Raw genomic sequence first — 72089 nt, 5'->3', positions numbered from 1 at the left:
AAGTGGTACCCATGTATGTTCAATTCAAATATTATTTATTGGGTTGTGCCTAGTTTATCCAATCACAATATAAATTACGCTATTGTGAGAATGGCCCATTTCCTATTCTCTAGATAAGTTTATTTTCTTTTTTGTCTTAACGCTAATTTATTATTATTTTTTTGAAAAAATTATTAATTTAATTGGTTTAATTTATTATTTTTTTGTATTATTTTTAGGTAAAATAATATTGGAAACTTCAAAAGAAAACACCAAATCTATCAGACTGTCAATTCAACTCTGTATTCAAACAAGGTAAAAAAAGGAAGAATGACGGTTCAATACAGGGTCAGAATTTGTATGCCCAAAGTACTGTTGGGGTAGGTGCCAAGTTGGAATTGATGCCTATTCACGGGCGGGCATTGGTGCATAGAGTGTGGGTTGTTGCCATTTTGAATATTCATAGCTCTGCAGTGAAAGTCAGAAATCTACATTAGGCCTGTCCATACTTTTCCGGAAAAAAAAAAAAAAAAACCATTGTGATGCCAGTGACTCCAAATGGTCCACTTGCACAAGCTTAATCATAATTACCATTTTCAAAACATAAGTAAACTTTGGATGTTCCTCAAAGGAATCTGAGTATCAAATTCATAGCTGCCCAATGTTTCTTGCCTAGGTTTGAGAAAAATTTGCTTACTACACCAACAAGGGTGACGCTTGGCCTAGTACATTAACATGTTTTAAATCAAACTTCCCATTGCTAATTGATGAGATTAAAAAGTACCCTATTTTTATGCCCTAATATTCACTCTTTTACACTTATTTAGCATTTAAATTGACTCATTACTCTTGTATTTCGATTCAGGGCAAGAAAAAAGGCAATTGAGAGAAAATAGGGCAATTCAGATGATTTTGCACAGTTTCGGCAACAGTCAGTAATCTGGGCATAATTCTCAATTCCAAACTCCGAATAGGACAATTCAAGAGGCATTAGAAATACGAAAGAAAGGCCCACAACTTTTATGTTTTTGGCTTTGACAGATCCGGTCCGCATCGAGTATGAAACTGGGCCCGATTTCGGATCAAGTTCGTAGTCAGGCCCATTTTACAGCTGAAGCCCAACTAGCAAAAGAACCTTGAAGCAGCCCAAGTTGTCAAGCAGCCCAACTCGAATTCAAAAGCCAAGAGTCCCAATTTCAAATGTAATCTCCACAGAGAGAGAGAAAGTCTTATCAGATCGAATGTTTTGAATGTAATCCTAGAGAGATAAGAAGATTGAGATTAGATCATTAGATAATAGATAGGATAGGATTAGTTCAAAACAGATTAGTACACGAATTGTTCAACTCTAACTCTTTTCTATGTAAGCAATGATTCCCTTTCTAGGATTTAAGCCTATTTTCTTCTGAAGAGTAGAAACCTAACCATTGAATGACAATGGATAGTTGTCCTTTTCCACAGTATTCAAAGTCTAAAACCATGCTAGAAGCTCCCAAAGTTCCTAGAGCAGCATCAACAGCAAATGGGTATATATGTGGCCAACCGTTAATTGATAATAGTCCTGAGGGCATCGACAACATGACAATTATAACTCAATTAGGAAAAAGAGAAAGCTAATTTGACATTTACATAGCCAAGTGTAAAATCCTCACAAGAATGCTAAAGTATAGGTGAGAATTTGGAAATAAATCTTCATAAAACAACTTCCTTTCTGAGTAAAAGTTATAGAACATATATGATTGTTCTTTGTGTTGAATCTTTCTAAGAAGTTTGTTCTTGAAGTTTCTCTCCTGCAAATCCATTTTGGTTGTAAAGATTCTACAGATGCACCTTCATCACCATCTTGCAGTTTGCAAATGATTACTTAATTTTTCCAAAAATGTACTATTCCATCTTGCCTTGAAATTATAGATATTCTGTAAAAAGTGAACGGGGCCTAAGAAGGAAACCGTGTTGTAAACTGCTCCACTAATAAAGGTATTGATCAACGGAACTTTTTACCTATACCTCGATGCATCCAATTCCAAATGACAATGCAAAGCTTCTTAGAGAAGACTACCAACAACTTCTCATTCTTTGAATGGCGTAGTGCTTTTGTTTCTCTTAACCTTATATTAATTAGTCGGGACCCGTGCACTACATGAGTTTTATGTATAAGAAAAATTGATGATGGAATTCTATGACATTTCTAATTAGGTGGTACCCATCTATGTTCAATTCCAGTATTATTTATTGGGTTAGGTCTAGTTTATTCAATCACAATATAAATTACGCTTTTGTGAGAATGGTCCATTTCCTATTCTCTAGATAAGCTTATTTTCTTTTTTGTCTTAATGCTAATTTATTATTATTATTTTGAAAAAATTATTAATTTTATTGGTTTAATTTATTATTATTTTTGTAGTATTTTTAGGTAAAATAATATTGGAAACTTCAAAAGAAAACACCAAACCTATCAGACTGTCAATTCAACTCTGTATTCAAACAAGGTAAAAAAAGGAAGAATGACGGTTCAATACAGGGTCAGAATTTGTATGCCCAAAGTACTGTTGGGGTAGGTGCCAACTTGGAATTGATGCCTATTCACGGGCGGGCATTGGTAAATAGAGTGTGGGCTGTTGCCATTTTGAATATTCATAGCTCTGGAGTGAAAATCAGAAATCTACATTAGGCCTGTTCATACTTTTCCTGAAAAAAAAAAAAAAAAAAACCATTATGATGCCAGTGACTCCAAATGGTCCACTTGCACTAGCTTAATGATAATTAATTTGTCCATTTCTCTCAAATATTGTTTGTTAGGTCTATTTTCAACGAAAAGACCAAGGATAGGTGATAGGTCTTGCCAAAAAGATAAGCTTTCTATTTCATCCGGAGATAAGAAGATAAGCTTATCCACGTGGTCATCATGAGAGAAGCACATTTTCAGGTGATGCTTTCAATTGATTTCCGTCACTGGCGTGTTGGTGTTTCATCGTGGGTAAGAGTGTCAATTGCACTGGATTTGGTCCAATGTGAGTCCATTATAAATAAATCAGGTCCAATCCAATCTAATGAATATTGTGGATCATTTTGGACTGGTCCAATTAATGTCTGGGCCATTTAATAACCTGTTCAAATTTGTTTTAATTATCCAAATTTGGTCCATTTACACTTATATTCTTACCTTTTATCAATGGATCAGATATTGGCTCAATCCAACCCAATCTAATATAAATTCAGTATTGATGGACCATGTCCAATCCAATCCAATAAATACTTTGGACCATTAAGTCTGGACTGATCTAATTCATATATGTTATTGGTCTGTCCAATCCATCCAAATTGATTTTGGTTTCGATGGGTCCAATCCAAAACTGGTCCATTGACACCCCTAATCATAGGGAATCAGGAGATAGCAGGAAATATGAACTTTGTGATCATAGACTTGCTTTACGAACGAGAGAATATATGTCCAGTGTTTTTGGAATTTGGGAAAGATTATACCAGATTGAAGCATTTTAGGAAAATAAAATATGCACACCATAAAGATCAAACTGCATTTCATTCTTATTCGGATGCATAAATCATGTGTGAAGGCAATATTGAATCAATCTCCCTTAATTATGGGGCCATGTTCAACTAATTGGGAAATCATTTATGAAGAGGCCACTTATTAGCTAGGTGTAATAACATCTCATGTGTAATGTGGTCGGTCAAGATCCAACCAGAATTTCTTCCCCCCTCTTTTTGTTTATTATTTATTTTCTTGAATTCATGTTGGGCTCAATGGGATGGAAGGTTTTAGTGGGACCCAATGTATGGGCCCTCTATCGTATTATCCCAAGGTGTTGGAGCCCAACACCTTATTTTTGTGCCAAATTTTACCTTATTTTCTTTAATTGTAGTTCCAATAAAGAAAAATAAGATGTGAAGCAGAATAAAGTAAAGCGCAAAACAAAATGAAATCAAAATATGCATTATTTTCATTTGCACTTCCATGCATTTTTTTACTAATGCAAACAATTTTTTGTTGCAACCAAAATCAGCCTAAAGCTCAACTTGAAAAGAGTACAGATACAAATATACATGTAGAGTACAAAATCTTGTATTTTGCATTATTTTGTATATATTTACACAACATAATTGTATTTGTACTCTTTCCAAACTGAGCCAAAGTAGTTAGTAGTACTAGTAAGTAATTTCTTTTTTTGGTGTTTCTCGTCTTTGCTCTGTTGTTTTCTTGCTTGTGGAGTGAAATTCTATTAACCAAAGAAAAAAATGAAGATATTTCCGTTGGTAACAAAGAAAAAAAGAAACAAAAGTTTAGGTAGAAGCCTACCCAATGGCTGGTAGTGGTTGCCATAAAACTACAATTCACATCACGCATTCACATTACATGTCATTAGCATCATCGATGAGCTTCTATATAGTTCATAAATTGTGAGCCATGAGAGAGATTATCCTTATTATAACTGTGCAGCTTTCTTTCTAGTTCTGGTCTACAGTGAGTATAGATTTTGATGCTGCTCAATCCGAGGTGGTGTACGAACTGAGGAGAGCATCCAGGTAGTCCTTGTTGATAGGGCAAGACCGATTTACAAGGATGAGGCTGCGCTTCAAGACCTATGGTCAAGAAAGAAATCAGAGGCCCAAGGAGTTATCCTTGGGTAAGTACTCTGACGCTCAAGTTAGTTAGAAGTGGTAGGTGGTCGGACCGAGCTAAGTAGCAGTACTGGTCTCAGAAATAGGATCCCTTACATCGAGCATGGAGTGCCTTTTTATAGCCAAAGATACATATCTTGGCCAGAGGTACTTGAGATAGAGTCCCATTTCCTTGTGGAATCTTCTTTCCTTACTCCTCCTTATCTGTAATTGTGCTCATCTGCATGACGTGTAGTTGACATGGCTGGAAGGATAAGACGGGGGCCACAATAATAGTATAGATAGGCCAACGTGGCAAATCCTGGATGACATGGCAGGGCACTAGCTAGGAAGCCACATGTCTCGCAGGACCAGCTCAACCATGACCCGAACACCACTCCCCCAGTTCTAAAGTCGAGGAATGAAGTAGTCCAATTCGTTCTTCAACTGAAGAACTTCAAGTTGATGTCTGGATGGGCATCTGGCCTTTTTGGTGTTCCCCGGTGACTATCACAATCTTGAGAACCAGGCAATATGAGGAATGGTCAAGGAAACTTCCCATCATTGGCTGTAGAACTCTAAAAGCTCTAACTTTGGAATTCAAACCACTCCCCGAAATGTTGTGCGGTTGTGTAGCTTGGCGAAGGGCCAATGTGTCGAACTAAGCTTCTGAGTTTATCCTGTTGCGACCGAGGAATGACTCTGGTTCCAAGTGGAAGTCAAGCTTTGGTGCAGTGGTGATGCTTGGCCATGGTGCATCGAGATTTGGAGTTGGATCCGTATTTCAGAATTTGGGTTTGTGTCATGCTCGTCTTTGATGTGCCGATCTTTCGAAATTGAGGCTTAGCTTGGCCATATGCCGAGGAAAGGCCTTTTGCTGATGGTTGGATGCCGAGCTCTGGAATTGAGGTTGTGATGTTCAGCCATGGGGTGCCGGGCTGTGAAGATGGGTTCCTTCGGGGTTTCCGAGCTGTGAAACTAAAGTCATCTTGATTTGTCCATGCCATGTCAGTCGTTGTCGAGGAGTCTTTCGCTCATCGGCTGTCGAGGAGGGGAGTCCTTGGCAAGGCTACTACGTGGCCTTGTAGCCTTAAGCAACCTATCCGAGGACTTGAGTGCCCTAGCCAAGGGTCTATGTTGAAGGTTGGACCGGTACTGTGGGTCTCTGCGTCAAAGGTTGGACCGGTAGTGTAGTTGAACCGGTGCAATTAATAGGTATAACTGCTGCTTGCGGAGGATGCGACATAGGTTTTGAAGGAGTCCCGTCATACGTTATTGGTCTTCCAAGGCATTGTTAGAGGTGCTTCATCTGCACCATTGATCTCTTCTCGATCCGTGCTCCCGATGGTTATAAAAGGGAAGACATTGGAGTGCTCGACAACTAACACGACAGATAGCTTGGTGGCCTTCGCTCCTCAGCTCTTGTGAATTTCCCAGTATGTCCTTTTCATTTCATCAATGCTCTTCCTTTTTCGGGTCCTTCAGTAGTTCCGGTTCTAGCTCTTCTTATGGCATGAACTACGAGCCTTAGCTGAGTGATTTTGTGGCTGCCGAAGTTGAGGAGGCTGAGGCTGGTCCCTCCGAGATGGAAGCAGAGATTTCTCTACGGGTAGGTCATCAGTTTGGCACAACATCCTGCATCTTGGCGCCCGAGGATATGGCACGGATCTGAACTATTTATGCCATTCCCGCAGAATACGAAATGAGGTGTCCACTTCCTAGGGAGATGACCACTGATTCTCAGCTCAATGAACAATGTGTTTATGAGCATAGTTTGGAGGATGGACTGAGGTTCCAGTTGAGCGAGGGGTTTGCCGAGGTGCTAAACTAGTACAGGGTGTTTCCGGTGCTGCTGATGCTGAACTCCTTTAGGTTTTTGGTCGGACTTATGTCTTACTGTGTCGTTTGTGATGTCGAGCTGACCCTGGTGATGGTGAACTTTATTCTCTAGCTGAAACACCACCAGCAGGGGTACTATTACTTCTCCACTCGGTGGAATATTCGATCATTAGTTAGGGCCCCTTCCTCCATGAAAAACTGGAATGAGTCGTTCTTCTTTGTGTGCATTCCCAAGGGCCCCCCTTTTCCTGCCCAGTTGCGGGAGTCGAGGATGACTCTGTTGTAGCCCCAATGGTGAGCGCTCACTTGAGAGGAGAGGTCGGCCCTGAGCATGATTCATGAAATTGGCGTTATCGCATACACATCCTCAAAAATGTTGATGCTCGTCGGGCTGATGGAGAGGGTAGCTGGTTTGTTTCCTTTACTATTCATTCGTCGAGTTAAATTTATCTTGCTTGCCTTTTACTTACATTAGGTATCCAATGTTGTAGGTATAAGTATGGTTAGCGAGGAAGAGATTGTTCACCAAATGAAGGCAATTCGACAAAGATAGGAGCAAGTTGGTGCGCAACTAGAAGCTCGCTCCAAGATAGGAGAACAGCCATGTTCTACGAATAGGGGGGCTCGTCGACAACTAAGAGTCTTGCAGTAGGAGGATGAGGAGGACGATGTTGTCATGGTCCACCCTGAAGGGGTTCATCGTCCTATAGGTGTGTCGGTAACTAAGGCAAGCAGTAGCTCGGGTCTGCACGTGTTGAGGTGGTCGGTTCATTTGAACCACAATCTGGAGATGCCTGGGCTTCCCGAGCAATTATTGTGGGGAATCATGACAATGTCAATAGCTTGAGAATCAATTGGAGTTGGCAGTAGAGCACTGGAGTGTGCACTGCTATGGACTATGGCACAAGTAAGTCTCCTCTTCTTATTCCTTGTGTTTCGTTCTCTTTCTTGGTATACTTATCGTGTTTGTCTACAGAATGCTTGTGCGGAGATAGCACTGGTTGATCATCTTCGGGACCTCAAGTCATCGTACGAATGGGAACACTCTGAGAATCTACAGCAGAAGGCCTAGTTGGCCGAGCTGCAGGCTGCTGGGGAGAAATCAGCCACTCTTAAGAGGGAGGTTACCAAGCTAAAGGTACAGTTGTTCGGGCAGGCAAGCCTTGTCCGGGAGATGAAGTGAGAGATTGCCAAGCTTAAGGTAGAGCGAGACAGGTTGAGGCAGGAGGCTGTTGAGGAGGTTGCCAACCAATACAAGGCATTAGAGGAGATGCAACTGCAAATGGACGATTAGTGATAAGTATGGTAGATGCAGCTAGTGGAGGAGCCTTGGTAAATAAAACACCCAAAGCGGCCAGGGAATTAATTTCCAACATGGCCAAAAATTCTCAACAGTTCGGAGCAAGAACAGATGGCACCACTAGGCGTGTTAATGAGGTAAGTCATGTTAATTTGGAAAATCAAATTTCAGATTTAACTGCTTTGGTAAGACAATTGGTTGCAGGGCAATTGCAAACAGCTAGGGTATGTGGTGTCTGTTCAATTACTAGGCATCCTACAGATATGTGTCCATCACTACAGGATGGATCGATGCAGCAAGTTAATATCGTAGGAGGACTTCCGGGCCAGCCCCAATGCAAGTATGACCCCTACTCTAATTACTATAATCTGGGGTGGAGGGATCGTCCAAATCTGATTTACAGAAACCAAGGAGGACCACAAAGATATCAGCCCGAAGCTTTCAATAGACAGCCCCAATTTTCAGCACCTATCACAGCGCAAGGCCAACCCTCAAGTTCAAGTATGTCATTAGATGAAATAGTTAACACTATAGCTACTAACACTCAACAACTTCAGTTGGAAACAAGAGCCAGCATCCAAAACTTGAGGAACCAAATCAGCCAACTCGCTACTTCCCTTAGCAAGTTGGAGGTGCAGAACTCTGGGAAACTACCATCACAGACGGTAGTCAACCCCAAGGAAAATGCAAATGCAGTGGTGCTAAGAAGCGGGAAGGAGTTGCAGCCCCAACCTACCTCACCAACGAGGGCAGGTAAAGGAGACAAAGTTCAACCGATGATCCCATTGAGGTAATATCCAATCCCCCTCCCACTAAGATTACTAATGCCATTATACCACCTTTTCCTAGTAGGTTGGAAAAGCTCAAGAAGGAGGAATATGAGCAGGAAGTCTTAGAAACCTTCAGGAAGGTGGAAATCAACATCCCCTTGTTAGATGCTATAAAACAGATCCCAAGATATGCAAAGTTTCTAAAGGAATTATGCACTAACAAGAGGAGGCTCCGAATCGATGAGAAGGTAAGGGTTGGAGAAAACGTTGCAGCTGTTATCAAGAGGACCTTGCCAGAAAAAGATGTTGATCCAGGTATGTTCACCTTACCTTGTGTGAATGGCAATAAACGAATCGAGCATGCCATGCTAGACTTAGGTGCATCCATCAACGTCATGCCATACTCGATTTACTGTGCTTTGAAATTAGGTCCCTTAAAGGAAACTAAAGTTGTCATTCAACTAGCTGATCGTTCTAATGCCAACCTGGAAGGGATTGTTGAGGATGTGTTGGTGCAGGTTAATGATTTAATTTTTCCAATCAATTTTTACATCCTGAAGATAGATGAGGACATAGCCACAAGTTCAACCCCACTTCTATTAGGCAGGTCATTCATGAAAATGGCCAAGACCAAAATAGATGTGGACGAGGGTACCCTCTCCGTCAAGTTCGACGGAGAGATTGTTAAATTTAATATATTTGAAGCTATGAAATATCCAAGTGAATGCCCATCAATCTGCTCTATTTATACCATTGATTCGATTGTGCAGGAAGTTTTTGGAGAGGAGGACATGGATGAGGAACTTGAATTCAATGCATAATTGGACAGGGATGAGGAGTTTGATACACCCTATGACACTCTGGAACCGATGCCAGAACATAAGGTAATCAATTCTTATCTTCCATTGTCATGTTCTCACAAGAAATTGTTACCTTCTGTTTTGCAGGCTCCGGAGTTGGAACTAAAGACTTTACCTAATCACCTTAAGTACGCATACTTGGGCGAAAAAGATATACTACCCATGATCATTGTGAAAGGGTTTACCGAAAAGAAGAGGAGCAGCTCATCAAAGTCCTAAAGGAACATAAGGCGGAGATTGGTTGGACCTTAGCCAACATAAAGGGGATCAGCCCCTCGATTTGCATGCATAGGATCTTTTTGGAAGATGACGCCAAACTAGTTAGAGAACCACAAAGAAACTCAACTCGATAATGAAAGAGGTAGTGATGAAAGAAATACTTAAGTTGTTAGATAAAGGGATAATCTACCCAATTTCGTATAGTAATTGGGTAAGTCCTATACATGTTGTACCCAAGAAAACTGGGATAACTATGGTAAAAAATCAAAACAATGAACTAATCCCAATGAGGGTACAAAGTGGCTGGCGTATGGTAATTGATTTTCGAAAACTTAATTTGGCCACTCGACAGGACCACTTTCTCTTACCCTTCATCGATCAGATGTTAAAAATATTAGCAGGTAAGGCCTTCTTTTGTTTTTTCAATGGATTCTCAGGACATTATCAGATAGTTATTGCCCAGGAGGACTAAGAGAAAACAACTTTCACTTGCCCATTCGGTACCTTTGCTTACAGATGGATGCCTTTCGGTTTGTGTAACACTCCTTGAACTTTCCAAAGATGCATGATAAGTATATTTTCTGATTTTATTGAGAAGTGCATTGAAGTGTTCATGGACGATTTTATTGTTTATGGTGATTCATTTGATGACTGCTGAAGTAATTTAAGAAAAATTCTGAATCGATGTGTAGAGGCAAATCTTGTTTTGAATTATGAAAAATGACACATTATGGTAAAGGAAGGCATTGTGTTGGGACATGTTATTTCGACTAGAGGAATAGAGGTCGACAAGGCCAAGATTGATTTAATTGTGAGCTTACCTTACCCTACAAATGTTAGAGAAGTTCGTTCCTTTCTTGGAACTTTTCAAAAATCACCCTGCCTTTGTCCAATTTGCTTAAGAAGGATGTGCCTTTCGATTTCGGTGATGAGTGCAAAGAAGCATTTGACAAGTTCAAGAAACTATTAATAATTGCACCCATTATTCAATCACCTGATTGGAACTTGCCCTTTGAGACCATGAGCGATGCAAGCAACTATGCGGTAGGGGCTGTTTTAGGTCAACGAGTTAATGGGAGGAGCCACGTCATCTACTATGCTTCAAAAACATGTTGCACGGTGCAATTACACAACTACTGAAAAGGACCTATTAGCAATTGTGTTTGCTTTAGATAAATTTTGATCATATTTGCTTGGCTCTAAAGTAATTGTATTTTCTGATCATGCAGCTTTGAAATACCTGCTAGCGAAAAAGGAATCAAAACCAAGGCTGATAAGGTGGATACTCTTGCTCCAAGAGTTTGATTTAGAGATTAAGGATCGAAAGGGAGCTGAAAACTCGGTGGTGGATCATCTAAGTAGGTTGGTGAAAGATGAGGACTCCTCACCCATCTCTAAGTTGTTTCCTGATGAGCAATTGTTTCACATAAAAGGTATGGTCCCGTTGTATGCTGATATTGTGAACTACTTGGTTACTGGAATTTTACCTAATTACCTTAGCAAATCTATGAAGAATAAAATCAGGTATGAGGCAAAATATTATGTATGGGACAAACCCCACTTATGGAAATTCTATTCTGATCAAGTGATTAGGAGGTGTGTCTATGAGAATGAGCATTGGTCATTTTAGGCGAAAGAGAACTGCTCGAAAGGTTTTAGATAGTGGGCTGTATTGGACAACCCTATTTAGAGATGCATACTTGTTTTGTAAAAACTGTGAAAGATGTCAACAAACAGGTGCATTATCTCGCAGGAATGAGATGCCCCAAACCCCCATTCTTGTCTGCGAAATCTTTGATGTTTGGGGTATTGATTTCATTGGACCCTTTCCTCCCTCCTGTGATTTTGTTTACATACTTTTGGCAGTCGATTATGTCTCAAAATCGGTGGAAGCAAAGGCCACCAGGACAGATGATTATAAGTGTGTTGTAGGGTTTATCAAATCTAACATTTTTAGTAGGTTTGGCATTCCTAGAGCCATCATAAGTGATCAAGGGACCCACTTTTGCAATAGAGCCGTCGAAGTCTTGCTAAGGAAGTATGGGGTGCATCACCGAATCACCACTGCTTATCACCCCTAGACTAACGGACAAGCTGAAATTTCCAATAGAGAGGTAAAGTCCATTTTAGAGAAGACGGTGAATCTAAGAAGAAAGGATTAGAGCCTATGTCTAGATGATGCACTATGGGCATATCGAACAGCATACAAAACACCAATAGGGATGTCTCCTTATAGGTTGATTTTTGGCAAATCTTGCCACTTACTGGTTGAAATTGAACATAGAGCCTATTGGGCAATCAAATGCTGCAATATGGACATGGAAGAAGCGGGCAAGGAAAGGAAGCTCCAATTGCAAGAATTGAAAGAGTTGTGGTTAGAAGCAAATGAGAGTTTGAGAATCTACAAAGAGAAGACCAAATTGTTCCATGATAATTTTCTTTTGAGAAAACAATTTATGATTGGACAAAAGGTTTTATTATACAACTCTCGACTCCAACTCATGCCAGGTAAGTTGTATTCTAGGTGGATGGTTCCATTTGTTGTTACTAATGTGTTTCCTTACGGTGCAGTAGAGATCAAAAGTCTCAATACAGGTAAGGTTTTCAAGGTGAATGGGCATCAATTGAAGTTGTTCCATGAGGATGCAAATGTCTCCTCGTTATTCATCCGGGCTATGCATCGATTGAAGTTGTTCCATGAGGACATCGAGCATAACGACGTTAAACAATTGCGCTTATGGGAAGCAACCCATTGCATTAAGTTTATTTTGTTATTTTGTTTGTTTTTGATTTTTGTGTTTAGGAGTTGATTTTATATCTGAAGGAACCCAACACGGTGCACGGGGAAGTTCCCCCAAATCCTTCTACTATATGCATAACCCCAAATCCTTGAATGATTTCGATTTATCAGGAATCATGTGCTTAGGCTGAATAGATAGGATAGGATAAAAGCATGACTAATTGAATTTTTTTGGCTGCATATGTTACCTCATTATTTTAATCGATCAATAGGCAAGATACATATAAATTGTCTGCATAAGGGCTTGATTGATTTTCACATAAATATCTATCAAACATGGTTTGATTATTCTAAAACATGGTATGTTAGGCATGTTGAGACCACGAAAAAATCATGACTAATGTGAGATGGAGCATAAAATGCACTCACATCTAGAAAGGAAAGCAAGGGTGAGATGGAGCATAAAATTTACTCATCCTAGAACCCCAACCCCATTCTCACCTTCAGACCCTTGGAATTCGTACTAAGTGGTGAAGATATGATACATAGCAAGCTTATGGCAATAACACAACTTGTTTTGACCTAAGAAACAAAGAAAGATAATTGGATCCGGCAGAATTGGTTTGTTAAAGCAATGGGTACTTGTTCAGTCCAAGAAGGTTCAGTCGGTGGAAGGCTTGTTTCTTTAACTGTCGCTTTAACTTGGGACCATGAGGAATGGTGATTTGCGATCACTCTTGGACAAGAAAAAGGGGGAGAAAGAGATAGAAGGGGAAGGTTACCAAGTCTGGACTGAAGCATGCAATGGATATGGCTTTATGTTGAGAGCAAGATAGATTAAAAATTAGTAGGAAGTTTCTTTTGTTTTGCTTGAGTTTTGCCCTGCTTGAGGACGGGCAAAGTTTAAGTGTGGGGGGATTTGATGAGACTAAAAGTAGCCTATTTTTATCCCCTAATATTCACTCTTTTATACTTATTTAGCACTTAAATGGACTCAATACTCTTTTATTTTGATTCAGGGCAAAAAAAGGCAATTGGGAGAAAATAGGGCAATTCAGATGATTTTGCATAGTTTTTGCAACAATCAGTAATCTGAGCATAACTCTCATTTCTGGACTCCGAATTGGAAAATTCTAGAGGTATTAGAACGATGAAAGAAAGGCCCCCAACTTTTATGTTTTTGGCTATGACAGATCCGGTCCGCATCGAGTACGAAACCGGGCCCAAATTTGGAGCAAGTTCATAGTCGGGCCCATTTCACAGCTGAAGCCCAACTCGCAAAAGAACCTTGAAGCAGCCCAAGTTATCAAGCAGCCCAACTCGAATTCAAGAGCCAAGAGTCCCAATTTCTAATGTAATCTCCACAGAGAGAGAGAAAGTCTTATCTGGTCTAAAGTTTTGAATGTAATCCTAGAGAGATAAGAAGATTGAGATCAGATCATTAGATAAGAGATAGGATAGGATTAGTTCAAAATAGATCAATACTTTCTAGTTAAGGTTAATCTCCTAGAAGGAGTTGGAAAACATCCATTTTCCTCTGCTATATAAAGAGGGGGTGGACTAGCCTTAGGATTCACTCAAGCATCCAAGAAATCATCAAGCAACTCAAGCTATCAAGAAGAGCAGTTCGGCCTACTGAGAAGCAGAGCATGGAGGGATCGAAATTCATGAGCAGCTAAGCTTTTCCTTTTTGGCTCAAGGGGGGAGGTTCGATTGTGTCATTGTGAGGTTCTGTATTTAATTCAAGTCTTGCTTTTTAATTCAAGTATTCATTGGTTCTTGTGTATATTCTCATTGGATGTTAATGTTAATTAGTCTGACAAATTAATTAATATTGATTTTCCTACTGCTATCCATACTTTGGGGATCCATAATTGTCATGAATAATGATACAAGTAGCAATTAGGTTAACATCTTTTTGGGTCCATTGTTCGTGACAGCCTTTGACCAATGTAGTGACATGTTTTAACTTAAAGGGAAACGATGGAACAAAATTCGATAATTGCAGCTATTTCAATTATTGTTATTTTGGTTTAACTATTTTCACAAAGCTTAGTGCTATCACTAATTGATATGGAATGATATCGTACCCAGTCGATTAGTGATAAGTATGGTAGATGCAGCTAGTGGAGGAGCCTTGGTAAATAAAACACCCAAAGCGGCTAGGGAATTAATTTCCAATTTAGCCAAAAATTCTAAACAGTTCGGAGCAAGAACAGATGGCCCCACTAGGCGTGTTAATGTGGTAAGTCATGTTAATTTGGAAAATCAAATTTCAGATTTAACTACTTTGGTAAGACAATTGGTTGTAGGGCAATTGCAAACAGCTATTGTATGTGGTGTCTGTTCAATCCCTGGGCATCCTATGGATATGTGTCCATCGCTACAAGATGGATTGATGCAGCAAGTTAATATCGTAGGAGGATTTCCGGGACAGCCTCAATGCAAGTATGACCCTTACTCTAATTACTACAATCTGGGGTGGAGGGTCATCCAAATCTGAGTTGCGGAAACCAAGGAGGACCACAGAGATACCAGCCCCAAGTTTTCAATAGATAGCCCCAATTTTCAGCACCTATCATAGCGCAAGGCCAACCCTCATGTTCAGGTATGTCATTAGATGAAATAGTTAAGGCTTTAGCTACTAACACTCAGCCATTTCAGTAAGAAACAAGAGCTAGCATCCAAAATTTGGGGAACCAAATCAGCCAACTTGCTACATCCATTAGCAAGTTGGAGGCGCAGAACTCTGGGAAACTACCATCACAGACGGTAGTCAACCCCAAGGAAAATGCGAATGCAGTGGTGCAAAGAAGCGGGAAGGAGTTGCAGCCCCAACCTACCTCACCAACGAGGGCAGGTAAAGGAGACAAGGAAGTGGAGAGACAAGGTTCAACCAAGGATCCCATTGAGGTATATCCGATCCCCCTCCCCCTAAAATTACTAATGCCATTATACCACCTTTTCCTAATAGGTTGGAAAAGCTCAAGAAGGAGGAATATGAGCAGGAAGTCTTAGAAACCTTCAGGAAGGTGGAAATCAAAATACCATTGTTAGATGCTATAAAACAGATCCCAAGATATGCAAAGTTTCTAAAGGAATTATGCACTAACAAGAGGAGGTTGCGAATCAATGAGAAGGTAAGGGTTGGAGAAAAGATTTCAGCTGTTATCAAGAAGACCTTGCCAGAAAAATGTGTTGATCAAGGTATGTTCACCTTTCCTTGTGTGAATGGAAATAAATGAATCGAGCATGCCATGCTAGACTTAGGTGCATCCATCAACGTCATGCCATACTCGATTTACTATGCTTTGAAATTAGGTCCCTTAAAGGAAATTAAAGTTGTTATTCAGCTAGTTGATCGTTCTAATGCCAACTCGGATGGGATTGTTGAAGATGTGTTGGTGCAGGTTAATGATTTAATTTTTCTAGGCGATTTTTACATCTTGAAGATGGAGGAGGACAGAGTCACAAGTTCAGCCCCACTTCTATTAGGTAGGCCATTCATGAAAATTTCCAAGACCAAAATAGATGTGGATAAGGGTACCCTCTCCATCGAGTTCGATGGAGAGATTGTTAAATTTAATATATTTGAAGCTATGAAATATCCAAGTGAATGCCATTCGATCTGCTCTATCGATACCATTGATTCAATTGTGCAAGAAGTTTTTGGAGAGGAGGACATGGATGAGGAACTTGAATTCTATGCACAATTGGACAGGGATGAGGAGTTTGATACACCCTATGACACTCCGGAACCGATGCCGGAACAAAAGGTAATCAATTCTGATTTTCCATCGTCATGTTCTCACAAGAAATTGTTACCTTCTGTTTTGTAGGCTCCGGAGTTGGAACTAAAGACCTTACCTGATCACCTTAAGTATGCGTACTTGGGCGAAAAAGAGACACTACCCGTGATCATTGTGAAAGGGTTGACCGAATGGTATTGCTGCTTATGTCTTCATCCAGATGGTGGCATCGTCAAGCGAGCTTTCATCCCATATGGTATTGCTACTTATGTCTTCATCCAGATGGGTACTTACACAGGTGGCCTCAACACTTTTGTTGTTGTCGGTCTAGCTTCCAAGCCTCTCCATATCGACAGTAAGCCCCAGTCGGGTTCAGAAAGCTCACAAGTCTTCGTAACTTTGACACTTCAACTAACAATCTCGAAGGAGATCTCTCAGAACTCAGGTCCCTGACACAATTCATCTCTCTACAACTCTTCGAGAATAATCTGTCGGGAGAAATGCCCTAAGAATTTGGGGATTTTAAGTATCTCATGAATTTGATGCTTTACAGGAAACAACCTAAGTGGTACGCTCCCTCAGAGGGCAACAAGGTCATAAATCTCACAAGGCTGCATGGCATTCATCCTATAGGGTTGAAAATGACAAACTCAACCTCCTTATGAGTTCGACTCTAACTCTTTTCTACGTAAGCAATGATTTCCTTTCTAGCAGTGTCCCTATTGGAATCTAGGGTTTGCCCAACCTCAACATCATCGATTTCACTATGAATCACCTGGAAGGAGCCGTTATGTTCGACATCGCAAATGCCAGAGCTCTGTGGCTGTTATATACATTGCAAATACTAGACTTTCAGGTGAATTGCCATCAGAAATCTCAAAAGTGATGACTTTGATTTCTGTTGACTTGACCTCTAACAAGTTCTTAGGTGACATTCCGCTTAGTATCGGAAAATTAAAGAAGCTCAACATTATTCAGTTGCAGGATAAGATGTTTTCTAGCAGCATACCGATTTGTTAGGTTCAAGCGTTTCTCTGAACATCATAAATTTCACCGACAACTCACTCATCGGTCAAATTCCATCGACACTAGGGCATTACGCTCCCTGAAATCGTTAAACCTATTGAATAACCAGCTAACGGGATCAACTCCAGTGAGTCTATCTTCTCTTAGGCTTAGATTTTTCAATGTGTCGCACAAGAGCATGCATTGTCAATAGACTCTTAGAATGCAAAATCATTTTGTGTGTTGAGTTTCAACAAAGAAGATATATTGAATTCGATAAAAGAGAAGAAATTGATTGGGAAGGAAGGGTCTGGGGAATGTTTATAAGGTGATTCTGGGGAACGGAAGGAGCTGGCGATAAAACACATGGAATTCAAAATCCAAGGGCCGGAAAAGCCAGAGTAGTAGCACGAGAATGATGAAGAAGAGATCAGGAAATCCATTGGAATTCGACGCAGAGGTGACGACTCATCTCTCTGCATCTCTCTGCGATCGTGTCAAATGATAGTACTGCTCATGGCTCTGGCTGCAGAGCAAGATGGTGTACCGGATCTCCGAGTGAATTTGAAGGTCCAAGTATTAGAAGATGTGGTGTCTGAGGTGGGAGTGCACCGAGAAGATGTGGTAAAATAGGTATTTTAAAAAGATGACCATCTCTTTTACTTGTTCTGTTTTGGTCATTGTGGAATACTAAAAGATGCGAGGTCATGGGGACACCATCATCAAGGCCCAAAGAACACATGGTCAGGAGGGTGAGGCTGGTTTGCAAGGTTAGAGAGAACTTTGTTCCGAGGTTTGAGGAGCTACAAGGCAGAGATGTTAGAACCATCATATGAGGAGCCATAGAGGTACCTATTCAAAAAGATTAATGAGATAGTGAGGTTGCAAATCCCATAGGGCTACAAGGTCATAAATCTCACAAGGCTGCATGGCATTCATCCTACAAGGCTATGAAGTCGTGGATCTTATAGGGTTGAAAATGACAAACTCAACCTCCTTATGAGGGAAAACTCAACAAATAATACTATTGTCAACCCATTTTAGGGTCATTTAGTAAGACACCCCTTATATTTTAACTGATGGGTTTACTGAGACCTGCCCTTTAGTTTGCCTCGATTACTAAGATATCCATTATAGTTTTAGTTTGTAATTATATTAGTTATTAATGATTCTTTTAGATGAAAGTGTAAAATGACATTTTTGACACGAATGCCATCAAACCAAACTAATAATTGAAAAAGAAATAAGGGATTTAAGCCTATTTTCTTTTGAAGAGTAGAAACCTAACCATTGAATGACAATGGATAGTTGTCCTTTTCCACAGTATTCAAATTCTAAAACCCTGCTAGAAGCTCCCAAAGTTCCTAGAGCAGCATCAACAGCAAATGGGTATATATGTGGTCAACCGCTAATTCATAATAGTCCTGAGGGCTTCGACAACATGACAATTATAACTCAATTAGGAAAAAGAGAAAGCTATTTTGACATTTACATGGCCAAGTGTAAAATCTTCACAAGAATGCTAAAGAATAGGTGAGAATTTGGAAATAAATCTTCATAAAACAACTTCCTTTCTGAGTAAAAGTTATGGAACATATATGATTGTTCTTTGTGTTGAATCTTTCTAAGAAGTTTGTTCTTGAAGTTTCTCTCCTGCAAATCCATTTTGGTTGTAAAGATTCTACAGATGCCCTTCATCACCATCTTGCAGTTTGCAAATGATTACTTAATTTTTGCAAAAAGTACTATTCCATCTTGCCTTGAAATTATAGATATTCTGTAAAAAGTGAACGGGGCCTAAGAAGGAAACCGTGTTGCAAACTGCTCCACTAATAAAGGTATTGATCAATGGAACTTTTTTACCTATACCTCGATGCATCCAATTCCAAATGACAATGCAAAGCTTCTTAGAGAAGACTACCAACAACTTCTCATTCTTTGAATGGGGTAGTGCTTTTGTTTCTCTTAACCTTAGGTATTAACTAGTCGGGACCTGTGCACTACATGGGTTTTATTTATAAGAAAATTTGAGGATGGAATTCTATGACATTTCAAATTAAGTGGTACCCATCTATGTTCAATTCAAGTATTATTTATTGGGTTATGTCTAGTTTATCCAATCACAATATAAATTACGCTATTGTGAGAATGGTCCATTTCCTATTCTCTAGATATGTTTATTTTCTTTTTTGTCTTAACGCTAATTTATTATTATTTTTTTGAAAAAATTATTAATTTTATTGGTTTAATTTATTATTATTTTTAGGTAAAATAATATTGGAAACTTCAAAAGAAAACACCAAACCTATCAGACTGTCAATTCAACTCTGTATTCAAACAAGGTAAAAAAAGGAAGAATGACGGTTCAATACAGGGTCATAATTTGTATGCCCAAAGTACTGTTGGGGTAGGTGCCAACTTGGAATTGATGCCTATTCACGGGAGGGCATTGGTGCATAGAGTGTGGGTTGTTTCCATTTTGAATATTCATAGCTCTGCAGTGAAAATCAGAAATCTACATTAGGCCTGTCCAGACTTTTCCGGAAAAAAAAAAAAAAACCCATTGTGATGCTAGTGACTCCAAATGGTCCACTTTCACAAGCTTAATGATAATTAATTTGTGCATTTCTCTCAAATATTGTTTGTTTGGTCTATTTTCAACGAAAAGAACAAGGATAGGAAGATAAGCTTATCCACGTGGTCATCATGAGAGAAGCACATTTTCAGGTGATGCTTTCAATTGATTTCCGTCACTGGCGTGTTGGTGTTTCGTCGTGGGTAAGAGTGTCAATTGCACTGGATTTGGTCCAATGTGAGTCCATTATAAATAAATCAGGTCCATCCAATCTAATGAATATTTTGGATCATTTTGGACAGGTCCAATTAATGTCTGGGCCATTTAATAACCTGTTCAAATTTGTTTAAATTATCCAAATTTGGTCCATTTACACTTATATTCTTACCTTTTATCAATGGATCAGATATTGGCTCAATCCAACCCAATCTAATATAAATTCAGTATTGATGGACCATGTCCAACCCAATCCAATAAATACTTTGGACCATTAAGTCTGGACTGATCTAATTCATATGTTATTGGTCTGTCCAATCCATCCAAATTGATTTTGGTTTGGATGGGTCCAATCCAAAACTGGTCCATTGACACCCCTAATCATAAGGACTCAGGAGATAGCAGGAAATATGAACTTTGTGATCATTGACACCCCTAATCCATTTAGCATGACTTAATCATGTGTGAAGGCAATATTAGAGCGGTAACTAGCTTCTGGAGCCATTGGAAGAATTGATTCAACAACGATCACTTTTCCTGACTTTGGTAGGGCTTTCCAACAGTTTCTCAAAATCTTTAAGCAATCTTCATCATTCCAGTCATGAAGTATCCACTACAAAAATCACGAAATTAAAAAATATATATATATATATTTGGAGACATGAAATCACAAAAGAACATATCGAAAATGTACCCTATAATACTGTAGATTTTAAATTCCTAAATACTCTCTGTCTATGTTTTATCACTTCCTTCGTTTAAGGACTAATAGACATTATGACTTTCTTGATTTGTAAGCTTTATTTGCTTTAAATGACTTGATACTACAAAGAGATTCATGGTGAATGTAATTCTCTTCTAGATATCGTGGGACATATCCAGTCTACCCCTCTCAAGACCTAAAAGTAGAACTAACCTTCATAAAAATGGCTTCTCCTTTGGGGACATATTCAAACATATCTCCTCCAACATGTTTCACACCTGTCCCATGGTTACAAATACTTTCTGAGTTTCTGTTAGCTCTTAGAAATTAAAGGAAGTAGAAAAGCTGGGTTTTTTCTACTAATAATTATTAAGCCAAGCCAAATAAAATTCTTACCAGGGTAGGATGGTGCTGCTTCTATCACATGAAGCAAATCAAAATTGATACCTTTGATTTGAGGATACCTAGATGTAATCATTTTTAGTGTGTTTCCATTCCCACCTTCCACGTCAACCACCTCTTTAAGACCTTCAAATCCCTTGTATGTGTCAAGAATCTTCTTCAAGAATATTGTGGTGTGACCTGACATTCCCTTATTAAAGAATTCGTTATACCTTGAATCTTTCTCACAGTACTGAAATAAGGTCATTCCGTGTTCCTTATGGAAAGGAATTCCACCTCCAACATAGCATCTCTCAGCTGGTACCTGCAAGCAGCGATAAAGTTCTGATAGAATGTAGTGTTTTTTTTTTTTTTCTCCTGGAAATACAGAATGCATGTCACATAAGGAGTGATGTTGGTGGTGGAATATTTTGCCCAAATCAGAGATCATAGCTCGGCAAGTAAGATCATACCAGCTATCAATGAGCGACTTGTCCTGATGCAGTAGAAGCAGGGGTCGAAGAGACACTCCGTCCTGGCTGTTGGTGAAAAATTTGCAGACAGGAGCCAAGCCATAACGCCTTTCAACTTGGTCATTGTCCCGTTTGACGAGGGAGCATTTAAGAACAGAGTAGCTCGTCAGTAGAGACAAGAGACGGTCGAGCATGGTTGCTGCATCTGGGTTTTCAGTGTGAAGGTGCAAGGCACTCTCTGAAGCCGAGAGGTACGCATCAGGGCCAGCTCTAGATATGATATCGAACACATCTAGTTCTGTAGTGACATTCAAGGCCATAGGAAGCACTGAAGCACTTGCCAATTGCATGGCCGCCAATATACAGTTTTTTTCTTCTTTCTCTACATTTGGGGTTTCAAAGTGATTACTGAGGATTAAAGCCATACTCACTGTAGCGCAGAACTAGAAAGAAAGCTACACAGTTAGAATAAAGATAATCCCTCTCTCACGGCTCACAATCTCACTGTTTATGAAATATATAGAGGCTCGTCCGTGATGCTAATGACATGTGATTTTAATGCGTGATGTGATTTGTAGTTTGATGGCAACCACTACCAGCCATTAGGTAGGCTTCTACTTAGACTTTTGTTTTTATTTTTTTTCTTTGGTTAACAGAATTTCACTTTTCACTCCACAAGCAACAAAACAACAAATCAAAGATCAGAAACACCAAAAAAAGAAATCACTTACTAGTACTACTAACTACTTGGACTCAGTTTGGAAAGAGTACAAATACAATTATGTAGTGTAAATATATACAGAATACAAGATTTTGTACTCTACATGTATATTTGTATTTGTACTCTTCTCAAACTGAGCTTTTGGCTGCTTTTGGTTGCAACACAAAATTGTTTGCACTAGTATAAAAATGCATGGGAGTGAAAATGAAAATAATGCATGTTTTGATTTAATTTTGTTTTGCACTTAATTTTATTCTGCTTCACATCTTATTTTACTTTATTTGAACTACAATTAAAGAAAATAAGGTAAAATTTGAAAAAAAAAATGAGAATTTTCACCCAAATCATTTGCACTGCTATAACTTTGCATCAATACAAATTTATTTGCCTTGCAACCAAACACCACCTTAGGAACAGAAACAAAAGTAATCAACTAAAATAGTTTATGAAATAGGACAAAGGGCATGCGTCCAACCACTCATTTGAAGAGACCAAACCCCACTGGGCAAGGAGATGAGAAAGCCTATTCAAGTTTCGTTTAACAAAGAACAAAGAAACTGAAAGAACTTGGGCAAGGTTTAGATAGTCAAGTAACAAAAATATTATTTATGACGCTGCCCTTCCTGTTGTCAATACAAATTTCGTGCATAAATCTGGAGACAAAAATTAATGTTGATAAATTCAAAGGAATTTAATTTTTTTTCCAGAAATTTAAATGGGATACAGACTCACTTTTTCTTGGCAAAGAAAACCCTCTAATTCTCTTGCCTTGGATGAAAGCCGAAACTGTGACTAGAACTTGCAATTATGAGAAGCAAGCAACGCCCAACCTTGTATCAATGAAAATTTACTCATGCTCAATCAATGATTAGAACGTAAACAGCTGAAACAATGCTCTTACTTGTAGAATTGACAGAAGCCCTTTGAATCATGGGAATTTCACGGGTTGATGTGGCACAAAGTAGTAACAATTTCGGTGCTTCGGCAATTCAAGAGTTGGGGCATTTCTTCTTTCTTCCTTGATCTTAGTGCAGCACATTTCCTCTCCTCTTCCAAAAACAACAGAAGCGGTCGAAGACAAACGGAAGCAGTGGTTGAAAGGGGGGAGCCGAATGGGAGCTTCCTCTTGTTTTCTCCTCTATTTATAGAGGCTCACAATTGACGATGAGCTGGTTTGAAATATTTGAATTGATTTGAATGGTTTCAATTCAATTCATCACCATTTAATGTTAATTGAAATGGGGGCACTAAATTGACATATCGGTGATCATTTCGTCAACCTAATTAAGCTAATTAAGTCATTTAATTAAGTCATTAATTGAAGTTAATTCCAATTGATTAATTGTAACATTCCTTCTTAACTTAGATTAAATTGGATGTCATTGAGATCTGATAATTCAATTTAAATGCTCTTCTCTAGACTGAAATGGAAATTGAATCAATCTCCCTTAATTATGGGGTCATATTCAACTAATTGGGTAATCATTTATAAAGAGGCCACTTGTTAGCTAGGTGTAATAACACTTCATGGGTAATGTGGTCAGTCAAGATCCAACCAGAATTTCTTTCCCCCTCTTTTTGTTTATTATTTATTTTCTTGAATTCATGTTGGGCTCAATGGGATGGAAGGTTTTAGTGGGACCCAATGTATGGGCCCTCTATCGTATTAGCCCAAGGTGTTGGAGCCCAACACCTTATTTTTGTGCCAAATTTTACCTTATTTTCTTTAATTGTAGTTCAAATAAAGTAAAATAAGATGTGAAGCAGAATAAAGTAACGCGCAAAACAAAATGAATTCAAAATATGCATTATTTTCATTTGCACTTCCATGCATTTTTATTCTAATGCAAACAATTTTGTGTTGCATCCATCAACATCATGCCTTTCTCGATTTGGATCAGCCTTCTTTTCTAGTGATAAGGATAAACCCTTATCTTATCTGCAGATTAGATTAGCTTTCTCCTAATCCCATTAGGAGGTTTCTAGATCTAAATCAAATTCAGATCTGGATTCTCTGAGTGGATAGGATTAAGACCCTATCCTATCTGCTAATCCATCTCAGAATTCACCCCTTTAATTAACTAAATAAATAGCCTAGTTCGAAATGGGCTTCAGGCACATTAAGCTTATGTGCCCCCTTAACCTTCCTAACTGCTGCCTAGTTGGGCTTCCTTGTATGGCGTGGGACCCAAGCATTGATCTACACATCAGCCACATGGGTTCGGCCCAGCCTTTGTTACAATGCCTGGTCGAATACACTGTTAAAGACAGTGCACCCCTTGAAACCCATCGAATGGGCTCTATGGGCCCAACACTTACCCTAAGTGGTCCCTGGGCCAAACCACCTTGTAACACCCAGGGACTGTGGGCAGATGCAAGATTAGCCCATCAGGTATTATCCTCAATGGTCTTTACACTTAACCTCTCAGCCCTTAATGATCATACACTGCCCGACAAGAGAGGACCTCTCCCTCGGTTGCAAGGAACAGTGTTGCACTCTCTACTTATATGGATCTCGGGAATTAAAACCTTTTGCAAACATTTTAAAAACCATAATATATATACTTTTATATCTCATATAAAATATACTTTGCAAAAAAAATCTCAACGGTTGAAATCGGCTGCCGGCAGTCTTGGTTTCCAACAGTGAGAGTGCATCCCCAATCATTACCTTTGTCCGACAAAGGGGCTGATCCTGTCACTATGATCACCCACTCAGATGAATTCTCAGATTGTCCCAACATACCCAGGTTTTGAACCCCGCTAAGGATCTCACTGATTGGTACATCAAAGACAGCCCGATCCGACACCTAGTGCAGTATCATAATCGAGTCTAGGGGTCGGGTGTAACTTTCCAATTTTGCCCATCAATCTCCAAGGTCCAGGGCAATACTAGAAATCTGGTCCAGTTCAAAGATTCAATTAATCCCACACTGTGTGTGCCTAGGGTCTCACCCCGGTAGCTGAGACAAGCCACCCCAACCGACTTGGTGGCACCACAGTGTCAGCCTTGTCAGGATAGGTCTCCCCAGACCGACCCACTGGCTGTGAACATTCTAAACTAACATGAGTCTCAATAAGTGTTCAGTTTAAGGGTATTACACAGAAACATACCAAGGGAACATGAATCAAATATGCACTTTTATTCATTTACAATAAACTCATAAAGTACATCAATTTTGATTGAAGCTAAGGGCATACAAAACTGTCTAACAGCTCCCACTTGTACTTAGTCTCATGCTTTCCACGTGTTTCTCAAACACTTTCTGTGTCAGTGGCTTAGTCAATGGGTCTACCACATTCTCCGCTGATGCTACCTCTTACTATCATCCTCCCATAAGTCCAGTGTTGTCATACAACAATGGAATGGGTGATGTGCTGAATTCCAAATTCATGAATGAACACCTTCATTCATAAGGCAGCCTCACTTACGGCAATGCACTCGGCTTGGGTTGTGGACTATTAATTTGCAACTTAGGACCCCTGTTTGTTGCTTTTCCAGCAAACAGCACACGATCCTATCGTGAAAACATATCCAGATGTAGACTTTCTATCATCTGGGTCTAACTTGAAATCGGCATCTATATACCCTTGGATCTGTAGTGAGCTACCGTCGAATACTAGACAAAACTCTTTTGTCCTTCGAAGGTACTTAAGTATGTTTTTATAGCAGTCCAATGCTCCTGCCTTGGGTTGGCCTGAAATCTGCTTATTACACTCACTACCTAAGCTATGTCAGGATGAGTGCAAAGCATGGCATACATGATGCTCCCTACGGCTGAGGCATAAGGAACATCTTTCATGCCATCAATCTTCTCAAAAGTCTTGGGAGACATCTTCTTGGAGAGAGTGACTCTGTGCCTGAAAGGAACATTTCCTTTCTTGGAGTTTTCCATGCTGTATCTTTTGACTATTTTGTCAAAGTAGGCAGATTGGGATAATCCAATTATCCACTTCGATTTATCTCTATAGAGTCGAAGACCTAGTATATAGGAGGCTTCTCCAAGATCTTTCATGGAGAATTGCTGTGATAGCCATACTTTCACCGTAGTTAACATACCTACATCATTCCCAATGAGTAGAATGTCATCTACATACAGAACCAAGAAGGTAACCTTATCTCCATTGTACTTCCTGTAGACACAGGGTTCATCCGGATTCTACTCGAAGTCAAACGATTTGACGGCAGAATCAAAACGGATGTTCCAACTTCTAGAAGCTTGCTTAAGTCCATAAATGGATCTATTAAGTTTACATACCATGTTTTCCTGACCTGCAACAATGAAGCCTTGCGGCTGCTGCATATAGATATCTTCAGTAAGATCTCCATTCAGGAATGCAGTTTTGACATCCATTTGCCAAATCTCATAATCATGGTATGCTGCTACAGCTAGCAAGATCCTAATGGATTTAAGCATGGCTACAAGCGAAAATGTTTCCTCATAATCGATGCCCTCTTTCTGAGTGTACCTTTTCACCACCAGACGAGCCTTGAAGGTCTCAACCTTACCATCAGGGCCCTTCTTCCTCTTGTAAATCCATTTGCAACCGATTACTTTTACCCCGGAGGGCGGATCTACTAGAGTCCAGACTCCATTGGTCTCCATTGAGTCCATCTCAGCTCTCATGGCCTCCACCCACTTCTGGGAATCTATGTCCAACATAGCTTCCGTGTAAGTCATGGGATCCTCCTCACTAGTCAAGGTTTCCACCAGGTAACTATCCTGGTCATAACCATAACAAACTGGTGGCCTGGATACCCGAGTGGATCTTCTAGGTTGGTCACTACCTGGAACTTGTGGGACATCTCCCACTGCTCTTGAGCTCTCCTCATCAAGAACAACTTCCTGACGATGGGTGTCCAGGATATATTCGGTTTCCAAGAATTGTGCATTACGACTACAGAACACATTCTGCTCACTTGGGTCATAGAATAGGTAACCTACAGAGCCTTTTGGGTAGCCTACAAATAGGCAACGGCTGGTCTTGGATTCCAACTTGTCTGCACTCCTTCTTTTAACGTGTGCTGGACAACCCCAAATCTTCAAGTGTCTGACACTTGGTTTCTTTCTGGTCCAAAGTTCATATGGAGTATTCAGAACCAATTTGGTTGGAACCCGATTCAGCACATAAATCGCAGTCTCTAATGTGTAACCCCAAAAGGATGTGGGTAACTCTGAGTGTATGAGAAGCGATCGGACCATATCCAATACGGTCCTATTCCTCCTCTCTGAAACACCATTAAGTTGTGGTGTAGCAGGAGGAGCTAATTGTGATACTATCCCATTGTCCTTTAAGTAGTCCCTAAATTCGTCAAAGAGATACTCGCCACCTCGATCTGATCGAAGGGCTTTAATGTCTCTCCCTAACTGTTTCTCAACCTCTTGTCTAAACTCTTTGAACTTTTCAAAGGATTCAGACTTGTGTCTCATTAGGTACACGTAACCGTATCATGAAAAATCATCTGTGAAGGTGATGAAATACACGTGTTGATTTCGTGTCCTAACACTCAGGGGACCACATACATCAGTATGTATTAGGTCAAGTGTGCCTGTACATCTTTCAGGCTTACCGTTAAATGGCCGTTTCGTCATCTTGCCTTGTAGGCAAGGCTCACAAGTGGGAAGATCTTCTACAGTTAGAAAATCCAAAGGACCATCCTTTACCAACCTTGTGATTCAGTCAACACCGATGTGGCCAAGTCGATAATGCCACAGACACGTGGGATTAATTGTATCACGGGCTCTCTTCTTGGGGATTTCAGCCAACGTAGTTTCGGTTACATTAGTTTCTAGAGAAGGATGTAGAACATAGAGACCGTTCTCCAGTTCCCCGTATGCGATGAATCTGTTGTTTCTTTTAATAGTAATCGTATTACTAAAGAAGACAGAATAACCATATGCACACAATTTTGAGACAGAAATCAAATTTCTCCTTAAATTTTGCACATAAAGACAGTCTTTCAGTACAATTGGTCCTTCTCTAAAAATTAACTCCATGGTTCCTATGGCCGCGGCTGCAACAGTTGCAGTAGTCCCCAAATAGAGTGTGACTTCTCCTTCACTCAGCCTTCTACTTACCCTGAACCCCTGCAGTGAGTTACATGCATGAGTTGAAGCCCTGGAGTCAATACACCAGGATGCAGAAGCTACCAACAAATTGGTTTCTATAACACAAGTTTCGAAGTTACCTTTCTTGGATTCCAAGTAGGCAGGACAGTTCCTTTTTCCAGTGGCCGGTCTTCTTGCAGAAGTGACAGGCATCCGATGCTTTTTCTTTCTTCTGCTTCTTGCTCTTAGTGGCTTTCTTCTGAGGCTTCTTTGCCTTCCTCTTTCTCTTGCCTGTCTTGCCAGCTTCAACAAGCATGGCTACAGGCTCATCCTTTCTAATCAGTTCTTCAGTTCTTTGCAACATATTGCTGAGCTCTTGTAAGCTGACATTCAGCTTGTTCATGTTATAGTTCATGATGAACGGATTAAAGGAAGGAGGCAAAGAGTTAAGGATAGCATCTATCTGGGTTGCAAGGTCTAGCCCAGATCCAAGAGCCTCCAGTTCGTTGATGTATCCCAACATCCGAAGACAATGGTCGTAAACTTGTTGACCGTTGGACATTTGTGCGGTCATGAACTGTTTCAAGACCTTTTGTCGAGTAGAATGATTCTGCTCTTCATACATTGTCCTGAGACTGTCCAATATGTTTTTGGCAAGTTCGATCTGATCGAACTGCCTCTGTATCGGGTTGTCCAAGGAGGCAATGATGTAACATCGGGCAAGGGAGTTTTTCTCCTCCCATTCTTGATAGTCTCTCCTTCGGGCCTCAGAAGCCCTATCACCCGGACGCTTCGGGGCAGGATTCTTTGCCACTTTGTCCAGCTTTTCAGAAGCTATGACCAGCATAAGGTTCCTGTACCAGTCAGCATAGTTTGGGCCCTTCAACTTGTTGTCATCAAGCAGTTTTGCAAAAGATCCATTTGCCATTTTCTGATAAAAGAGCAAACATCAGTCCACAACCTAATTTGATTCATGTTCATTTCATAGATATGGATTTTAATCTACGATCCATTTCCATTTATTCATCTCTGAGATTTACCTCCTTTCTCAGTGACGGAGACTACGGGTTGTCTCTGGAAATGTGGGAAATCACATAGGGTGCATGGAGCCAACTATTTCAGCTGCATAACCCCACCACCTTTCTGTGAAGGATCATATCCACTCATCATATGAGTTTTCCCTTTGGCCTCTATCAGACAAGGTTCAGAGCCATTTTCAGGTAAACCTTTCTGTCCAGTGAGTGCTTACCCATCATATTCGTGAACGCCAAGGTACCGTGAGAGAGTTCCCATTTTCTAGTGAAGCCCCTCCCACATCGGTCTATGACACCCCTATCATCTTATGAAACACTCAGACAAGCCCAATAGCAAATGGATAGCCCATTTTCTGGTGCGTTTCCTCATTACTGAAGGACCCATCCTCATGCTAATGATGGAAGGCCTTTAAAGAGTTCATCAAATGAATCTCCCTATCACATGCACTCATATTAGTTGGAGGGAACAAAATTATGCCCTAGTTTGATTTAGGTCAAACCAAAGTGGCTCCCACTGACTTTCATAAAGCCAGATTTTGGTGGGCCTTGAATCGGCTAGGATTCCGCACGTTACCTCTTGATGAGGTGTGGGGCCCACCACTGAGGGAAGTCATCCAATGACCGAAAGGGACACCATGGCAATGATGTGCATTCAGCCATGGTGTGCGCAAGAGTCACTGTCGAATGAGCATGGGCCAAGTACTTATGGCCCATGTACGCAGCACATCAGATATCCATACATCTCATGCAGGGATAAATTGATCCAATCAATTAATTATTTGTAAGGCCCGTTGGAAGCCTGTTAAAATTCCATAATATTAACCATTAATATTATCTAGGTATATGGGCTGAATTAGGGTTAACCAGTTCGACCCATATAGATTTATCCTTTAAAATGGGCTTTTGTAGTTTTAACTATTTAAAATTGGGCCTTTACAGGCTGGGCCGAATTAACCATTTAATTAAATATCAATCCTTAGGCCCATTAGTGGGAAATTAGGGCTGACTTTCAGCCTTGATTAAACCGTATAATTGGTCCAAACAGTTTGAACCAATCTCGGTTCGAATGGGTCTAGGGTTTGATTTTTAATTAAATCGTTAATTCAAGAAAATAATCTGAAATTAAATACTGATAAAAGGAAAAACAAGAATCAGTCAATCAGGGTTGTTCGCACAATCCATCCTGCAAAACAGAGGTTAGATCACAGAATGCAGTTTCACAAACTGCAAATTGCAAATAGCGTTTCTCCCATCTGCGAAATCTCCTTTTCTACGCCACCATCTTCAATCCAAAATAAATAAATAAATAGAAATCCTATCTCTATCAATAATTACATCAGATCGAATACCTATACATTGAGTCTAGAAAATAAAAAAAAAAATTACAGACCCAAAAGTAATTCAAGAACTGCAAAATCGCAGGTTCCCTGCGCAAACCAAGAATTCGATCTCCTCTTGTACGAACAACCCACAAATCAAGAAAATTATAAAGAATAATTCTAAATAATAATCAGATTTATTTAAAATTAATTTTAGATTATTTGCCCATCTGTTTTGGGAACAAATTTCCCAAAAAACCATATCTGCGCAAATTGGGTAGAACGCCTTCTCCCTAATTGCGCAGGTTCAGATCTGAAACAAAATGGTTCAAGATTTGAACCATGGCTCTGATACCACTGAAGGGTTGAGAGATCCATCCCATAGATGCCCAAAGATTTTGGAATAAGGGGGCGAATTTCAAAAATTTTTCTCTCCCTTCAATTGGGAATCACATTCCCTATTTAGAAAATCATATTTTCAAGGTTCATTCTTGAACCTTAAACTGAACCAGATCTGAACCAAAAGGAATAGGAGAGAATTATACCTGATACGGAGAAGTAATATCTCCCAACGAAGGTGTTAACGCCCAAGGAAGGATCCAAAGACTGCTCCCACTGAAGATGGTGCAGTGCAGGATGGAGCAGAATCAGTAGTGTTCTTCCCCAAGAAATTTGTCCTTCGCAAGAATCAGTAGAATGGTACGTGAGCACAAGTTTCTTTTCAATCCTTTCTCAAAGAACTGATGTCAAGATCCAATCTTGACTTCTCCCACAACTGGAGATCGAATTGGCAAACAGGAAGGCAAGAACAGGGAGGCGGCAAGAGAGTATTCGCAGGGTGCAGAATTCTCTCTTATTGATTTCAGCACTAAAGAGGATCTGATGTATAACTCCTAAAGGCTGCCGCCCCTTCCTTCTTTTGTTAACTTAAAAGATCAGCTTCTAATCCCATTAGGAGCTGCTTATCCAAATCATATTTGGATCAGCCTTTTCTTCTAGTGATAAGGATAAACCCTTATCTTATCTGCAGATTAGATTAGCTTTCTCCTAATCCCATTAGGAGGGTTCTAGATCTAAATCACATTCAGATCTGGACTCTCTGAGTGGATAGGATTAAGACCCTATCCTATCTGCTAATCCATCTCAGAATTCGCCCATTTAATTAACTAAATAAATAGCCCAGTTCGAAATGGGCTTTAGGCCCATTAAGCTTATGTGCTCACTTAACCTTCCTAACTGCTGCCCAGTTGGGCTTCCTTGTATGGCATGGGATCCAAGCATTAATCTACACATCAGCCACATGGGTTCGGCCCAGCCTTTGTTACAAGGCCTGGTCGAATACACTGTTAAAGACAGTGGACCCTCTGAAACCAATCGAATGGGCTCTATGGGCCCAACACTTACCCTAAGTGGTCCCTGGGCCAAACCACCTTGTAACACCCAGGGACTGTGGGCAGATGCAAGATTAGCCCATCAGGTATTATCCTCAATGGTCTTACACTTAACCTCTCAGCCCTTAATGATCATACACTGCCCGACAAGAGGGGACCTCTCCCTCAGCTGCAAGGAACAGTGTTGCACTCTCTACTTATATGGATCCCGGGAATTAAAACCTTTTGCAAACATTTTAGAAACCATAATATATATACTTTTATATCTCATATAAAATATACTTTGCAAAACAAAATCTCAACGGTTGAAATCAACTGCCGGCAGTCTTGGTTTCCAACAGCGAGAGAGCATCCCCGATCATTACCTTTGTCCGACAAAGGGGCTGATCCTGTCACTATGATCACCCACTCAGATGAATTCTTAGATTGTCCCAACATACCCAGGTTTTGACCCCTGCTAAGGATCTCACTGATTGGTACATCAAAGACAGTCCGATCTGACACCTAGTGCAGTATCATAATCGAGTCTAGGAGTCGGGTGTAACTTTCCAGTTTTGCCCATCAATTTCCAAGGTCCAGGGCAATACTAGAAATCTGGTCCAGTTCAAAGATTCAATTAATCCCACATTGTATGTGCCCAAGGTCTCACCCCGGTAGCTGAGACAAGCCACCCCAACCGACTTGGTGGCACCACAGTGTCAACCTTGTCAGGATAGGTCTCCCCAGACCGACCCACTGGTTGTGAACATTCTAAACTAACATGAGTCTCAATAAGTGTCTAGTTTAAGGGTATTACACAGAAACATACCAAGGGAACATGAATCAAATATGCACTTTTATTCATTTACAATAAACTCATAAAGTACATCAATTTTGATTGAAGCTAAGGGCATACAAAATTGTCTAACACATAGCCATAAATTCAGCCCCACTTCTATTAGGCAGGCCATTCATGAAAATGGCCAAGACCAAAATAGATGTGGATGAGGGTACCCTCTCCGTCGAGTTCGATGGATAGATTGTTAAATTTAATATATTTGAAGCTATGAAATATCCAAGTGAATGCCCATCGATCTGCTCTATTGATACCATTGATTCGATTGTGCAGGATGTTTTTGGAGAGGAGGACATGGATGAGGAACTTGAATTCAATGCACAATTGGACAGGGATGAGGAGTTTGATACACCCTATGACACTCTGGAATCGATGCCGGAACATAAGGAAATCAATTCTTATCTTCCATTGTCATGTTCTCACAAGAAATTGTTACCTTCTGTTTTGTAGGCTCCGGAGTTGGAACTAAAGACTTTACCTCATCACCTTAAGTACGCGTACTTGGGCGAAAAAGAGACACTACCCGTGATCATTGTGAAAGGGTTTACCGAAGAACAAGAGGAGCAGCTCATCGAAGTCCTAAAGGAACATAAGGCGGAGATTGGTTGGACCTTAGCCGACATAAAGGGGATCAGCCCCTCGATTTACATGCATAGGATCTTTTTGGAATATGACGCCAAACTAGTTAGAGAACCACAAAGATAACTCAACCTCGTAATGAAAGAGGTAGTGATGAAAAAATACTTAAGTTGTTAGATAAAGGGATAATCTACCCAATTTCGTATAGTAAATGGGTAAGTCCTATACATATTGTACCCAAAAAAACTGGGATAACTATGGTAAAAAATCAAAACAATGAACTAATCCCAATGAGGGTACAAAGTGGCTGGCGTATGGTAATTGATTTTCGAAAACTTAATTTGACCACTCGAAATGACCACTTTCCCTTACCCTTCATCGATCAGATGTTAGAAATATTAGCAGGTAAGGCCTTCTTTTGTTTTATCAATGGATTCTCAGGATATTATCAGATAGTTATTATCCAGGAGGACCAAGAGAAAACAACTATCACTTGCCCATTTGGTACCTTTGCTTACAGATGGATGCCTTTCGGTCTGTGTAACGCTCCTTGCACTTTCCGAAGATGCATGATAAGTATATTTTCTGATTTTATTGAGAAGTGCATTCAAGTGTTCATGGACGATTTTACAGTTTATAGTGATTCATTTGATGACTACTTAAGTAATTTAAGAAAAATTCTGAATCGATGTGTAGAGGCAAATCTTGTTTTGAATTATGAAAAATGCCACTTTATGGTAAAGGAAGGCATTGTGTTGGGACATGATATTTCGACTAGAGGAATAGAGGTCGACAAGGCCAAGATTGATTTAATTGTGAGCTTACCTTACCCTACAAATGTTAGGGAAGTTCATTCCTTTCTTGGACATGCATCTTTCTATCGTAGGTTTATCAAAGACTTTTCAAAAATCGCACTGCCATTGTCCAATTTGCTTAAGAAGGATGTGCCATTCGATTTTGGTGATGAGTGCAAGGAAGCATTTGACAAGCTCAAGAAACTATTAACAATTGCACCCATTATTCAACCACCTGATTGGAACTTGCCCTTTGAGACCATGAGCGATGCAAGCAACTATGTGGTAGGGGCTGTTTTAGGTCAACGAGTTAATGGGAGGAGCCACGTCATCTACTATGCTTCAAAAACATGTTTCATGGTGCAATTACACAACTACTGAAAAGGACCTATTAGCAATTGTGTTTCCTTTAGATAAATTTTGATCATATTTGCTTGGCTCTAAAGTAATTGTATTTTCTGATCATGCAGCTTTGAAATATTTGCTAGCGAAAAAGGAGTCAAAACCAAGGCTGATAAGGTGGATACTCTTGCTCCAAGAGTTTGATTTAGAGATTAAGGATCGAAAGGGAGCTGAAAAGTCGGTGGTGGATCATCTAAGTAGGTTGGTGAAAGATGAGGACTCCTCACCCATCTCTAAGTTGTTTCCTGATGAGCAATTGTATCACATAAAAGGTATGGTCCAGTTGTATGCTGATATTGTGAACTACTTGGTTACTAGAATTTTACCTAATTACCTTAGCAAATCCATGAAGAATAAAATCAGGTATGAGGCAAAATATTATGTATGAGACAAACCCTACTTATGGAAATTCTGTTCTGATCAAGTGATTAGGAGGTGTGTCCCTGAGAATGAGCATATGTCAATTCTAAGTTTCTATCATAATTATGCTTGTGGTGGTCATTTTAGGTGAAAGAGAACTGCTCAAAAGGTTTTAGATAGTGGGCTGTATTGGGCAACCCTATTTAGAGATGCATACTTGTTTTGTAAAAACTATGAAAAATGTCAACAAACAAGTGCATTATCTCGCAGGAATGAGATGCCCCAAACCCCCATTCTTGTCTGTGAAATCTTTGATGTTTGGGGTATTGATTTCATGGGAACCTTTCCTCCCTCCTATGATTTTGTTTACATACTTTTGGCAGTCGTTTATGTCTCAAAATCGGTGGAAGCAAAGGCCACCAGGACTGATGATTCTAAGTGTGTTGTAGGGTTTATCAAATCTAACATTTTTAGTAGGTTTGGCATTCCTCGAACCATCATAAGTGATCAAGGGACCCACTTTTCCAATAGAGCCATCAAAGTCTTGCTGAGGAAGTATGGGGTGCATCACCGAATCACCACTGCTCATCACCCCCAGACTAACAGACAAGCTGAAATTTCCAATAGAGAGGTAAAGTCCATTTTAGAGAAGATGGTGAATCCAGGAAGAAAGGATTAGAGCCTACGTCTAGATGATGCACTTTGGTCATATCGAACAGCATACAAAACACCAATAGGGATGTCCCCTTACAGGTTGGCTTTTGGCAAATGTTGCCACTTACTGGTCAAAATTGAACATAGATCCTATTGGGCAATCAAATGCTGCAATAAGGACATGGAAGAAGCTGGCAAGGCAAGGAAGCTCCAATTGCAAGAATTGAAAGAGTTGTGGTTAGAAGCAAATGAGAATTCAAGAATCTACAAAGAGAAGACCAAATTGTTCCATGATAATTTTCTTTTGGGAAAACAATTTATGATTGGACAAAAGGTTTTATTATACAACTCTCGACTCCAACTCATGCGAGGTAAGTTGCATTCTAGGTGGATGGGTCCATTTGTTGTTACTAATGTGTTTCCTTACGGTGCAGTAGAGATCAAAAGTCTCAATACAGGTAAGGTTTTCAAGGTGAATGGGCATCGATTGAAGTTGTTCCATGAGGATGCAAATGTCTCCTCGTTATTCATCCAGGCTACGCATCGATTGAAGTTGTTCCATGAGGATGTCGAGCATAACGACGTTAAACAATTGCGCTTATGGGAAGCAACCCATTGTGTTAAATTTATTTTGTTATTTTGTTTTTTTTTTTTTTTTTGTATTTAGCAGTTGATTTTATATCTGAAGGAACCCAACACGGCACATGGGGAAGTTCCCCCAAATCCTTCTACTATATGCATAACCACATACATTAGGGACAATGTATAACTTAAGTGTGGGAGATTAGCGAAATCTGATGGAATTTGGGATAACCTAGCATGCTTCGATCATCACTTCTTGAACTTACCTTTTGAAATTTCTACTCCCTGGAAACTTATCAATGAATGATTTCGATTTATCAGGAATCATGTGCTTAGGCTGAATAAATAGGATAGGATAAAAGCATGACTAATTGAATTTTTTTGGCTGCATATGTTACCTCATTAGTTTAATTGATCAATAGGCAAGATACATATAAATTGTCTACATAAAAGCTTAATTGATTTTCACATAAATATCTATCAAACATTTTTTATTATTCTAAAACTTGGTATGTTAGGCATATTGAGACCACGATCGATGAGTTCATGGATCAGATGGTGATGCCTTTGTTAGACAGTTTTGTATGCCCTTAGCTTCAATCAAAATGATGTACTTTATGAATTTATTGTAAATGAATAAAAATGCATATTTGATTCATGTTCCCTTGGTATGTTTCTGTGTAATACCCTTAAACTGGACACTTAATGAGACTTGTGTTAGTTTAGAATGTTCACAGCCAGTGGGTCAGTCTAGGGAGACCTATCCTGACAAGGCTCACACTGTGGTGCCACCAAGTCGGTTGGGGTGGTTTGTCTCAGCTACCAGGGTGAGACCCAAGGCACATACAGTGTGGGATTAATTGAATCTTTGAACTGGGCCAGATTTCCAGTATTGCCCTGGACCTTGGAGATTGATGGGCAAAACTGATAAGTTACACCCGACCCCTAGACTCGATTATGATACTGCACTAGGTGTCGGATTGGGCTGTCTTTGATGTACCAATCAGTGAGATCCTTAGCGGGGGTCAAAACCTGGGTATGTTGGGATAGTCTGAGAATTCATCTGAGTGGGTGATCATAGTGACAGGATCAGCCCCTTTGTCAGACAAAGGTAATGATCAGGGATGCACTCTCTCTGATGGAAACCAAGACCGTCGGCAGCCGATTTCAATCATTGAAATTTGTTTTTGCAAAATATATTTTATATGAGATATAAAAGTATATATATTATGGTTTCAAAATGATATGCAAAAGGTTTTAATTCCCGGGATCCATATTTTTGAGAGTGCAGCACTGTTCCTTGCAGCCGAGGGAGAGGTCCTCTCTTGTCAGGTAGTGTATGATCATTATGGGCTGAGAGGTTAAGTGTAAGGCCATTGAGGATAATTCCTGATGGGTTAATCTTGCATCTGCCCATAGTCCCTGGGTGTTACAAGGTGGCTTGGCCTAGGGACAACTTAGGGTAAATGTTGGGCCCATAGAGCCCATCTGATGGGTTTCAGGGGGTGCACTATCCATAACAGTGTATTCGGCTAGGCCTTGTAACAAAGGCTGGGTTGAACCCATGTGGCTGATGTGTAGATCAATGTTTGGGTCCCATGCCATACAAGGAAACCCAACCGGGCAGCAGTTTGGAAGGCTTAATGGATACATAACCCTAAATGGGTCTTAAGCCAATTTTGAACTGGGCTAATTTGATTAGTCTTTAAGGGGTGAATTCAGAGATAAGATCAGCTGATAGGATTGGGCCCACACCCTATCCACACAGAGAGTCCAAGATCTAAATGAGATTTAGATTTGAAAACTTCCTAATTAGATTAGGAGCTGGCTGATCTAATCTACAGATAAGATAAGGATTATCCCTTATCTTAAAGGGACTTCTAATCAAGATATGATTTGGGTTAGCAACTCCTAATGGGATTAGGAGCTAATCCCTTTAAGTCTATAAAAGGAAGAGGGGGCGGCAGCCTTTAGAGACAACATCCAACAGACTCAAGTCTTGTCTTCAGAGTTGAGATCACAGAGGAGAGAATTCTGCACCCTGCAAATTCTCTCTAGCCGCCTCTTTCATGCAGCCCCGCCTTCTATAGCAGTTCGATCTCCATTCCTTGGGAGAAATCAAGATTGGATCTTGATTCCAATCTTTTGGAGAAAAGATTGGTAGGAGTTGTATTCACTTGCCGTTTAGGTGATTCTTGGGAAGAATCAAGTTCTTAGGAAGGACACTACTGATTCTGCTCCACCTTGCACTACGCCATATTCAATGGGAGCAGATTTTGGTTTCTACCTTGGGCGTGAACACCTCCATTAAGAGATACTATTTCTCTATATCAGGTATTATCTCTCACTCCTCCTTTTGGTTCAGATCTGATTCAGTTTATGATTCAAGAATGATCATTGAAAATATGATTTTCTAAATAGGGAATTCGATTCCCAGTTGAAGGGAAAGAAAAAATTTTGAAATTCGCCCCCTTTATTCCGCAATCTTGGGAGTCCATATGATGGATTTCCTATCCCTTTAGTGGTATCAGAGCCATGGTTCAAATCTTGAATCATTCTATTTCAGATCTGAACCTACGCAAATAGGGAGAAGGCGTTCTACCCAATTTGCGTAGATATGGGTTTTGGAAAATTTGTTCCCAAAACAGATGGGCAAATAATCTGAAATTAATTTTAAATAAATCTGATTATTATTTGGAATAGTTCTTTATAATTTTCTTGATTTATGGGCTGTTCATACAAGAGGAGATCGAAATCTTGGTTTGCGTAGGGAGAACTGCAAGATTTGCAGTTTATCAAATTTATTTATTACATTTGGTCTGTAAATAATTTTTTTATTTTTATACTCAATGTATAGGCATTCGATCTGATGTAATAATTAATAGAAATATGATTTCTATTTGTTTTTTTTTTATTTTGGATCAAAGATGGCGGCGCAGAGAAGGAAATTTCGCAGATAGAAGATTCGCTATCTGCGATTTACAATTTGAGAAACTGCAATCTGTGATCTAACCTCTATTTTGCAGGATGGAGTGTGCAAACAGCCCTGATTAACTGATTTTTGTTTTTCTTCTTTAGTGATTTAATTTCATATTATTTTCTTGAATTAAGGATTTAATTAAAAATCAAACCCTAGACCCATTCGAACCAAAATTGGTTCAAACTGTTTGGACCAATTTTAGGGTTTAATCAAGGCTGAAAGTCAGCCCTAATTTTCCCACTAATGGGCCTAAGGATTGATATTTAATTAAATGGTTAATTTGGCACAGCCTGTAAAGGCCTAGCTTTAAATAGTTAAAACTGCAAAAGCTCATTTTAAAGGATAAAGCTACATGGGTCGAACTAGGTAACCCTAATTCAGCCCATATACCTAGATAATATTAATGGTTAATATTATGGAATTTTAACGGGCTTCCAACGGGCCTTAAAGATAATTAATTGATTGGATCAATTTATCCCTGCATGAGATGTATGGATGTGTGATGTGCTTCGTACAAGGGCCATAAGTACTTGGCCCATGCTCATTCGATAGTGGCTCTTGCGCACACCATGGTTGAATGCACATCATTGCCATGGTGTCCCTTTTCGTCATTGGATGACGTCCCTCAGTGGTAGGCCCCACACCTCATTGAGAGGTTACATGCGGAACCCTAGCCGATTTAAGGCCCACAAAAATCTGGCTTTATGAAAGTCAGTGGGAGCCACTATGGTTTGACCTAAATCAAACTAGGGCGTAATTATTTGTTCCCTCCAGCTTATATGAGTGCAAGTGATAGGGAGATTCATATGATGAACTCTCTAAAGGCCTTCCATCATTAGCATGAGGATGGGTCCTTCAGTAATGAGGAGATGCACTAGAAAATGGGCTATCCATTTGCTGTTAGGATTGTCTGAGTGTTTCATAAGATGATAGGGGCGTCATAGACCGATGTGGGAGGGGTTTCACTAGAAAATGGGAACTTGATGAGACCAAAACAAACCCTAATTTTATCCCCTAATATTCACTATTTTACATTTATTTAGCACTTAAATAGACTCATTACTCTTGTATTTCGATTAAGGGCAATAAAGAAGGCAATTGGAAAAAAATAGGGCAAATCGGGTGATTTTGCACAGTTTCGGCGACAGTCAGTAATCTGGGTCTAACTCTCAATTTCGGTCACCAAATTCGAAAATTCAATAAGCATTAGAAAGATGAAAGGAAAACCCACAACTTTTATGTTTTGGGTTTTGATATATTCGGCCCGCATCGAATACGAAAACGAGCCCAAAGTCGGAGCAAGTTCGCAGTGAGGCCCATTTCACAACATAAGCCCAACTCACAGAAGTACCTTGAAGCAGCCCAACTCGAATTCAAGAGTTAAGAGTCCGAATTTCGAATGTAATCTCCAAGGAGAGAGTTTTATCAGATCTAAAGTCTTGAATGTAATCCTAGAGAGATAAGAAGATTGAGATTAGAGCTTTAGATAAGAGATAGGATAGGATTAGTTCAAGATAAGATCAAAACTCCCTAAGGATAAGATGATATCTTAGAAGGAGTTGGAAAACAGCCCTCTCCTTTGGCTATATAAAGAGGGGGTGAACCAGCTCTAGCAATCACTCAATCATCCAGCAATCAAGCATCAAGCAACTCAAGAAGATCAGTTCGGCCATGGAGAAGCAAAGCATGGAGATTGTGCAGATCATGAGCAGCTAAGCTTCTTTTTCTGGTTCAAGGGGGGAGGTTCGGTTGTGTCATTGTGAGGTTCTGTAGTTAATTTATTTTCTTGCTTTTTAATTCAAGTATTCATTGATTCTTGTGCATATTTTTATTGGATGTTAATGTTAATTAGTCTGACAAACTGAATTAATGTTGATTTTCCTACTGCTATCCATGATTTCGGTGATCCATAATTGTCACGAATAATGGTACAAATAGCAATTAGGTTGATATCTTTTTGGGTCAATTGTTCGCGACAGCCTTTGACCAATGTTTTAACATGGTTCAACATAAAAGAATCGATGGAACAAAATTCAGTAATTGCAGCTATCTCAATTATTGTTATTTTGGTTTAACTGTTTTCACAAATCTTAATGCTATCATTGTTTAACATGGAGCGCTATCGTACCCAGTTGAGTGGTGATAAGTGTTGATCGAATGCTGGGTTTGGTCAACTGAATTAGGAAAACACAAGGTTTATTATGGCTATCCTAATAAATCTAAGGTTAAATGCCTGAATTGCAAGAATGCTGAATTGTACATAGGATCGATGGCCAATCGATTCAACCCGAACCCTTGAACCAGAATTCGGTAAGACTGATTTTTCTCTTAGTTTGTTATTCTTTTAATTTTAGTTATTTAATTTTCCCACACAATTACTTTACCCATTCGGCTAAGAGATTACTGATTTGCTCCCTGTGGGATTCGACCTAGAACCACTTTTACTGCAAATATTTTATTGTGGGACTAGTACTAATTTTGAGGGCTTCGACAAACCCGTCAAAATTTTGGCGTCATTGCCGGGGAGCAACTTTAATTTCTTAGATATTACCTTCCTTTTGTTAACCTCTTTTGTTTTATGACTCATGCTTCTCAACGAGGTGAACTCGAGTACAACCCTGAAATTGAGATGACTACCCGTCGTTTAAGGAAAGAGGCAAAACAAAGGAAGGAGGCAAAACAAAGGAAGGATCGTTCACCAAAGAAGGTGAATTCAGATTGTGATCTTCCCATCTTCGAAGAAGTAGAAAGAATGGCTGATAGAGAGAGGACATTAAGGGAGTTGGCTGCACCAACTATGAACCAACAGCCTTTATGCATCACGTACCCCACTCTTGAGGTAGCCTTTGAACTCAAATCTGGTTTGATTCAATTATTACCTCTATTTCATGGTTTCCCAGGTGAGGACCCTCACAAACATCTTAAGGAATTTCATGTCATCTGTTCAAGCATGAAACCCCATGGTATGACCGAAGACTAGGTAAAACTCATAGCCTTTCCATTTACTTTAAGAGATAAAGCAAAGGATTGGTTGTATATTCTTCCTCCCAGTTCAATATGCACATGGAACGAGATGAACAGGATATTTTTAGATAAATATTTTCCTGCATCCCGGGCTACAAATATAAGAAAAGAAATATGTGGAGTTTGGCAATTTGGTGGTGAGACACTATACGAATATTGGGAAAGATTTAAACAACTTGTTGCTAGCTGTCCACATCACCAAATACCCAAACAACTGTTAATCCAATACTTCTATGAAGGGCTGCAGCCCATTGATAGAAGTATGGTCGATGCAGCCAGTGGAGGAGCCTTGGTGAACAAGACACCCAAAGCGGCCAGGGAGTTAATCTCCAACATGGCTGAAAATTCACAACAGTTCGGTGCTAGGACAGACGGTACCATTAGACGGGTTAATGAGGTAAGCCATGTAAATTTAGAAAATCAGATTTCTGACCTAACTGCTTTGGTAAGACAACTCGCTGCAGGACAAGTACAAACTGCCAGGGTGTGTGGTATCTATTCAATTCCTGGCCATCCTATGGACATGTGTCCATCATTGCAAGATGGTTCGATGCAGCAAGTCAATGCCGTAGGAGGATTCCCGGGCCAGCCTCAATGAAAGTATGATCCCTACTCCAATTATTACAATCCGGGGTGGAGAGATCACCCAAACCTAAGCTACGGGAACCAAGGAGGACAGCAGCAATACCAGCCCCATTTTTTCAGTCGACAGCCCCAGTTTTCAACACCCATCACAGTGCAAGGCCAACCCTCGATTTCAGGTATGTCATTAGAAGATATAGTTAAGGCTCTAGCTACTAATACTCAGCAATTTCAATAGGAAACAAGAGCCAGCATTCAAAATTTGGGGAACCAAATCAGCCAACTTGCCACTGCCGTTAGCAAGTTGGAGGTGCAGAGCTCCGGGAAACTATCATCACAAACGATAGTCAACCCCAAGGAGAGTGTAAGTGCAGTGGTGCTAAGAAGTGGGAAGGAACTACAGCTAGAACCTACATCACCAAGGAAGGTGGATAAAAGACAAGAAGAAGACAAGGTGCAGGACTCAAGAGTTAGAGAGAACGTTTCAGCCATGATCAAGAGAACCTTACCAGAAAAACATGCTGATGCTGATCCAGGTATGTTCACCCTACCTTGTGTGATTGGCAATAAGCAAATCGAGTATGCCATGCTAGACTTAGGTGCATCTATCAACGTCATTCCATACTCGATTTACTATGCTTTGAGATTAGGTCCTTTAAGGGAAGCTAAAACTGTTATCCAATTAGCTTATTGTTCTAATGCCTTCTCAGAAGGGATTGTTGAGAATGTAATGGTGCAGGTTAACGATTTAATTTTCCCAGCTGATTTTTACATTCTGAAGATGGAGGAGGACACGATCGAAAGTTCAGCCCCACTTCTATTAGGCAGGCCATTTATGAAAATGGCCAAGACCAAAATAGATGTGGATGAGAGTACCCTCTCCGTCGAAATCGACGGGGAGACTATTAAATTTAATATTTTTGAAGCTATGAAGTACCCAAATGAATACCATTCAGTTGACACTATTGATCCCACTGTGCAGGAATTTTTTGAAAAAGATATGAATGATGAGCTAGAATTGAGTGCACAATTGGATACGAAAGACCCTATTCCAGATTTGAACCCGCTCATGATGGATGGAAGGGGAGCACACTGAAAGCTGAAACCACGAGAGCTAAAGTAGCAAAGGAGGACGTCGAGCATAACGACGTTAAACAATTGCGCTTGTGGGAGGCAACCCATTGTGTTTAGTTAATTTTGTTATTTTGTTTGGTTTTGATTTTTTGTGTTTAGGAGGAACCCAACAAGACAAACAAGGAAGTACCCCCAAATCCTTTTACTTTATGCATAATCACATACATTGGGGACAATATATAACTTAAGTGTGGGGGGATTACGAAAATCTGATGGAAATTTGGGATACCTTACATTCTTGAAATTTTTGCTCCCTGGAAACTTATCCATGAATGATTTCAACTTATCAGGAATCATGTGCTTAGGCTGAATAGATAAGATAGGATGCAAGCATGACTAACTGAATCTTTCTTGGCTGCATATGGTACCTCATGATTTTAATCGATCAATAGGCAAGATGCATAAGGGTTTGATTGATTTTCACATAATTATCTATCAAACATGGGTTGATTATTCTAGAACTTGCTATGTTAGGCATATAGAGACCACGATCAATGAATTCATGGATCAAGTGGTGTAACCCTGTGATTCTTGTGAAAAAAAAAAAAAAGGGAGTTTGAAACTAAAATCGTGACTAATGTGAGATGGAGCATAAAATGCACTCACATCTAGAAACAAAAAACAAGTGTGAGACGGAGCATAAAATGCACTCACATCTAGAAATGAAAGAAAGTGTGAGATGGAGCATAAAATGCACTCACATCTTGAAAAGAAGGCAAGGGTGAGATGGAGCATAAAATGCACTCACCCTAGAACCTCAACCCCATTCTCACCTTCAGATTCTAGGAATTCACACTAAGTGGTGAAGATGTGATACATAGCAAGCTTATGGAAATAAGCACACATTGTTTTGATTCAAAGGAAAGTAATTGCATTTGGCTGAATTGGTTTGTTAAAAGCAATGAGCACCCGTGCAGTCCAAGGAGTTTCAGCTTTGGAAGGCTTGTCTCCTTGACTATCGATTTAACTTGGGACCATGAGGAATGGTGATTTGCGATAACTCTCGGACAAGAAAAAGGGGAGAAAGAGATGAAAAGGGAAATGTTACCAAGTCTGAAATAAAGCATGAAATGAACCAGGCCTCATGTAGAGAAAAAGAAAGATTGAAAATCAATAGTTAGTCTCTCTTGTGTTAGTTGAGTTTTTGCCTTGCCCGAGGATGGGCAAAGTTTAAGTGTGGGGGGATTTGATGAGACCAAAACAAACCCTAATTTTATCTCCTAATATTCATTCTTTTACATTTACTTAGCACTTAAATGGACTCATTACTCTTGTATTTCGATTCAGGGCAATAAAGAAGGCAATTGGAAAAAAATAGGGCAAATCGGGTGATTTTGCACAGTTTCGGCGACAGTCAGTAATCTGGGCCTAACTCTCAATTCCGGTCACCGAATTGGACAATTCAAGAAGCATTAGAAAGGAGAAAGGAATGCCCATAACTTTTATGTTTTGGGTTTTGACAGATTCGGCCCGAATCGAATACGAAAACGAGCCCAAAGTCGAAGAAAGTTCGCAGCCAGGCCCATTTCACAACTTAAGCCCAATTCGCAGAAGTACCTTGAAGCAGCCCAACTCGAATTCAAGAGTTAAGAGTCCGAATTTTGAATGTAATCTCCAAGGAGAGAGTTTTATCAGATCTAAAGTCTTGAATGTAATCCTAGAGAGATAAGAAGATTGAGATTAGAGCATTAGATAAGAGATAGGATAGGATTAGTTCAAGATAAGATCGAAACTCCCTAAGGATAAGATGATCTCCTAGAAGGAGTTGGAAAACAGTCCTCTCCTTTGGCTATATAAAGAGGGTGGCGAACCAGCTCTAGCAATCACTCAATCATTCAGCAATCAAGCATCAAGCAACTCAAGAAGATCAGTTCGGCCATGGAGAAGCAAAGCATGGAGATTGTGCAGATCATGAGCAGCTAAGCTTCTTTTTCTGGTTCAAGGGGGGAGGTTCAGTTGTATCATTGTGAGGTTCTGTAGTTAATTTATTTTCTTGCTTTTTAATTCAAGTATTCATTGATTCTTGTGCATATTTTTATTGGATGTTAATGTTAATTAGTCTGACAAACTGAATTAATGTTGATTTTCCTACTGTTATCCATGATTTCGGTGATCCATAATTGTCACGAATAATGGTACAAGTAGCAATTAGGTTGATATCTTTTTGGGTCAATTGTTCGTGATAGCTTTTGACCAATGTTTTAACATGGTTCAACCTAAAAGAATCGATGGAACAAAATTCAGTAATTGCAGCTATCTCAATTATTGTTATTTTGGTTTAACTGTTTTCACAAATCTTAATGCTATCATTGTTTAACATGGAGCGCTATCGTACCCAGTTGAGTGGTGATAAGTGTTGATCAAATGCTGGGTTTGGTCAACTGAATTAGGAAAACACAAGGTTTATTATGGCTATCCTAATAAATCTAAGGTTAAATGCCTGAATTGCAAGAATGCTGAATTGTACCTAGGATCGATGGCCAATCGATTCAACCCGAACCCTTGAACCAGAATTCGGTAAGATTGATTTTTCTCTTAGTTTGTTATTCTTTTAATTTTAGTTATTTAATTTTCCCACACAATTACTTTACCCATTCGGCTAAGAGATTACTGATTTTCTCCCTATGGGATTCGACCTAGAACCACTTTTACTGCAAATATTTTATTGTGGGACTAGTACTAATTTTGAGGGCTTCGACAAACCCGTCAGAACTCTCTCACGGTACCTTGCCATTCACGAATATGATGGGTAAGCACTCACTGGAAAGAAAGGTTTACCTGAAAATGGCTCTGAACCTTGCCTGACAGAGGCCAAAGGGAAAACTCATATGATGAGTGGATGTGATCCTTCACAGAAAGGTGGTGGGGTTATGCAGCTGAAACAGTTGGCTTCATGCACCCTATGTGATTTCCCACATTTCCAGAGACAACCCGTAGTCTCCGTCACTAAAAAAGGAGGGAAATCTCAAAGATGAATAAATGGAAATGGATTGTAGATTAAAAGCCATATCTATGAAATGAAAATGAATCAAATTAGGTTGTGGACTGATGTTTGCTCTTTCATCAGAAAATGGCAAACGGATCTTTTGCAATGCTTCTTGATGACAACAAGCTTAAGGGCCCAAACTATGCCAACTGGTACAGGAACCTTATGCTGGTCCTAGCTTTAGAAAAGCTGGACAAAGTGGCAAAGAATCCTGCCCTAGAGCGTCTGGGTGACAAGGCTTCTGAGGCCCGAAGGAGAGACTATCAGGAATGGGAGGAGAAAAACTCCCTAGCCCGATGTTACATCATCGCCTCCTTGGACAATCCAATACAGAGGCAATTCGATTAGATCAAACTTTCCAAGGACATATTGGACAGCCTGAGGATGATGTATGAAGAGCAGAATCGTTCTACTCGGCAAAAGGTCTTGAAGCAGTTCATGACCACTCAAATGTCCAAGGGCCAACAAAATCATGACCATTATCTTTGGATGATGGGTTACATCAACGAACTGGAGGCTCTTGGATCTGGGCTGGACCTCGCAACCCAGATAGATGCTATCCTTAATTCTTTGTCTCCTTCCTTTAATCCGTTCATCATGAACTATAACCTGAACAAGTTGAATGTCAGCTTGCAAGAGCTCAGCAATATGTTGCAAAGAGCTGAAGAACTGATTAAAAAGGATGTAACTGTAGCTATGCTTGTTGAAGCTAGCAAAATGGGCAAGAGAAAGAGGAAGGCAAAGAAGCCTCAGAAGAAAGCCACTAAGAGCAAAAGGCAGAAGAAAGACAAAGCATCGGATGCCTGTCACATCTACAAGAAGACCAGCCACTGGAAAATGAATTGTCCTGCCTACCTGGAATCCAAGAAAGGTAATTTATTGTAAATGAATAAAAGTGCATATTTGATTCATGTTCCCTTGGTATGTTTCTGTGTAATACCCTTAAACTGGACACTTAATGAGACTCGTGTTAGTTTAGAATGTTCACAGCCAATGGGTCGGTCTAGGGAGACCTATCCTGACAAGGTTGACAATGTGGTGCCACCAAGTTGGTTGGGGTGGCTTGTCTCAGCTACCAGGGTGAGACCCTAGGCACATATAGTGTGGGATTAATTGAATCTTTGAACTGGACTAGATTTCTAGTATTGCCCTGGACCTTGGAGATTGATGGGCAAAACTGGAAAGTTACACCCGACCCCTAGACTCGATTCTGATACTGCACTAGGTGTCGGATTGGGCTATCTTTGATGTAACAATCAGTGAGATCCTTAGCGGGGGTCAAAACCTGGGTATGTTGGGACAGTCTGAGAATTCATCTGAGTGGGTGATCATAGTGATAGGATCAGCCCCTTTGTCGGACAAAGGTAATGATTGGGGATGCACTCTCACTGATGGAAACCAAGACTGCCGATAGCCGATTTCAATCGTTGAAATTTGTTTTTGCAAAATATATTTTATATGAGATATAAAAGTATATATATTATGGTTTTGAAATGATTTGCAAAAGGTTTTAATTCCCGGGATCCATATTTTTGAGAGTGCAACACTGTTCCTTACAACCGAGAGAGAGGTCATCTATTGTCGGGCAGGGACCACTTAGGGTAAGTGTTGGGCCCATAGAGCCCATTTGATGGGTTTCAGGGGGTGCACTGTCCATAACAGTGTATTCGGCCAGACCTTGTAACAGAGGCTGGGCTGAACCCATGTGGCTGATGTGTAGATCAATGTTTGGGTCCCATGCCATACAAGGAAGCCCAACTAGGTAGCAGTTTGGAAGGCTTAATGAATACATAACCCTAAATGGGCCTTAAGCCCATTTCAAACTGGGCTAATTTGATTAGTCTTTCCGGGGCGAATTCAGAGATAAGATCAGCTGATAGGATTGGGCCCACACCCTATCCAGACAGAGAGTCCAAGATCTAAATGAAATTTAGATTTGAAAACTTCCTAATTAGATTATGAGCTGGCTGATCTAATCTATAGATAAGATAAGGATTATCCCTTATCTTAAAGGGACTTCTAATCCAGATATGACTTGGGTTAGCAACTCCTAATGGGATTAGGAGCTGATTCCTTTAAGTCTATAAAAGGAAGAGGGAGTGGCAGCCTTTAGACACAACATCCAACAGACTCAAATCTTGTCTTCAAAGCTGAGATCACAAAGGAGAGAATTCTGCACCCAACAAATTCTCTCTATCCGCCTCCTTCCTACAGCCGCCGCCTATAGCAGTTCGATCTCCATTCCTTGGGAGAAATCAAGATTGGATCTTGATTCCAATCTTTTGGATAAAAGATTGGTAGGAGTTGTATTCACTAGCCGTCCAGGTGATTCTTGGGAAGAATCAAGTTCTTAGGAAGGACACTATTGATTCTATTCCACCTTGCACTGCACCATCTTCAGTGGGAGCATATTTTGGTTTCTACCTTGGGCGTGAACACCTCCATTAAGATATACTATTTCTCTGTATTAGGTATTATCTCTCTCTCCTCCTTTTGGTTCAGATCTGATTCAGTTTGTGGTTCAAGAATGATCCTTGAAAATATGATTTTCTAAATAGGGAATTCGATTCCCTGTTGAAGGGAAAGAAAAATTTTCGAAATTCACCCCCTTTATTCTGCAATCTTGGGCGTCCATATGATGGATTTCCTATCCCTTCAACCTTGTGATTCGCTCTTGTGCAAAAAAAAAAATTCATGACTAATGTGAGATGGAGCATAAAATGCACTCACATCTAGAAACGAAAGTAAGGGTGAGATGGAGCATAAAATGCACTCATCCTAGAACCCCAACCCCATTCTTGCATTCAGACCCTTGGAATTCATACTTAGTGGTGGAGATATGATACATAGCAAGCTTATGGCAATAACACGCCTTGTTTTGACCTAAGAAACAAAGAAAGATAATTGGATCTGGCTGAATTGGTTTGTTAAAGCAATGGGTACTTGTTCAGTCCAAGAAGGTTCAGTCGGTGGAAGGCTTGTTTCTTTGACTGTCAATTTAACTTGGGACCATGAGGAATGGTGATTTGCAATCACTCTTGGATAAGAAATAGGGGGAGAAAGAGATAGAAGGGGAAGGTTACCAAGTCTGGACTGAAGCATGCAATGGATAAGGCTTTATGTTGAGAGCAAGATAGATTAAAAATCAATAGGAAGTTTCTTTTGTTTTGCTTGGGTTTTGCCCTGCTCGAGGACGGGCAAAGTTTAAGTGTGGGGGGATTTGATGAGACTAAAAATTATCCTATTTTTATCCCCTAATATTCACTCTTTTATAGTTATTTATCACTTAAATGGACTCAATATTCTTTTATTTCGATTCAGGGCCAAAAAACGAAATTGGGAGAAAATAGGGCAATTCGGATGATTTTGCACAGTTTCTGCAACAATCAGTAATCTGAGCATAACTCTCAATTCTGGACTCTGAATTGGAAAATTCTAGAGGCATTAGAACGATGAAAGAAAGGCCCACAACTTTTATGTTTTTGACTTTGACAGATCCGGTCCGCGTCAAGTACGAAACCGGGCCCGATTTCGGAGCAAGTTCGTAGTTAGGCCCATTTCACAGTTGAAGCCCAACTCGCAAAAGAACCTTGAAGCAGCCCAAGTTATCAAGCAGCCCAACTCGAATTCAAGATCCCAGAGTCGCAATTTCAAATGTAATCTCCACAAAGAGAGAGAAAGTCTTATCAGATCTAAAGTTTTGAATGTAATCCTAGAGAGATAAGAAGATTGAGATTAGATCATTAGATAAGAGATAGGATAGAATTAGTTCAAAACAGATTAGTACTTTCTAGCTAAGGTTAATCTCCTAGAAGGAGTTGGAAAATGGCCCTTTTCCTCTGCTATATAAAGAGGGGGTGGACTAGCCTTAGGATTCACTCAACCATCCAAGAAATCATCAAACAACTCAAGCTATCAAGAAGAGCAGTTCGGCCTACTGAGAAGCAGAGCATGGAGGGATCGAAATTCATGAGCAGCTAAGCTTTTCCTTTTTGGTTCAATGGGGGAGGTTCGATTGTGTCATCGTGAGGTTCTATATTTAATTCAAGTCTTGCTTTTTAATTCAAGTATTCATTGGTTCTTGTGCATATTCTCATTGGATGTTAATGTTAATTAGTCTGACAAATTAATTAATATTGATTTTCCAACTGCTATCCATACTTCGGTGATACGTAATTGTCATGAATAATGGTACAAGTAGCAATTAAGTTAATATCCTTTTGGGTTCATTGTCGTGACAGCCTTTGACCAATGTATTGACATGTTTTAACCTAAAGGGAATCGATGGAACAGAATTCGATAATTGCAACTATCTCAATTATTGTTATTTTGGTTTAACTATTTTCACAAAGCTTAATGCTATCACTAATTGATATGGAATGCTATCGTACCCAGTCGATTAGTGATAAGTATGGTAGATGCAGCTAGTGGAGGAGCTTTGGTAAATAAAACACCCAAAGCGGCTAGGGAATTAATTTCCAACATGGCCAAAAATTCTCAACAGTTCAGAGCAAGAACAGATGGCACCACCAGCTAGTGGAGGAGCTTTGGTAAATAAAACACCCAAAGCGGCTAGGGAATTAATTTCCAACATGGCCAAAAATTCTCAACAGTTCAGAGCAAGAACAGATGGCACCACTAGGCGTGTTAAGGTGGTAAATTATGTTAATTTGGAAAATCAAATTTCAGATTTAACTGCTTTGATAAGACAATTGGTTGCAGGGCAATTGCAAACAGCTAGGGTATATGGTGTCTGTTCAATCCCTGGGTATCCTAAGGATATGTGTCCATCACTATAGGATGGATCGATGCAGCAAGTTAATACCGTAGGAGGACTTCCGAGCCAGCCTCAATGCAAGTATGACCCCTACTCTAATTTCTACAATCTTGGGTGGAGGGATCATCAAAATCTAAGCTACGGAAACCAAGGAGGACTACAGAGATATCAGCCCGAAACTTTCAATACACAGCCCCAATTTTCAGCACCTATCACAGCGCAAGGAACCCTCAAGTTTAGGTATGTCATTAGATGAAAGAGTTAAGTCTGTAGCTACTAACACACAACAATTTCAGTAGGAAACAAGAGCCAGCATCCAAAACTTGAGGAACTAAATCGGCCAACTCGCTACTTCCATTAGCAAGTTGGAGGCGCAGAACTCTGGGAAACTACCATCACAGATGGTAGTCCACCCCAAGGAAAATGTAAATGCAGTGGTGCTAAGAAGCAGGAAGGAGTTGCAACTCAAACCTACCTCACCAACGAGGGCAGGTAAAGGAGACAAGGAAGAGGAGAGACAAAGTTCAACCGATGATCCCATTGAGGTAATATCCGATCCCCCTCCCACTAAGATTACTAATGCCATTATACCACCTTTTCCTAGTAGGTTGGAAAAGCTCAAGAAGGAGGAATATGAGCAGGAAGTCTTAGAAACCTTCAGGAAGGTGGAAATCAAAATTCCATTGTTAGATGCTATAAAACCGATCCCAAGATATGCAAAGTTTCTAAAGGAATTATGCACTAACAAGAGGAGGTTGCAAATCGATGAGAAGGTAAGGGTTGGAGAAAACATTTCAGCTGTTATCAAGAGGACCTTGCCAGAAAATGTGTCGATCTAGGTATGTTCACCTTACCTTGTGTGAATGGCAATAAACGAATCAAGCATGCCACGCTAGACTTAGGTGCATCCATGAACGTCATGCCATACTCGATTTACTATGCTTTGAGATTAGGTCCCTTAAAGGAAACTAAAGTTGTTATTCAGCTAGCTGATCGTTCTAATGCCAACCCGGAAGGGATTGTTGAAGATGTGTTGGTGCAGGTTAATGATTTAATTTCTCTAGCCGATTTTTACATCCTGAAGAAGGAGGAGGACACAGTCACATGTTCAGCCCCACTTCTATTAGGCATGCCATTCATGAAATTGGCCAAGACCAAAATAGATGTGGATGAAGGTACCCTCTCCGTCGAGTTCGACAGAGAGATTGTTAAATTTAATATATTTGAAGTTATGAAATACCCAAGTGAATGCCATTCGATCTGCTCTATTGATACCATTGATTCGATTGTGCAGGAAGTTTTTGGAGAGGAGGGCATGGATGAGGAACTTGAATTCAATGCACAATTGGACAGGGATGAGGAGTTTGATACACCCTATGACACTCCAGAACCGATGCCGGAACAAAAGGTAATCAATTCTGATCTTCCATCGTCATGTTCTCACAAGAAATTGTTACCTTCTATTTTGCAGGCTCCGGAGTTGGAACTAAAGACCTTACTTGATCACCTTAAGTATGTGTACTTGGGTGAGAAAGAGACACTACCCGTGGTCATTGTGAAAGGGTTGACCGAATGGTATTGCTGCTTATGTCTACATCCAGATGGTGGCATCGTGAAGTGAGCATTTGTCCCATATGGTATTGCTACTTATGTCTTCATCCAGATGGGTACTTACACGGGTGGCCTCAACACTTTTGTTGTTGTTGGTCTAGCCTCCAAGCCTCTCCATATCGACAGTAAGCCCCAGCCGGGTTCGGAAAGCTCACTAGTCTTCGTAACTTTGACACTTCAACTAACAATCTCGAAGGAGATCTCTCAGAACTCAGGTCCCTGACACAATTCATCTCTCTACAACTCTTCGAGAATAATCTGCCAGGAGAAATGCCCTAAGAGTTTGGGGATTTTAAGTATCTCATGAATTTGACGCTTTACTGGAACAACCTAAGTGGTACTCTCCCTCAGAGGCTTGATTACTAGACAGACTTCAATACCATCGATGTCTCTAAGAATTATTTGGCGGGTCTAATTCCGCCTGATATGTACAAGAACGACAAATTGAAAGCCTTGCTCATGCTGCATAACAAGTTTATTGGAGAAATTCCAGCCACTTACACGAATTATTCAACTCTAACTCTTTTCTACGTAAGCAATGATTCCCTTTCTAGCAGCGTCCCTACTGGAATCTAGGGTTTGCCCAACCTCAACAACATCGATTTCACAATGAATCACCTGCAATGAGCTGTTACGTTCGACATTGCGAATGCCAAAGCATTGTGGCAGTTATACATTGCAAATACTAGACTTTCAAGTGAATTGCCGCCAGAAATCTCAAAAGCGACGACTTTGATTTCTATTTACTTGACCTCCAACAAGTTCTTAGGTGACATTCCACTTAGTATCAAAAAATTAATGAAGCTCAACATTATTCAATTGCAGGATAAGATGTTTTCTAGAAGCATACCTGATTCGTTAGGTCCAAGTGTTTCTCTGAACGTCATAAATTTCACCACCAACTCACTCACCGGTCAAATTCCATCAACACTAGGGCATTACCCTCCCTGAAATTGTTAAACCAATTGAATAACTTGCCAACGGGATCAATTCCAATGTGTCTATCTTCTCCTAGGCTTAGCCTTTTCAATGTGTCGCACAAGAGCATGCATTGTTAATAGACTCTTAGAATGTAAAATCATTTTGTGTTGAGATTCAACAAAGAAGATATATTGAATTCGATAAAAGAGGAGAAATTGATTGGGAAGGAAGGGTCTGGGGAATGTTTATAAGGTGATTCTTGGAAACGGAAGGAGCTGGCAATAAAACACATGGAATTCAAAACCCGAGGGCCGGAAAAGCCAGAGTAGTAGAACGACAATGTTGAAGAAGAGATCAGGAAACCCAGCGGAATTCGACGCAGAGGTGACGACTCATCTCTTTGCATCTCTCTGCGATCGTGTCAATCAATAGTACTATTCATGGCTCTGGCTGCAGAGCGAGATGGTATACTGGATCTCTGATGCGAATTCGAAGGTCCAAGTATCAGAAGATGTGGTGTCTAAGGTGGGAGTGCACCGAGAAGATGTGGTAAAATAGGTATTTTAAAAAGATGGTCATCTCTTTTACTTGTTCCATTTTGGTCATTGTAGAATACTAAAAGATGCGAGGTCATGGGGACACCATCATCAAGTCCCAAAGAACACAAGGTCAGGAGAGTGAGGCTGGCTTGCAAGGTTAGAGAGAACCTTGTTCCGAGGTTTGAGGAGCTACAAGGCAGAGATGTTAGAACCATCATATGAGGAGCCATAGAGGTACCTATTCAAAAAGATTAATGAGATAGTGAGGTTGCAAATCCCATAGGCCTACAAGGTCTTAAATCTCACAAGGCTGCATGGCATTCATCCTACAAGGCTATGAAGTCGTGGATCCTATAGGGTTGAAAATGACAAACTCAACCTCCTTATGAGGGAAAACTCAACAAATAATACTATTGTCAACCCATTTTAGGGTCATTTAGTAAGACACCCCTTTTATTTTAACTGATGTGTTTACTAAGACCTGCCCTCTAGTTTGCCTCGATTACTAATATATCCATTATAGTTTTAGTTTGTAATTGTATTAGTTATTAATGATTCTTTTAGATGAAAGTGTAAAATGACATTTTTGACACGAATGCCATCAAACCAAACTAATAATTGAAAAAGAAAATAAGGGATTTAAGCCTATTTTCTTTTGAAGAGTAGAAACCTAACCATTGAATGACAATGGATAGTTGTCCTTTTCCACACTATTCAAAGTCTAAAACCATGCTAGGAGCTCCCAAAGTTCCTAGAGCAGCATCAACAGCAAATGGGTATATATGTGGCCAACCGTTAATTCATAATAGTCCTTAGGGCTTCGACAACATGACAATTATAACTCAATTAGGAAAAAGAGAAAGCTATTTTGACATTTACATAGCCAAGTGTAAAATCCTCACAAGAATGCTAAAGTATAGGTGAGAATTTGGAAAAAAATCTTCATAAAATAACTTCCTTTCTGATTTGAAGTTATAGAACATATATGATTGTTGTTTGTGTTGAATATTTCTAAGAAGTTTGTTCTTGAAGTTTCTCTCCTGCAAATCCATTTTGGTTGTAAAGATTCTACAGATGCACCTTCATCACCATCTTGCAGTTTGCAAATGATTACTTAATTTTTGCAAAAAGTACTATTCCATCTTGCCTTGAAATTATAGATATTTTGTAAAAAGTGAACGGGGCCTAAGAAGGAAACCGTGTTGCAAACTGCTCCACAAATAAAGGTATTGATCAACGGAACTTTTTTACCTATACCTCGATGCATCCAATTCCAAATGAAAATGCAAAGCTTCTTAGAGAAGACTACCAACAACTTCTCATTCTTTGAATGGGGTAGTGCTTTTGTTTCTCTTAACCTTATGTATTAATTAGTCGGGATCCGTGCACTACATGGGTTTTATTTATAAGAAAATTTGAGGATGGAATTCTATGACATTTCTAATTAAGTGGTACCCATCAATGTTCAATTCAAGTATTATTTATTGGGTTATGTCTAGTTTATCCAATCACAATATAAATTATGCTATTCTGAGAATGGTCAATTTCCTACTCTCTTGATAAGTTTATTTTCTTTTTTGTCTTAACGCTAATTTATTATTATTTTTTTCAAAAAATTATTTATTTTATTGGTTTAATTTATTATTATTTTTCTATTATTTTTAGGTAAAATAATATTGGAAACTTCACAAGAAAACACCAAATCTATCAGACTGTCAATTCAACTCTGTATTCAAACAAGGTAAAAAAAGGAAGAATGACGGTTCAATACAGAGTCAGAATTTGTATGCCCAAAGTACTGTTGGGGTAGGTGCCAATTTGGAATTGATGCCTATTCACGGGCGGGCATTGGTGCATAGAGTGGGGGTTGTTGCCATTTTGAATATTCATAGCTCTGCAGTGAAAATCAGAAATCTACATTAGGCCTGTCCATACTTTTGCGGAAAAAAAAAAAAAAAAAAAAAACCATTGTGATGGCAGTGACTCAAAATGGTCCACTTTCACAAGCTTAATGATAATTAATTTGTCCATTTCTCTCAAATATTGTTTGTTTGGTCTATTTTCAACGAAAAGAACAAGGATTGGTGATAGGTCTTCCCAAAAAGATAAGCTTTTTATTTCATCCGGAGATAGGAAGATAAGCTTATCCACGTGGTCATCATGAGAGAAGCACATTTTCAGGTGATGCTTTCAATTGATTTCCGTCACTGGCGTGTTGGTGTTTCATCGTGGGTAAGAGTGTCAATTGCACTGGATTTGGTTCAATGTGAGTCCATTATAAATAAATCAGGTCCAGTCCAATCTAATGAATATTTTGGATCATTTTGGACTGGTCCAATTAAAGTCTGGGCCATTTAATAACCTGTTCAAATTTGTTTTAATTATCCAAATTTGCTCAATTTACACTTATATTCTTATATTTTATCAATGGATCAGATATTGGCTCAATCCAACCCAATCTAATATAAATTCATTATGGATGGACCATGTCCAAGCCATTCCAATAAATACTTTGGACCATTAAATCTGGACTGATCTAATTCATATATGTTATTGGTCTGTCCAATCCATCCAAATTGATTTTGGTTTGGATGGTCCAATCCAAAACTGGTCCATTGACACCCCTAATCATAGGGACTCAGGAGATAGCAGGAAATATGAACTTTGTGATCATAGACTTGCTTTACGAACGAGAGAATATATGTCCAGTGTTTATGGAATTTGGGAAAGATTATACCAGATTGAAGCATTTTTGGAAAATAAAATATGCACACCATAAAGATCAAACTGCATTTCATTCTTATTCGGATGCATAATTTAAAAAGTCAGAAACAAGTTTGAAGGTAAAAAAGAAAAAAGAAGGAACTAATTATTTGTGGAACTCCATAACCCAAGTATGGTAAGCATTGCAAACAATTTCACAACCAGCAAAGCCCGAATCTATTGCCAAGGCCTCAAACTCCTTTTGCGTCCTCTCTTTTCCTCCAGGGCAATGAGTTAGCATGACTAAATCATGTGTGAAGGCAATATTAGAGCGGTAACTAGCTTCTGGAGCCATTGGAAGAATTGATTCAACAATGATCACTTTTCCTGACTTTGGTAGGGCTTTCCAACAGTTTCTCAAAATCTTTAAGCAATCTTCATCATTCCAGTCATGAAGTATCCACTACAAAAATCACGAAATTAAAATATATATATATATATTTGGAGACATGAAATCACAAAAGAACATATCGAAAATGTACCCTATAATACTGTAGATTTTAAATTCCTAAATACTCTCTGTCTATGTTTTATCACTTCCTTCGTTTAAGGACTAATAGACATTATGACTTTCTTGATTTGTAAACTTTATTTGCTTTAAATGACTTGATACTACAAAGAGATTCATGGTGAATGTAATTCTCTTCTAGATATCGTGGGACATATCCAGTCTACCCCTCTCAAGACCTAAAAGTAGAACTAACCTTCATAAAAATGGCTTCTCCTTTGGGGACATATTCAAACATATCTCCTCCAACATGTTTCACACCTGTCCCATGGTTACAAATACTTTCTGAGTTTCTGTTAGCTGTTAGAAATTAAAGGAAGTAGAAAAGCTGGGGTTTTTCTACTAATAATTATCAAGCCAAGCCAAATAAAATTCTTACCAGGGTAGGATGGTGCTGCTTCTATCACATGAAGCAAATCAAAATTGATACCTTTGATTTGAGGATACCTAGATGTAATCATTTTTAGTGTGGTTCCATTCCCACCTCCCACGTCAACCACCTCTTTAAGACCTTCAAATCCCTTGTATGTGTCAAGAATCTTCTTCAAGACTATTGTGGTGTGACCTGACATTCCCTTATTAAAGAATTCGTTATACCTTGAATCTTTCTCACAGTACTGAAATAAGGTCATTCCGTGTTCCTTATGGAAAGGAATTCCACCTTCCAATATAACATCTCTCAGCTGGTACCTGCAAGCAGCGATAAAGTTCAGATAGAATGTAATGTTTTTTTTTTTTTCTCCTGGAAATACAGAATGCATGTCACATAAGGAGTGATGTTGGTGGTGGAATATTTTGCCCAAATCAGAGATCATAGCTCGGCAAGTAAGATCATACCAGCTATCAATGAGCGACTTGTCCTGATGCAGTAGAAGCAGGGGTCGAAGAGACACTCCGTCCTGGCTGTTGGTGAAAAATTTGCAGACAGGAGCCAAGCCATAACGCCTTTCAACTTGGTCATTGTCCCGTTGGACGAGAGAGCATTTAACAACAGAGTAACTCGTCAGTAGAGACAAGAGACGGTCGAGCATGGTTGCTGCATCTGGGTTTTCAGTGTGAAGGTGCAAGGCAATCTCTGAAGCCGAGAGGTACGCATCAGGGCCAGCTCTAGATATGATCTCAAACACATCTAGTTCTGTAGTGACTTTCAAGGCCATAGGAAGCACTGAAGCACTTGCCAATTGCATGGCCGCCAATATACAGTTTTCTTCTTCTTTCTCTTCATTTGGGGTTTCAAAGTGATTACTGAGGATTAAAGCCATACTCACTGTAGAGCAGAACTAGAAAGAAAGCTACACAGTTAGAATAAAGATAATCCCTCTCTCACGGCTCACAATCTCACTGTTTATGAAATATATAGAGGCTCGTCCGTGATGTGAATGACATGTGATTTTAATGCCTGATGTGATTTGTAGTTTGATGGCAACCACTACCAGCCATTAGGTAGGCTTCTACTTAGACTTTTGTTTTTATTTTTTTTCTTTGGTTAACAGAATTTCACTTTTCACTCCACAAGCAACAAAACAACAAAGCAAAGATCAGAAACACCAAAAAAAGAAATCACTTACTAGTACTACTAACTACTTGGACTCAGTTAGGAAAGAGTACAAATACAATTATGTAGTGTAAATATATACAGAATACAAGATTTTGTACTCTACATGTATGTTTGTATTTGTACTCTTTTCAAACTGAGCTTTTGGCTGCTTTTGGATGCAACACAAAATTGTTTGCACTAGTATAAAAATGCATGGGAGTGCAAATGAAAATAATGCATATTTTGATTTAATTTTGTTTTGCACTTTATATTATTCTGATTCACATCTTATTTTACTTTATTTGAACTACAATTAAAGAAAATAAGGTAAATTTTGAAAAAAAAAATCAGATTTTTCACCCAAGTCATTTGCACTCCTATAACTTTGCATCAATACAAATTTATTTGCCTTGCAACCAAACACCGCCTTAGGAACAGAAACAAAAGTAATCAACTAAAATAGTTTATGAAATAGGACAAAGGGCATGCGTCCAACCTCTCTTTTGAAGAGACCAAACCCCACTGGGCAAGGAGATGAGAAAGCCGATTCTAGTCTCGTTTAACAAAGAACAAAGAAACTGAAAGAACTTGGGCAAGGTTTAGATAGTCAAGTAACAAAAATATTATTTACGACGCTGCCCTTCCTGTTGTCAATACAAATTTTGTGTGTAAATTTGGAGCACAAAAATTAATGTGGACAAATTCAAAGGAATTTGATTTTTTTTCCAGAAATTTAAATGGGATACAGACTCACATTTTCTTGGCAAAGAAAACCCTCTGATTCTCTTGCCTTGGACGAAAGCCGAAACTGTGACTAGAACTTGCAATTATGAGAAGCAAACAACGCCCAACCTTGTGTCAATGAAAATTTACTCATGCTCAATCAATGATTAGAACATAAACAGCTGAAACAATGTTCTTATTTGTAGAATTAATAGAAGCCCTTTGAATCATGGGAATTTCACGGGTTGATGTAGCACGAAGTTGTAACAATTTCGGTGCTTCGGCAATTCAAGAGTTGGGGTATTTCTTCTTTCTTCCTTGATCTTAGTGCAGCGCATTCCCTCTCCTTTATCAAAAACAACGGAAGCGGTCGAAGAAAAACGGAAGCAGTGGTTGAAAGGGGGGAGCCGAATGGGAGCTTCCTCTTGTTTTCTCCTCTATTTATAGAGGCTCACCAATTGAAGATGAGTTGGTTTGAAATATTTGAATTGATTTGAATGGTTTCAATTCAATTCATCACCATTTAATGTTAATTGAAATGGGGGCACTAAATTGACATATTGGTGATCATTTTGTCAACCTAATTAAGGTAATTAAATCATTTAATTGAAGTTAATTTCAATCGCTAACTGTACTTGGAACAAAGTGCCACTTGGCACATGGTTGGGCCTACACATGAAAGGAAATCCAATTGATTAATTGTAACATTCCTTCTTAACTTAGATTAAATTGGATGCCATTGAGATCTGATAATTCAATTTAAATGCTCTTCTCTAGACTGAAATGGAAATTGAATCAATCTCCCTTAATTATGGGGCCATGTTCAACTAATTGGGAAATCATTTATGAAGAGGCCACTTATTAGCTAGGTGTAATAACACCTCATGGGTAACGTGGTCGGTCAAGATCCAACCAGAATTTCTTCCCCCCTCTTTTTGTTTATTATTTATTTTCTTGAATTCATGTTGGGCTCAATGGGATAGAAGGTTTTAGTGGGACCCAATGTATGGGCCCTCTATCGTATTATTCCAAGGTGTTGGAGCCCAACACCTTATTTTTGTGCCAAATTTTACCTTATTTTCTTTAATTGTAGTTCAAATAAAGTAAAATAAGATGTGAAGCAGAATAAAGTAAAGCGCAAAACAAAATGAAATCAAAATATGCATTATTTTCATTTGCACTTCCATGCATTTTTATACTAATGCAAACAATTTTGTGTTGCAACCAAAATCAGCCTAAAGCTCAACTTGAAAAGAGTACAGATACAAATATACATGTGGAGTACAAAATCTTGTATTTTGCATTATTTTGTATATATTTACACAACATAATTGTATGTGAACTCTTTCCAAACTGAGCCAAAGTAGTTAGTAGTACTAGTAAGTAATTTCTTTTTTTGGTGTTTCTCGTCTTTGCTCTGTTGTTTTCTTGCTTGTGGAGTGAAATTCTGTTAACCAAAGAAAAAAAAATGAAGATATTTTCGTTTAACAAAGAAAAAAAGAAACAAAAGTTTAGGTAGAAGCCTACCTAATGGCTGGTAGTGGTTGCCATCAAACAACAATTCACATCACGCATTCACATTACATGTCATTAGCATCATCGATGAGCCTCTATATAGTTCATAAATTGTGAGATTGTGAGCCATGAGAGAGATTATCCTTATTCTAACTGTGCAGCTTTCTTTCTAGTTCTGGTCTACAGTGAGTATGGATTTTGATGCTGCTCAATCCGAGGTGGTGTACGAACTGAGGAGAGCATCCAGGTAGTCCTTGTTGACAGGGCGAGGCCGAGCTACAAGGATGAGGCTGCGCTTCAAGACCTATGATCAAGAAAGAAATCAGAGGCCCGAGGAGTTATCCCTGGGTAAGTACTCTGACGCTCAAGTTAGTAAGAAGTGGTGGGTGGTCGGGCCGAGCTAAGTAGCAGTACTGGTCTCAGAAGTAGGATCCCTTACCTCGAGCATGGAGTGCCTTTTTATAGCCAAAGATACATATCCTGGCCAGAGGTACTCGAGATAGAGTCCCATTTCCTTTAGGAATCATCTTTCCTTACTCCTCCTTATCTGTAATTGTGCTCATCCGCATGACGTGTAGTTGACATGGCTGGAAGGAAAAGACGGGGGCCACAATAATAATATAGCTAGGCTGATGTGTAAAAGCCTAGATGACATGGCAGGGCACTAGCTAGGCAGCCACATGTCTCGCAGGACCAGCTCAACCATAACCCGAACACCACTCCCCCAGTTCTGAAGTCGAGGAATGAAGTAGTCCAATTCGTTCTTCAGCTGAAGAGCTTCAAGTTGATGTCTGGATGGGCATCTGGCCTTTTTGGTGTTCCCCGGTGACTGTCACAATCTCGAGAACCAGGCAATATGAGGAATGGCCAAGGAATCTTCCCATCATTGGGTGTAGAACTCTAAAAGCTCTGACTTCGGAATTCAAACCACTCCCCGAAATGTTGTGCGGTTGTGTAGCTTGGCGAAGGGCCAATGTGTCGAACTAAGCTTCCGAGTTTATCCTGTAGGGACCGAGGAATGACTCTGGTTCCAAGTGGAAGTCAAGCTTTGGTGCAGTGGTGATGCTCGGCCATGGTGCATCGAGATTTGGAGTTGGATCCGTATTTCAGAATCTGGGTTTGTGTCATGCTCGGCTTTGATGTGCTGACCTTCTGAAATTGAGGCTTAGCTTGGCCATATGTCGAGGAAAGGCCTTTTGCTGATGGTTGGATGCCGAGCTCTGGAATTGAGGTTGTGATTTTCGGCCACGGGGTGCTGAGCTGTGAAGACGGGTTCCTTCGAGGTTTCCGAGCTGTGAAACTAAAGTTATCATGATTCGTCCTTGCCATGTCAGTCGTTGTCGAGGAGTCTTTCGCTCATCGACTGCAGAACTTAAATGAGAACTAAAGTTTCGGTTCCCAAACCACTTCCCTAGTTCTGCTGTCGAGGAGGGGAGTCCTTGGCAAGACTACTGCATGGCCTTGTAGCCTTAAGCAACCTATCCAAGGACTTGAGTGCCCTAGCCGAGGGTCTATGTCGAAGGTTGGACCGGTACGGTGGGTCTCCGCGCCAAAGGTTGGACAGGTAGTGTAGTTGAACCGGTGCAATTAATAGGTATAATTGCTGCTTGCGGAGGATGCGACATAGGTTTTCAAGGATTCCCGTCATACGTTATTGGTCTTCTGAGGCATTGTTAGAGGTGCTTCATCTGCACCATTGATCTCTTCTCGAACCGTGCTCCCGATGGTTATAAAAGGGAAGACATTGGAGAGCTCGGCAACTAACACGATAGATAGCTTGGTGGCCTTCGCTCCTCAGCTCTTGTGAATTGCCCAATATGTCCTTTTCATCTCATTAGTGCTCTTCCTCTTTCGGGTCCTTCAGTAGTTCCGGTTCCAGCTCTTCTTATGGCACGAACTACGAGCCTTAGTTGAGAGATTTTGTGCCTGCCGAAGTTAAGGAGGCTGAGGCTGGTCCCTCCGAGATGGAAGCAGAGCTTTCTCTACGGGTAGGTCATCAGTTTGGCACAACGTCCTGCATCTTGGCGCCCGAGGATATGGCTCGGATCCGAGCTATGTACGCCATTCCTGCAGAACACCAAATGAGGTATCCACTTCCTGGGGAGATGGCCACTAATTCTCAGCTCAATGAACTATGTGTTTATGAGCATAATTTGGAGGCTGGACTGAGGTTCCAGTTGAGCGAGGGGTTCGCCGAGGTGCAAAACTGGTACAGGGTGTTTCCGGTGCTGCTGATGCCAAACTCCTTTAGGTTTCTGGTCGAACTTATGTCCTACTGTGTCGTCTGTGATGTTGAGCTGACCCTGGTGATGGTGAACTTGATTCTCTAGCTGAAACACCACCAGCAGTGGTACTATTACTTCTCCACTTGGTGGAATATTCTTTGTGTGCATTCCCAAGGGTCCCCCTTTTCCTGTCTAGTTGCGGGAGTCAAGGATGACTCTATTGCAGCCCCAATGGTGAGCGCTCACTTGAGAGGAGAGGTCGGCCCTGAGCATGATTCACGAAATTGGCGTTATCGCGTACACATCCTTGAAGATGTTGATGCTCGTCGGGCTGATGGAGAGGGTAGCTGGTCTGTTTCCTTTACTATTTGTTCGCCGAGTTAAATTTATCTTGCCTGCCTTTTACTTACATTAGGTATCCTGTATTGTAGGTTTAAGTATAGTTAGCGAGGAAGAGATTGTTCACTAGATGAAGGCACTTCGGCAAAGATAGGAGCAAGCTGGTGCGCAACCAGAAGCTCACTCCAAGACAAGAGAACGGCCATGTTCTGCAAATAGGGGGGCTCGTCGACAACTGAGAGTCCGGCAGTAGGAGGATGAGGAGGACGATGTGGTTGTGGTCGACCCTGAAGGGGTTCGTCGTCCCATAGGTGCGTCGGCAACTAAGGCAAGCAGTAGCTTGGGTTTGCATGTGTCGAGGTGGTCGGTTCATTTGGACCACAATCTGGAGATGCCTGGGGTTCCCGAGCAATTATTGAAGGGAATCATGACAATATCAATAGCTTGAGAATCAATTGGAGTCGGTAGTAGAGCACTGGAGCGTGCGCTGCTATGGTCTGTGGCACAGGTAAGTCTCCTCTTCTTATTCCTTGTGTTTCATTCTCTTTCTTGGTATACTTATCATGTTTGTCTTCAGAATGCTTGTGCGGAGATAGCGCTGGTTGATCATCTTCGAGACTTCAATTCATCGTACGAATGGGAACACTCTGAGTATCTACAGCAGAAGGCCCAGTTGGCCGAGCTGCAGGCTGCTGGGGAGAAATCAGCTGCTCTTAAGAGGGAGGTTGCCATGCTAAAGGTACAGTTGTTCGGGCAAGCAAGCCTTGTCCGGGAGCTGAAGCGAAAGATTGCCAAGCTTAAGGTAGAGCGAGACAGGTTGAGGCAGGAGGCTATCGAGGAGGTAGCCAACCAATACAAGGCGCCAGAGGAGATGCAGCTGCAAATGGATGATTAGTGATAAGTATGGTAGATGCAGCTAGTGGAGGAGCCTTGGTAAATAAAACACCCAAAGCGGCCAGAGAATTAATTTCCAACATGGCCAAAAATTCTCAACAGTTCGGAGCAAGAACAGATGGCACCACTAGGCGTGTTAATGAGGTAAGTCATGTTAATTTGGAAAATATAATTTCAGATTTAACTGCTTTGGTAAGACAATTGGTTGCAAGGCAATTGCAAACTACTAGGGTATGTGGTGTCTGTTCAATCCCTGGGCATCCTAAGGATATGTGTCCATCACTACAGGATGGATCGATGCAGAAAGTTAATACCGTAGGAGGACTTCCGAGCTAGCCTCAATGCAAGTATGACCCCTACTCTAATTACTACAATCTTGGGTGGAGGGATCATCAAAATCTGAGCTACGGAAACCAAGGATGACCACAGAGATATCAGCCCGAAGCTTTCAATACACAGCCCCAATTTTCAGCACCTATCACAGTGCAAGGCCAACCCTGAAGTTCAGGTATGTCATTAGATGAAAGAGTTAAGGCTGTAGCTACTAACACACAGCAATTTCAGTAGGAAACAAGAGCCAGCATCCAAAACTTGAGGAACCAAATCAGCCAACTCGCTACTTCCATTAGCAAGTTGGAGGCACAGATCTCCGGGGAAACTACCATCACAGACAGTAGTCAACCCCAAGGAAAGTGTAAATGCAATGGTGCTAAGAAGCGTGAAGGAGTTGCAGCTCCAACCTACCTCACCAACGAGGGCAGGTAAAGGAGACAAGGAAGAGGAGAGACAAAGTTCAACCGATGATCCCATTGAGGTAATATCCGATCCCCCTCCCACTAAGATTACTAATGCCATTATACCACCTTTTCCTAGTAGGTTGGAAAAGCTCAAGAAGGAGGAATATGAGCAGGAAGTCTTAGAAACCTTCAAGAAGGTGGAAATCAAAATCCCCTTGTTAGATGCTATAAAACCGATCCCAAGATATGCAAAGTTTCTACAGGAATTATGCACTAACAAGAGGAGGTTGCAAATCGATGAGAAGGTAAGGGTTGGAGAATGGCAATAAACGAATCGAGCATGCCATGCTAGACTTAGGTGCATCCATGAACGTCATGCCATACTTGATTTACTATGCTTTGAGATTAGGTCCCTTAAAGGAAACTAAAGTTGTTATTCAGCTAGCTGATCGTTCTAATGCCAACCCGGAAGGGATTGTTGAAGATGTGTTGGTGCAGGTTAAAGATTTAATTTTTCTAGCCAATTTTTACATCCTGAAGAAGGAGGAGGACACAATCACAAGTTCAGCCCCACTTCTATTAGGCATGCCATTCATGAAAACGGCCAAGACCAAAATAGATGTGGATGAGGGTACCCTCTCCGTCGAGTTCGACAGAGAGATTGTTAAATTTAATATATTTGAAGTTATGAAATACCCAAGTGAATGCCATTTGATCTGCTCTATTGATACCATTGATTCGATTGTGCAGGAAGTTTTTGGAGAGGAGGGCATGGATGAGGAACTTGAATTCAATGCACAATTGGACAGGGATGAGGAGTTTGATACACCCTATGACACTATGGAACCGATGCCGGAACAAAAGGTAATCAATTCTGATCTTCCATCGTCATGTTCTCACAAGAAATTGTTACCTTCTGTTTTGCAGGCTCCGGAGTTCGACCTAAAGACCTTACTTGATCACCTTAAGTATGCGTACTTGGGCGAGAAAGAGACACTTCCCGTGGTCATTGTGAAAGGGTTGACCGAATGGTATTGCTGCTTATGTCAACATCCAGATGGTGGCATCATGAAGTGAGCTTTTATCCCATATGGTATTGCTACATATGTCTTCATCCAGATGGGTACTTACACGGGTGGCCTCCACACTTTTGTTGTAGTCGGTCTAGCCTCCAAGCCTCTCCATATCGACAGTAAGCCCCAGCCGGGTTCGGAAAGCTCACTAGTCTTCGTAACTTTGACACTTCAACTAACAATCTCGAAGGAGATATCTCAGAACTCAGGTCCCTGACACAATTCATCTCTCTACAACTCTTCGAGAATAATCTGCCAGGAGAAATGCCCTAAGAGTTTGGGGATTTTAAGTATCTCATGAATTTGACGCTTTACTGGAACAACCTAAGTGGTACTCTCCCTCAGAGGCTTGATTACTAGACAGACTTCAATACCATCGATGTCTCTAAGAATTATTTGGCGGGTCTAATTCCGCCTGATATGTACAAGAACGACAAATTGAAAGCCTTGCTCATGCTGCATAACAAGTTTATTGGAGAAATTCCATCCACTTACATGAATTATTCAACTCTAACTCTTTTCTACGTAAGCAATGATTCCCTTTCTAGCAGCGTCCCTACTGGAATCTAGGATTTGCCCAACCTCAACAACATCGATTTCACAATGAATCACCTGCAATGAGCTGTTACGTTCGACATTGCGAATGCCAAAGCATTGTGGCAGTTATACATTGCAAATACAAGACTTTCAAGTGAATTGCCGCCAAAAATCTCAAAAGTGATGACTTTGATTTCTATTGGCTTGACCTCCATGTTAGATAGTTTTGTGTGCCCTTAGCTTCAATCTGATTTGATGTACTTTTGTTATTTAGTGGAAATAAATAAAGTGCATGTTTGATTCATGTTGTTTGGTTTAATTCTGTGTAAAACCCTAAAACTGGACATTTATAGAGACTCATGTTAGTTTTAAATGTTCACAGCCGTTGGATAAGTCTGGGGAGATTTATCCTGCCAAGGCTGATACTGGTGTGCCACCAAGTGTTGGGATGGCCTGTCTCAGCCATCTGGGTAAGACCCGAGCCACATGCAGTATGGGATTACTTGAATCTTTGAACCGGACCAGATTTCTAGTATTGCCCTGGACCTTAGAGATAGATGGGCAAAACTGGAAAGTTACACCTGACCCCTATACTCGATTATGACATTTCACTAGGTGTTGGATCAGGCTGCTTTTGATATGCCAATCAGTGAGATCCTTAGCGGGGATCAAAACCTGGGTATGTTGGGGCAGTTTGAGAATTCATCTGAGTGGGTGATCATAGTGACAGAATCAGCCACTTTGTCGGACAAAGGGTAATGATCGGGAATGCACTCTCTCTGATGGAAACCAAACTGCCGGCAGTTGATTTCAATCATTGAAATTTTGTTTTGCAAAATTAATATATTTATATATATATATATGTACGGTTTCGAATTGTTTGCAAATGGTTTTAATTCCCGGGATCCATGTGAGAGGAGAGTGCGGCACTGTTCCTTGCAGCCGAGGGAGAGGTCCTCTCTTGTCGGGCAGTGCTTGATCATTAAGGGCTGAGAGGTTAAGTGTAAGACCATTGAGGATAATACCTAATGGGCTAATCTTGCACCTGCCCACAGTCCCTGGGTTTTTATAAGATGGCTTGGCCCAGGGACCACTTAATGTAAGTGTTGGGCCCATAGGGTCCATATGATGGACTCAAGGGGTTCATTGAGTTTTTCAGTGAATTCGGCTGGGCCTTGTTTTAGAGGCTGGGCCGAACCCATGTGGCTGGTGTGTAGATCAATGCTTGGGTCCCACGCCATACAAAGAAGCCCAACTGGGCAGCAGATTGGAAAGTAATTAGACACTGAACACTTAATGGGCCAAAAGCCCATTTCGAGGTGGGCTGATATGATCACCCATCCTTGGGGCGAATTTGATATTAAAGTTAGTAAAAGGATTGGGCCTTTAGCCTTATCCACTCTTAGAGACCAAATCCAAATTAGATTTGAATCTGGTAACCTCCTGATAAGATCAGGAGTAAGATAACTCTATCTGCAGAAAAGGATTAAGATTATCCCCTATCCAAATACTGATTTGGATTGGGATAACTCCTAAAAAGGAGGTTTCTTAATCAAGAAGAAAGGAGGAGATTTCGAACCACTTTGAAGAGGTATAGGATACGTCCTGCGAATTCAGATCTGATCTGATTCATACTCTCCAGAAAAATAGAAAAAGCAGTTCAGCCTTTTGTTTTGGAAATCTCCTCCTGCCGCCGCCATCTGCCTTTGCAAGATTAGATCTTTGCAGAGAAGAAAGTCAAGAAATCTGTTCTTGACATCAGTCTTGCAAGAAAGACTGAAAAGGATTTAGTGTTTAGTACTTCCAGAGGATTCTTGTGAAGGATCCAGTGTGTAGGACGCACCCTACTGGTTCTGTTCCATTCACAGCTGTGTCATCTTCAGCAGGAACGGATCTTGGAGCATTCTTTGGGCGTGAACACCAACTTCGGGAGATACTGCTTCTCCGGATCAGGTATATTCCTCCCATTTATCTTTTGGTACAGATCTGGTTTGATTATGGTTCAAGTAGGATCCTCGAATATTGTATTCTAAATTTAGGGAATATGATTCCCAGTTGAGAGAAGGTAGGAAATTTTTGAAATTAGCCCACCCATTTCGCAACCTTTATGGCGTCCATTAGATGGATCCTACCATTCTTTCAGTGGTATCAGAGCCACAGGTTCGAATCTTGAACCAAAAGAAAATCAGATCTGACCCTGCGCAGATGGATAGAAGGTGTTCTTTCAGGTTTTGCGCAGATTGTTTTCTTTATTTCAAGAAACTGTTTCTTGTTAACGGCGATTGATCTGAAATTAATTTTATTAAATCCAAAATATATTTAGAATTGTTCTTTATTTATTTTTGATTTAATGGACTGTTCGAACCTGGAGATCACAGTGCAGATTTGGCGCAGATAGTCTGCGCACCATTTTACTTTCCTTTTATTTATATTCGGTTTGTAAATAATTTTTTTTTATTTTAGACTGAATGTATAGGATTTGATCGAGAATGTAATTAATAGAAATAGGATTTCTGTTATTTTTCTTGATTAAAGAAGAAGGAAGAAGAAGGCGGCGCTGGAGATTTGCAGTTGGAGAAATCGCTTTCTGCAGTTTGCAGTTTGTGAAACTGCAACCCTTGTGATTAACCTCTGTTTTGCAGGTGGTGCGAACAGTCCATAGTTTGATTTGTGATTGTTTGAAATCAAAATTATTAATTTCAGATCTTTCATGAATTAATTCTTGAATTGAAAATCAGTTTTGGATCCTCTTGGACTAGATTGGACCAAAACTGTTTGGACCGAATCTGGGGTTCGATAGGGACTGTTTTTCAGTCTGTATTTCTCACACTTGCTGTTCCAAATCTGATGTTCAATTATAGGGATTAATTCGGCCCACCTGTAAAGCCCAGTTTTAAAGGGTTAAAACTGCAAAAGGCCCATTACTATGTGATAAGCTGTATGGGCCGAACTGCTATCTGCGATTCAGCCCATACACCTAGTAGTCATTAATTGTTAATGACTTAGTTTTTAAATGGGCTATTCAATGGGCTTTACAGCAGTTAATTGATTGGATCAATTCCTCCTTTACATGTGATGTTTGGATGTTTGATGTGCTGCGACCATGGGCCATAAGTACTTGGCCCATGAAGACTCGTAAGTGGCTCTTGCGCACACCATGGCTGAATGCACATCATTGCCATGGTGTCCTTCAAGGTCATTGGATGACCCCTCTTTGCTTGGTGGGCCCCACAACCCTGAAAAGGGATGCGTACAGAACCCCTAGCCGATTAAGGCCCACCAGAAATCTGACTTTATTAAAGTCAGTGGGAGCCACTCTGGTTTGACCTAAATTAAAACTAGGGCGTTTTTGTTCCCTCCAGCAAATATGAATGCATGTGATAGGGAGACCCATATGATGGACTCTCTAAAGGCCTTCCGTCATTAGCACAATGATGGGTCCTTCAGTAATGAGGAAACGCACCATGAAATTGGGCTATCCATTTGCTGTTGGATCTATTAGAGTGTTTCATAAGATGATAGGGGCGTCATAGACCGATGTGGGAGGGGCTTCACCAGAAAATGGGAACTCTCTCACGGTACCTTGGCGTAACCTAAATATGATGGGTAAGCACTCACTGGACAGAAAGGTTTACCTGAAAATGGCTCTGAACCTTGTCTGACAGAGGCCAAAGGGAAACTCATTTGATGAGTGGATATGATCCGTCACAGAAAGGTGGTGAGGTTATGCAGCTGAAACAGTTGGCTTCACGCGCCCCATGTGATTTCCCACATTTCTAGAGACATTTCGTCGTCTCCGTAACTGAGAAAGGAGGGAAATCTCAGAGATGAACAAATGGGAATGGAACATAGATTAAAAGCCATATCTATGTAGGTAACATGAATCAAACTAAGGTTGTGGACTAATGATTTTGCTATTTTATCAGAAAATGGCAAACGGTCAATTTGCAAAGCTTCTAGACGATAACAAGCTAAAGGGCCCAAACTATGCCGACTGGTACAGAAATCTTATGCTGGTCCTAACTTCCGAAAAGTTAGACAAGGTAGTGAAAAATCCTGCACCGGAACGTCTGGGTGATAGGGCTTCTGAGGCCCGGAGGAGGGACTATCAAGAGTGGGAGGATAAGAACTTCCTAGCCCGCTGCTTTGTCGTTGCCTCATTAGACAACTCAATACAGAGGCAGTTCGATCAGATCGAACTAGCCAAGGACATATTGGACAGTCTAAGAACAATGTATGAAGAGCAGAACCGTTCTACTCGACAGAAGGTCCTGAAATTGTTCATGACCGCGCAGATGACCAAAGGGCAGAAAGTTCATGACCATTGTCTTCGGATGATGGGTTACATTAACGAACTTGAAGCTCTTGGATCCGGGCTAGATCTTAGCACGCAAGTGGATGCCATTCTTAATTCTTTGCCCTCTTCCTTCAATGCGTTCACAATGAACTACAATATGAATAAGCTGAATGTCAGTGTCCAGGAACTCAGCAATATGTTGCAGAGAGCCGAGGATCTACTCAAGAAGGATGAGCC

General features: G+C 40.2%; 1 protein-coding gene, 1 long non-coding RNA gene and 1 pseudogene across 6 annotated transcripts; 1 reads left to right on the top strand and 2 right to left on the bottom strand.

The window, feature by feature from the left end:
• Positions 1-20496: 20496 nt before the first annotated feature.
• On the bottom strand, positions 20497-21913 carry LOC148851976 (caffeic acid 3-O-methyltransferase-like; annotated as a pseudogene). The gene is made up of 3 exons (XR_016098733.1): positions 21430-21913; positions 20972-21281; positions 20497-20853 (listed from the first exon to the last, which is right to left on the bottom strand). The product of XR_016098733.1 is annotated as a caffeic acid 3-O-methyltransferase-like (transcript).
• Positions 21914-57471: 35558 nt separating this feature from the next.
• Positions 57472-59340, bottom strand: LOC148851975 (caffeic acid 3-O-methyltransferase-like). Its single transcript, XM_088946278.1, has 4 exons — positions 58813-59340; positions 58355-58665; positions 58172-58236; positions 57472-57870 (listed from the first exon to the last, which is right to left on the bottom strand). Exons 1-4 carry the CDS (start codon positions 59235-59237, stop codon positions 57574-57576), a joined length of 1098 nt encoding a protein of 365 aa, XP_088802404.1. The 5' UTR covers positions 59238-59340; the 3' UTR covers positions 57472-57573.
• A 2536-nt stretch (positions 59341-61876) lies between these two features.
• On the top strand, positions 61877-67856 carry LOC148851974 (uncharacterized). 4 transcript variants are annotated; one of them, XR_016098931.1, is made up of 5 exons: positions 61877-64325; positions 64407-64822; positions 64892-65352; positions 65497-67018; positions 67105-67856. It is a non-coding gene; the product is annotated as an uncharacterized LOC148851974 (long non-coding RNA). The 4 variants fall into 4 exon arrangements; XR_016098933.1 differs by having other exon boundaries at positions 61877-62098; positions 65497-67856; XR_016098932.1 differs by having other exon boundaries at positions 61877-64318; positions 65497-67856.
• Positions 67857-72089: the final 4233 nt, after the last annotated feature.

The sequence above is a fragment of the Nelumbo lutea genome, chromosome 5, assembly GCF_056320005.1.
Source record: "Nelumbo lutea isolate HS-2025 chromosome 5, American lotus-T2T, whole genome shotgun sequence".
Taxonomy (NCBI): Eukaryota; Viridiplantae; Streptophyta; class Magnoliopsida; order Proteales; family Nelumbonaceae; genus Nelumbo; species Nelumbo lutea.
Note: the sequence above shows the minus strand (reverse complement) of the source record. Positions and strands in the feature narration are given on the sequence as shown.

What these genes read in the sequence shown, in the direction of transcription:
- LOC148851975 (XM_088946278.1), bottom strand. Translation starts at nt 59,237, where the DNA reads ATGGCTTTAATCCTCAGTAATCACTTTGAAACCCCAAATGAAGAGAAA. An exon ending in AGCAGCACCATCCTACCCTG is followed by an intron (nt 58,237 to 58,354) that starts GTAAGAATTTTA and finishes ACCATGGGACAG; the next exon opens with GTGTGAAACATGTTGGAGGA. An exon ending in GAGAAGCCATTTTTATGAAG is followed by an intron (nt 57,871 to 58,171) that starts GTTAGTTCTACT and finishes TGATTTTTGTAG; the next exon opens with TGGATACTTCATGACTGGAA.